The 72,089-nt window shown below is 38.8% G+C and overlaps 1 protein-coding gene and 1 pseudogene across 1 annotated transcript; both read left to right on the plus strand.

Moving 5' to 3' along the window:
- Positions 1 to 25,497: 25,497 nt before the first annotated feature.
- FOXG1 (forkhead box G1) lies at positions 25,498 to 29,261 on the plus strand. Its single transcript, XM_073010865.1, has one exon. The coding sequence runs from the start codon at positions 26,119 to 26,121 to the stop codon at positions 27,589 to 27,591; it is 1,473 nt and encodes a 490-aa protein (XP_072866966.1). The 5' UTR covers positions 25,498 to 26,118; the 3' UTR covers positions 27,592 to 29,261.
- Positions 29,262 to 30,632: 1,371 nt separating this feature from the next.
- LOC140710124 (uncharacterized protein encoded by LINC01551-like) lies at positions 30,633 to 53,284 on the plus strand (annotated as a pseudogene).
- The last annotated feature ends 18,805 nt before the right edge of the window (positions 53,285 to 72,089 follow it).

The following is a 72,089-nucleotide window of genomic DNA, read 5'->3' on the forward strand; positions in this document are numbered from 1 at the left end:
GGATTATAAATCATGCTGCTATAAAGACACATGCACACGTATGTTTATTGCAGCACTATTCACAATAGCAAAGACTTGGAATCAACCCAAATGTCCATCAGTGACAGACTGGATTAAGAAAATGTGGCACATATACACCATGGAATACTATGCAGCCATTAAAAAGGATGAGTTTGTGTCCTTTGTAGGGACATGGATGCAGCTGGAAACCATCATTCTCAGCAAACTATCCCAAGAACAGAAAACCAAACACCGCATGTTCTCACTCATAGGTGGGAACTGAACAATGAGATCACTTGGACTTGGGAAGGGGAACATCACACACTGAGGCCTATCACGGGGAGGGGGGAGGGGGGAGGGATTGCATTGGGAGTTATACCTGATGTAAATGACGAGTTGATGGGTGCTGACGAGTTGATGGGTGCAGCACAGCAACATGGCACAAGTATAGATATGTAACAAACCTGCACATTATGCACATGTACCCTAGAACTTAAAATATAATAAAAAAAATCTACAAAATAAAGTAGAGAACTCTGCTACAGTATAAAGCAGAAATGCAGAGTCAGAAAGCATGAGGGAACAGATGAAAGACCTATAGAAGTGGTATGGAGGCCCCACATCCGACTAATAGAAATCCAAAAACAACGTGAATACAGAAAATGGAGAAGAAATCAACAGAGAACTGATAGCATCAAATTCTTCCAAGTTGAAAGATAAGAGTATTTAAAGTGAAAAATGCCAAGTGGAATGATTATAGTAAAGACCCATACCCAGAGATAATCATAAAAACTTCTGAGATTAAAAACAGGTTATCTAAAAACAAATGAGTTAGCCAGGTGGGCTCACACCTGTAGTTCCAGCTACTTGGGAGACTGAGATAGGAGGATCACTTGGGTCCAGGAGTTCGAGGCTGCAGTGGGCCATGATCACATCACCACTGCATTCCAGCCTAGAGGACAGAGTGAGACCCAGGTTTTAGGGAAAAAATAAAAATAAATAAAAGAAAAGGTTAGTTTAAATTTATTACCAACATTGAATGCTAAGAAAATAGACCAAAACCTTACAGTTTTTGAGAAAACATTTTTGACTCAAAAATTATATGCCCAGTTCAATCACATGCATACAGATACACATGCGTACACACACACACACACCAGAATAAAAGCATTTGCTAATATGATATATATTTACCACATACCCTTTAAAGAAAGGGTTCACTAGAAAAATAAGAAACAAACCAAGAAAAAAAAAGGAGTAAGATAATAAAGAGAAGAAAGAAGAGGAGAGACAGCATTCTAAAAGGGTGGGTGGCACCCAGGAAAGCAGTGAAGGATATTCCTGTATGGCAGTTCTAAAGAGTAACTGATTCGTATTACAGTAGAAGGATGGATGGTGTCAGGAGGAAGGCGTGTAAGGAAAGACCTCCATTTGAGAATCACAGGGAGAATGTGTGCAAAATGCAATAAAGACACGTTACCTCTTTAAAACAATAATGTACTAATATAGTGAAGCCAAGAAAGACAGAGAGAAAGAAAGAAAAGTTGATGGCTAACCTAAAGAAAATAAAGGAAGAAAGTTGTATAAAAGGCTATGATACAAGTGGAAAGAAATTAAATCTCTGGCATGGTTTTAAGTAATTGATAGTGAGAAAAGAGAATGTATTCTGTCATAGCACAATGCATGACTCAGCACAGTCATAAAAATGTAAATTTCCAGACTTAATTCATGGAGAAAGGGTGAAAGATTTGGTTGCTGTTTAATTTCAAAGGACAAATTATAATAGTCTTAATAAAAATAGGTTAGCTAATAAATGGTGGGAACTAAGGGAGGTAAAATAAAAGGTGGAGGAAAGAGTGGGGATGATAACATCTCATAATGTGTTAGGTTATTACTATTATCACAAAAGTAACCTGTGGAAGTAATGAAATGATAAATAACTCTAAACGACTCAAAATAAATATAATATAATTAGTATCATGAAAGAATCCCAAAAAGAAATGCAAATGAAGTATTTAAAAGTCTAGCTTGGGCAACATGGCGAAACCCTATCTCTACAATTTTTTTTAATCAGCCAGGTATGCTGCACTGCACCTGTGGTCCCAGCTAATCAGGAGGTTGAGGTGGGAAGATCAATTGAGCCATGAGGTCGAGGCTGCAGTGAGCTGTGATCGCACCACTGCACTCCAACCTGGATGACAGAGTGAGACCCTGTCTCAAAAAAAAAAAAAAAAAGAAAAAAAAGAAAAAGAAAAGAAAAAAGGTATTTAAAAGAGTTCACAGCCAGGAATCCAAATAGTTGTTGAAGAGAAATGGTTCTGTTATTTTTATCATAAGATCTTCTAAATCATGTGATTATTATTACGTTTTCATGTATTACATCGATACATTTTTAAGATGATTTTTGAAGACACAGATTAAATGACAGTTCTTCCATAAAGCAATCTGAACACTCAAGTGGCTTTCTTCTATACTGCCACAGAACCCAGTACATACCTCCAGTGTGGCACTGATTTCATGCTATCCCTACGACTATGTGTTCATCTCCTCCACCAGACTCTAAGTTCCACTGGAGCAGGAACTAAATTTTATTCATCACTCTATCTTCATCACCTGGTATAGTATCTGGTACAGAGTAGATAATAATGAAATGTTTAGTTAATGAGTAAATAATCAACCATATTGCACAATTTATATTAAAGTTAATATTTAAATCCATTGTGGGAATTAATAGACATGTATCATATACACTACTGAATTCCTTCTTTACATCATTGCATATTTTAACTTTCTAATAAGAGTACAATGGGATAGAGATAATGTAAAGTTACATGTTTCCAAGCCACCAGCATTTTACCAGACACCCCAAACTTGAACCGTTAATGTAATATTCAAAATTCTTCACAACTAGATTTTGAACATTACTCTGAAGTTGGTTACAAGTCCATCTGGTTTGAAATCAACTTATCGTGTTCAAAAATGTTAATATCCCTCACTAGCTCACAGCATGACACTATCAGATTTAATTTGGTATTATTTCATAGCAATGTCACAATTAAAATTTGGTCCACATTGATCAGTAAAAGTTAAAGAGCAAAATTAATTAGTGGAAATAGCAAAAGGGCACAATATTAACATGATGACACATCCAAAATGCTTAGAGTGTAGGGAGGCACTGTTATTTTGAGATTATCCATGTTGATTTGCAGAAGAACAGAAGGAGAAATCTGTGAATAGAACTGAATTTCAACACACAAAATTGTATGTCAACATTTTTTAAAATAATTACTAAAAATCATGACCACAAATGAGTCTCATTATAGACGTGAAACTTCTGACTAACAGACCTAACAATGACTAATGACATTACAAATAAGCTGTGAAGAAAATGTACAGCAGCTGTATTAGAACTATGCCTTCCAGGCTGGTGTGCGGATTTATCCCAAAACCTAATAAAAACCCATGACTCATTTTTTATTAAAGTGCGTAAAAATTTTAGACACATATCATAGCAAGTAGATAATTTTTTAAGTTTAAAAGATTCTTCTGATAAATTTTATTTGAATACATAAGAAACAACATAATATTCAAATAATTCAACATATTTGAATAATATATGGAAACTTAAGATCAATCAAAGCAGTTGGTGACAGGGAATATTCTTATCTTTGGAGGGTTTGTCTGACTTTCAGAGTTCCAACATAAACCCAATCCAGAAATAAAATTAGAGAGTCTTACATTTGCTATTTATAAACCTCCATTACTTACATTTCTCTTGCTCTTGAGAATAAATTTCAGAGTTACACCTAGCAGGTGTTTTGAACTCCATTTTAGACAGATGGAACATGAGAGAGGGCAGAATAGGAAACCAATGTCAAAGTTATTAAGTATTAGAATGAACTATAGGATTTGGGTCTTTTGAAGTTCTATAGTCTTTCTCGTAACTGCTAGTTCCCAGTTCTTTTCAGTCACTAAAATATACGTATCCTATTAGTCTCAATTAGGAGTTATTTTGTAAAATACTTAAATCTGTTATGAGCCATGATTATCGCCTACCTGCATTATAAGCATCAAAAGCCGCTTTTATTGTCAAACTGCAGCCCATCAACCATTAGTAGCTGGTAAATAACTTAGTGAGTCCCAACCAGTAATTTTTTAAATAGAATATAATAGAATAGAAACCATCAGAGTGTATCACATGTAATTAAGCATATTTTGGAAAATTTTTGTTTCAGCTGTATATGTGTGTATGTAGATACATGTATTGGTGACCTAAGTCATGATGTAACCTGTGTTTCTCACTGTGGGTTGTGTGTATGTAGATACATGTATTTGAGACCTAGGTCTTGATATAACCTGTGTTTCTTACTGTGGGTTGAGGGGAGAGCATACTGAAAACCACCACTCTAAGACAGATAACAAGATTAAGAACTTAGGTCAAGTTGGAATTCATTTACCAAAGTGGTTAATGGGTTACTCAATAGAACTGAGAAACTCACCGGAAGTTTTCAATGAAGGAAGCCTGGGAAATGAGAAAACTACAGTGCATGGCTGCTGCCTAAAATCTTGAGAAGAAGACTGCAGTGGGGAATGTGGAACAACCACAGGGCAGCATGAGTTGTTGAGCACTGGAACTAAGGAAGCTGAAAGTAGTCACACAGAGAAACAGTGATTTGAGTTAGCAATAATTTCAACTTTGTATATTATAAAACTGTGTCAGCAGGGCGCAATGGCTCACACCTGTAATCCCAGCCCTTTGGGAGGCTGAGGTGGGTGGATCGCGAGGTCAAGAGATCAAGACCATCCTGGCCAACATGGTGAATCCCTGTCTCTACTAAAAATACAAAAATTAGCTGGGCGTGGTGGCGCGTGCCTGGAGTCCAGCTACTCAGGAGACTGAGGCAGGAGAATCGCTTGAACCCAGGAGGTGGAGGTTGCAGTGATCTGAGATCACGCCACTGCACTCCAGCCTGGCGACAGAGTGAAACTCCATCTCAAAAATTAAATTAAATTAAATTAAATTAAATTAAATTAAAAACTATGTACAGGGATCCTCTCTTTACGCTTACCTCTGCATATCTAGATATAAAACAAAGATGTTACATTTATATAAAAAGCAAACATATTAGTTCCTGCCCTTGCCTCCTTCATAAGTGTACCAAAGGATAGGAGCTATGAAAGTGCTTTGAGTTTGTCAGAAAAAGTCATTGTGATGGGAGTTACCTGCAGCTCATGAGGAGCTAAAGCTCAGGATCACTTGACCTCTCTACTTTATACAGTACAGCCTTAGAGTTATCAGAAAGCCAGTTTTAAAGAAAAGCTTGTATTAATTTATTCTAATAATTTACCATAGTGCTTGGTAGGTCTTCAATTTATGCTTTTCACTTTTCTCTCCCCCTTCTCTCCCTTTTTTTCCCCTTTTTACTAATTTAAATTCCATGACCAATCATTGCAATTACTCCTTTTCACATCCCCAATTCCCTTACCTGTCTTGCTCAAGTCATTTGTCTGAATCACAACCCTGGTTATGTATTATTTTCTGTCTTGCTAGTTGTGGAGGCCCTACAACTAACACGACTTAAGAAAACGTATAGCATGTAAACTCGTTTCATTTACATTCATGACTGTGCATTTCATGTATGTCCATAACACTGCCTGGCAATCATATTACATTTGCCTGGTCTTTTACTCTCCCACTCTTCTTGATGGTGTTTTCATGCCTAATCTTTCCTACTCATATTTCAAGCACTTCCATTATCATGCTCAGTTTTAGCTGACCTTGCTTCTTAGTCCATTGAGAAAACTGAAGTAATCAGAAGAGAATACCCACAACCTACTGAATCCATGTACTTTGCTGTCCCCACTGGAATGAAAGATGGCTATCAGTACTCCCATCTAAGTCCAACCCCTTCCAACTTGGGCACTTGATCCCATCTCACTTCCCTACTTAAGGATGTGCCTCCAGCAATTCTCCCCCTTCTCTCCTATGACATCAGATTTTACTTTTACCTCTCTACTGTGTCATTTCCATCAGCAATTAAACATACTTTTCTCCCATTAAAAAACCCTCTCTTGACTCCACCTCCTCTCTAGCTAATGTTTCTTCTCTTGCTTCCCTTTCAGCAAATCTGCTCATTAAACTTTCTATACTCTATCTCAAATTTTTCTTCCCATTCATTTTTAACCATCACCCAAGAGGCTTTCATCTCCACCATTCTAACAAATCTGTTCTCCTCATGGTTACCAGTGACCTTCATATTACTAAATCCAGTCAATTTTCTCTTCTCATTTTGGCCTATCAGCAACATTTGATGCAATTGATCACCAACACTCCTTTCTTTAGCTAATCAAAAGGGTGATTATTCAGATTATGATGGATGGATCAGTCCTATAGGAGCTGAGAGTGACCTTAGTGGAGAAGCAACAAGAAAGCAGAGACCACAATCCTACAACCACAAGAATCTAAATTCCATCAACCACCTGAATAACCTTGGAGATGACCCTGAATTCCAGATGAGAACCAGAGCACAGTCAACACCTTGATTTCAGTTTTGTAAGTCTTTGAGCACAGGGCCCAGGTAGTTTGTGTCTAGACTCTTGACCTGACCCACAGAAAATAGAAAAAATAAATACATTTTTTTCTTTTAAGCCTTAAATGTGTAGTAATTTGTTAGGCAGCAATAGAAAACTAATATACTCAGTGATCTCCCCTGGCTAACATATTTGAAATTGCAATTGCAAGTACTTTTTTTTTTTTTTTTTTTGCACTTCTTATCTCCTTTATTCTTCTCTACTATATTTTTCATGATACTAATTTATTTCGTTATGGTTTCTCCATCAATTACAGAAAAGCAAAGATTTTCATGCATTTGTTCACTATCTTATTCAACTACAGTTTATGGCATGTAGTAAAAGGTCAACAAATATCTCTTAAATGAATGAGTGAAACTAGTATTAAGTACATGAATAAAATACATAATAATATTTTCCCTCAGAACACTCAAGTCAATCATTTATATGTAATTTATAAAACTAGGTATCCAAAATTCTTAGCTATATTTGATATTTAGTTAATAAAACTTTACTTAATATTTAATTTATTTTACATATGTAAAATACTGATATTAAAGTAATAAAAATCCTTTTGCATTTATAAATTTGAATACTCTAAACAATAATAAATATGTTCAATCTTAATTTTGAGCTTGCCATTTGCCTGGTACCCTTCAAAGTATACAAATTTAACTCACTTTATCCTCAGAAAACATTATGAGAGAATTAGCATTATTAACTCCATCTTATATCGAATAAAAATAGAGTACAGATGTTTGATAATTTACTCATGTTCATATAGACAAAAAGTGATAGATTCAAACCCAGGTTTTAGGTTTCAACTTCATTACATTTTCAATATCTGAATATGCATAAGACTTACATTTGTGTGTAACTAAATATTGTAAACAGGCTAAAAAGATCAACAAAAACTATAAAAGATATTTGAGCCAGATGACAAAGGGTTAATATTTTATCTAGAAAAGCCCCTAAAATTAATAACAATAGCACAAAAATTCAAATAAACAATGGACAAAAGACAACAGAAAGATCATAAAAGATGAAATTTAAAATGTAATAAATACTTGTAGAAATTTCTTTCAATCTTGCTGGTACATAAAGAAAAGTACATTAAAGCTAGTTATAGATATTATATTTTTCCTTTTAAACTGGCAAAAAAAATTTTTTTAATTTGGTCAGGGTTCATTAAGACAGATTTTTTTGTTTGTTTGTTTTTGTTTTTGTTTTTGAAACAGAGTCTTGCTCTGTCGCCCAGGCTAGAGTGTAGTGGCACAATCTCGGCTCACTGCAACCTCCGCCTCCCAGCTTCAAGCGATTCTACTGCCTAAGCCTACCGAGTAGCTGGGACTACAGGCGCGTTCCACCACTCCCGGCTAATTTTTTCTATTTTTAGTAGAGACAGGGTTTCACTGCATTAGCCAGGATGGTCTCGATCTCCTGACCTTGTGATCCACCCACCTTGGCCTCTCAAAGTGCTGGGAGTACAGGCGTGAGCCACCTTGCCCAGCCAAAACAGTCACTTTTATAGATCACTGCAAACATACACTAATACAATCTTTGTTCCTGTTGTTGTTGTTGTTGTTTTTGACGGAGTCTCGTTCTTTTGCCCGGGCTGGAGTGCAGTGGCACTATATCATTGCACCCTCTGCCTCCTGGGTTCAAGAGATCCTCCTGCCTCAGCCTCCTGAGTAGCTGGGATTACAGGCATGGACCCCCACACCCGGCTAATTTTTGTATTTTTAGTAGGGTTGGGGTTTTGCCGCATTGGCCAGGCTGGTCTTGAACTCCTGAAAAATCTTGAACGCCTCGGCCTCCCAAAGTGCTGGGATTACAGGCACGAGCCACCGCGCCTGGCCACAGTAATGCAATTTTAAAGAAATATAATTCACCAATATACAGTAACTGCTAATTACAAATTCATACTGTGTGATCCTTCCCGACCAAAAAAAGAAAAACAAAAACAAAACAAAACAAAAAAAACCCTTCCCTTAAAAAATCTATTATAAAGAAATAATCAAAGTTGGAGAAAAAGTTTATGTGCAAAGATATATATCTCAAGTCATTTTAATAACGAAAAATTAGAAACCACCTAAATGTGAAGCAGTGGTTAATGGACAGTGGTTAAGTTGTTGTCGTTATCCATAAGTTAATATAGATATTTGTAACTACAGGTTTTAAAAATAGTTATGTGGAAATGCTCACAGTATAACAATAATGAACAAAAGGTTGAACACAAAATATACCCACAGGATGATCCAAATTATTTAGAATATAAGCTTTACTCTTAATAGATGATTTATATTTATTATCTTCTTGATAATATACTAGAAAATTTTTACAGAAAGTCTGTGATATGCAAAATCAGAAGTAAACAAAAACTGAAGATATTTCAAGGAATGTGTTAATAAATATAAACATTTCTAACTCATATAAGGATAGGTGTGTCATATTCTTAACCCTGTGCTGATCTACATGGCTCAGTGAGAAGGTGCCATGTCTGCCCAGCAGAAGACATCCGCATCATAAAAACTAAACTGGAAAGTTCCACACAGAAAAATTATTCACGGGAAGGATGAAGCTTTTCACCCAGCAACCCAAAAATCAATTTTATATCATAGGTTTTTTTTTTTTTCCAGAATTTGAATTATTTTATTTCTTTAAATACAAACATATTACTTAGAAACTGTGTGTCTGTAATTGCCACCACCACTTGTTTATTATTTGATTAATATTTTGGCTTCTTCCAAATCAGCTGCATTTTACCTAGGACAAACACCCATTTCAAATAGACCTGGTAGTGAAAAGAAAACCAGTTGATTAAACCTCCCTAGTTATGATTGGTACTTCCACCACATAAGAAAGCAAAAACTTATTCTATTTGGTCAGTGGTATCTATCAGAGTTTATCTGTGGAAGAAGCAAAAGACATAGTAAGAGAACAGAATAAAAACAAAGAGAAAAGTAGAGAGAATAAGCAGAGACCATCATCAATGGCAGCAATAGCAAGGACTTTAGTGGCAGCTGTTACAGGGGGTGACAAAGTGATATTCCAACCACAAGGTAATTCAACAGGAGAGATTGGTATAGAATCAAAAGACAAAACGTCTCTTCAGTTGAAAGTTTCAAACACTCATTTGCATCAAACACTTTTATATGTCTACACTATATTCACAATAAATTTATGAATTCATCAATAAATAACACGTCCAATATTTATAGCATGCGTGGTCCCTGTATAAACTCTAGTTAGGCCTCTTTAACTTTACTAAAAATGTTCTTAAAAACATGGAATCCCTACAGTACTTGGGGTAGGAAATAGATACGGTAATGTTACATTCCCTTAAAATGTATTTTACTTATTTACTTGTTTAATGTCCATTTTCCTTAACTGGGAAGTTGGCTTAGTAAAAGCAGAAGAGGTTTTTGCCTCCATTATCCAATGCTATATTCTCAGCACCAGTAATAATGTCTAGCATACAGTATATGTCCAATATGTATTTGTTGAATAAATGAGCAAGCTTACAAGTAATTCATGGATTTCATATGATTCATATATCTTGTTTACATCAAAGACAAAATGATTCATATTTCTTAAGGCTAACTACAACATGTTCAAAAATTTGGTCTATCAGCTGAAGTGTATCTCAATTTGATAATTAAGGAAATAGTTTACATTTTCATGTAACTCTAGCACAGATACGTGAAAATCAGACATTCTCCTTCATGGCCCATCTGCAAACTTGGAGAAAGTGAGAAGCTGGGGCATAAGTGGACGTAAATGGGCCTGAGTTCTATTTTTCCATGCTATAAAAGCCATAAACAGTATGGTTAATGATGCTCCCACATCTCACTTGAAGCCAAGGTACAGTGGATTCGCGTAAATGCTGAAGGCTAGCTAGCTCTGGTCGCTGAACACCAGTTGAGGGCAGCAGAGAGCTACTTGAGAGAAAATAGATCCAGGAAGGCTTAACAGCTCTCAGCTGAGAGTAAAGTGCTTGGTAGGTCCACAGTGTGCTGCCGAAAATGCAGCCGCTTGGAAAACTAATCCACAGGGTGGCCAGCAAGAATGGAGTAACCAAACGTATTAATGCATAAAGCCAAAAATCCAGGGAGATGGGTAGTAAGCCACACCAGGAACTCAGAATAATCTGGACTCCCATTTCACACAGTTCTCAGGAGCCATTGATTCAGACAATCATCTTACTCCAGAGCTGCTGAATCACAAAATGTCTCAGATTCCCTCCAACTCTAAAATCTTAGTTTCCAAGATCATTAACAAAGATGTTTAGAATACGACCTGTTTTTCAAAGATTATCCTTCCTGTAGAAAGAATATAAAATTGTTAGTGTTAAGAGGGGAAAATCATACATGAACAAGGAGTAGCAAACACAGACTGGAAGTCCCAAAATTCTTTAAAAGTTGAGATTTCTCAAATACATGCGGTGGAATCCTGGTGAAGTTTAATGAACAGCCTCAGCCAGTCCCCTTGTTTCCCAGTGTGAAGACTCCAACCCTAAAAATGACCAAATGCAAGTTGCAGCCTGTCCAAAGCCGGGATTCACACTCCTTTTCTGTGTCTTCCTAGTGGTGTGATCGTAAGCAAGTAATTTAGTCTCTCTGGGTCAGCCTCCTCACTTCTAAAATGGAATAATACCTGTGTTTATGAGGTCTGTGAAAAATCTACAGAAGAAAACATGCCTTGTGAACTTTATACAGCACAAGGAATTTTAAATACAAGTCCAAGTAGTAGGAAGAGTAAGAAGTTTTCTAGGGAACAACAAAAAGACATCTAAGAAAGAAACCTTCGATATATTTAGAATTTTCCCTGTAATGAACTTGTTTTTTTCTATCAACCCAGGTCAATGTAGATATGATTCTCTATATACATACATATATACATATATGTGTGTATATATATACACACAAACACACACATGCATGTGTATGTGTGTGCGTGGGTATGTGTGTCTTCAGCTTCCCTGAGGTCTATATTAAATGCTGAGCATATTTGCAACACGGAGTGATATTTGCCTTCTGTGAACACTCTTACTGCTAAAAGGGTGTAATGATGTTCCTAGTCAGACTGAATTTAGAGACATTTTATTGCATCCTCCTGAAGAAATTTATTCACAGGGACACAGAAGCAGAGAAAAATGTGGGCTATTTGCAGCCAGAATAATTTGGCTCTGGTTCCTAAAAACAATAATAATAATAATAATTAATCATCACCATGAGGATATGGGAACATGTTAGAAAACTTGAATACAGCTGCCTCAGCTTTGTGTTTAGTTTGGTCCTATCTCACATTATGATTTTTCTGGATGGATAGCAAGGGAGAGCTGAGTGCATGCCAATGAGTTAGTAAATGGTGACTAGAGTGTCTGAGATTTTTGTTATTTTTAAAAGCAGAAAAAGGGGAAGATCAACAAGACAGGAAGATAGAGAAGATGGAGGGCTGGCTCATCAATTCTCATTTCTGATGAGATGCCTAACTAGAGAACTCAGGAGTGATACGGAAGAGTTGCAAATAACAATGAAGACACCAGAAGCGAGTCTTCTTAAATGAAGGTTGATGATTTATTGACTTAAAAATCTTTTGAATTATCGGAGATAGCAGATTCAACTTTCTGATTTTGTGCATAAGAAAACTAAGGTTTAGGAGAAGTGTTGTGACTAGCTCAAATTCCCCCAAGTGTTAACAACTTGTATATTTATCTTACTATTCTAGAACTAGCTAGATAGCATGCCAGTGACCTAATTTTATAGTAAAATCTAGGAAATATTGGTGAAAAATAAAATAGAATAAACAAAATTCATTTCCCTTAAAGTTACAAAACATGACTCCATATTCCAGTAGTCATTAGCTGCTTTGCTATTAGGAAATCAAACACACCGTTCAGCAAGTGCATGCACAAACTACACCCACACACATGGCCAGCTTACAGTCACAGGCAATGAGAAGAGTTCTACTCTCTGTCTCTCTCTAACATGTTAAATGCCAAGCAAATGCTAAAATTGTTATTCTGAAAAGTCTGGGTTTCTGCAGTCCACCATTACTAAGATTTTCCTGTGCCCAGATAGTTCATTTAATCTTTGCTGTAAAAAGAAGAAACAGAATCCGTATAGACATAGGAATTCCATTTCTTTGAATTCTGAAATATTTTCAGCCAAGGTAATATAGACAGAGCATATATGTGATTACTTAAAACATGGTGTTATTTTTAGTATGTTCCCTGATGTTCACTAGATGATTATCTCAAATCAAAGTGGTTAGTTCAGATAAAAGAAAATATCAAAAAAATTTTTTTCAATTTTGCTAAGTATTCGTATAGAAACACATTTGGTGATAATTTGGAAAATTAGGTAAATAAATTTCAAGCCCCCTCAAAATAAAATTACTTTTTAGAACTAGTTCTTTGACATGGAATTTAAAGCTTTGGAAGAATACTCATAACCAACTTTAATTGCCCTATGTGCAGATTTGAGGTAAAAACCTTTGTCTTTCTATGTCGTATTACAATAATCAAAGCTTAGAATTTTATTATCAAAAGACTGTTGTTTGCCAGACAGACTATCAAGATTTATTAGAAAAACTTCCATGGCTCTCTCCTCCAAAAACCCACTGCTCAGTAAACTATTCCTCAACTTCACTGCTACTATTGAGCATTTTGGTCACTAGATGTCGCTGCTGCCGTTTGAATGAGATTTTCTTCCTGCTTCCCTCCCTCCCCCCCGCCCCCCGATGTTTTCTAAACATTCTTATGGTTTTTAAAGTTATATGTTTTAGTGGTGGTGTTGTTGGGAATTTGATGAATGAATTATATTTTCTATATTAATGATCGCAGGTCACTTATTTTTCAGATTAAGAAAAAACTGGAAAGATGAAGTAACTTGCGTAAGGATCCATAGGAAAAGAGTGCTAGAGCCAGAGTCGGGAAAACAGCTCTCACGTCTACACTTCACCAGCTTTTAAGAAGTAAACGTGTTCCAGCTGTGAACAATGATGATACTCATCTTTTTAAATCAAAACCCACTGGGTAATATTACCCTTTAAGTCAGTTTCACTTTGCATTGCCCGTGATGGTCTTCTCCTTGGACACTAGGTACATATGAATCATGAGGGCAGATGACTTTCCCAGGCTAAATTTAGTTGAAAACGTAAGAAGCCTAATAGATGATCATTATCTAAGTTAAGGTGATTCCGTGCTCCAGAGAATCTCCCCACAGGAGAAAACTGTCAACAAGCTCACGAGAGTCTCCCCCATAAAGTTATTAAAACTAAGCAAACATACACAGCACCCACACACAATCCAATACAGAGAGGATCTCCAATCCAGCTTCCCTGTCAATACAAAAGAAAGCCAGTGGAGTTTTCTTCAGAAGCCTGGGGCTAGGAAGGGTGCAGAAGGACTGTGAGGGCAATCCCCAACTGCTTTCACCGACTAAGGTGGGGAGAAAGGAAAGTCATGACTGGGGGAAAAAAAGAAGACAAGTTAACTGAGAGAGGCAACCAGTCTACGCCGAAGCTTCCATCGTCCTGCTCTCTAGAGAAAACCAAAAATTCACCACCCTGCTTGATGGATTGGCAGGCAAGAGAAAGGAGGGAAACTTCACACACTCGCTTAGAGTTCTTGGACCCCTTTTCCAGTCCCCATCTCAAGAAAAGAAGGGGGCAGGGAGGAATGGACGTGCCCTGAAAAGAAAAGGAAAAAGAGCCAACATTGCAGCTAGCCTTGGGAAAATCTCCACAGATGAGCATTTTTGTTGCGTTAAGTGACCGGCATTAGCAGCCTAAACACGTAGGGGAAGGCTAACATCGCCGTTAATATAATGCGGGAGAGGAATGATAGACCTGGGAGTTGAGAGTGGAAGCGCTAGTTTTGCATAAAACAAAACAAAACATTTCTGAGGACTTCAGCTCCTAGGGGTCGGGTGGAGTGAATTTAGGGAGCGCCTCAATCCATAGAGGAAGCATGCACCGGGGCATCAGTTTCAGAGGCTTACTTTAAAAACATATATTTCAGCTGCCTTAAAAAATAATTTCACAGTCTGAAAAACAGCTTCTTAGACCATGGTTCTGAGGTCGTCTCTGGGAGGGAGAAGAATCATCTCCGAGATGTCTTTCAAACTCCAGCATTGGGACTGAGAATTGACAATTAAGGAGGTTCTGGAAGTTAGAATGAAAACGGTCACCTCCACCACCTTCATGAGGTTTCATTTCTCTCACATATAAGGAGGTAGATGAGATACAGTTAGACGCACATAGAGATAATGACAGAGATAGGGAAAGGGAGAAGGAGAGAAAGAGAAAAGGGAGGAAAAAGCAGGGAGGGAAGGAAGGAAGGAAGGAAGGAAGGAAGGAAGGAAGGAAGGAAGGAAGGAAGGAAGGAAGGAAGGAAGGAAGGAAGGAGGGAGGGAGGGAGGGAGGGAGGGAGGGAGGGAGGGGACGAGAAGGAAAATTAGAAGAAATGAAACCCAATTGAAGTCTTATTATTAATAACTATTTTTTTCAAAACTAAATCAACTCTACCTTCCTCGCCTTTCTAGGAAATCCTCAACTTGAACAATATTCTAAGTGCCCTAAAGCAATAAAAACAAAACTTTGGACGAGTGGGGCGGGGAGACTTTCCTGGAGGGCGGGCGGCGCTGGGGATCGAAGCAGAGTCTGCAGCACTGGTGTTAAGGAGAATTCGAGCGCTCGAATGCTGTTGTTACATTTCTTCCCAGAGCCCCATGCTCCCTCATTTAACATCTCCCTTCCCCAATAATCACTTGAGAGAATGAGCTCGAGATTGAAGAGTGAGGTTGGCTTTTCTGTGTGAGGAGCCGACAGGATCCACCAAGACTAAAATCCAAAAAGGCTCCTGGCGCTTCCGAGTACAACCCCAAATTCTCCCGCACACTGCCCAAGTTTCTTGAAACTCGGAGGCTTAGCTCAGTGTAAAAACATGGGGGTCCTCCTGGGTCAGTCTCCCTGACCACAGGAGGACCCCTGCAAACACGGCCTCCTCTTTAATACCTTTGTAACTCAGTTCTTCAAGCAACCCACCTACGAGAAGAAAAGGATCCACTGGGCTCAATAACTGAGTAGATGATTAAATAAAGCCAGGATCTTAGATCTTCGCATTTGGGGTGGGGAGTGGGGGCGCTGGGGAAAAGTCAGGAATAGCCCCGCGGGTACCCGGGGATCCCAGTTGTTTTTTCCAAGAAAGCCCGGGGGAGGGGGGGGGGGGGGAATGCATTGGAATGTGGCGATGCCTCCATCAGCCGTCACTTTATGAGCCCCCAAGTCAGGCTGCTCTAGACCATTGTGGATGAAAGTGGATTGTCTCTCCAGAACCAAATATTCCCTGACCTGCTTCCCCAACGCGCTCTCACGCTTTCCTGGGAGAGCACAGCGGTGCCGGAGACGCGGCGCTTCTGTCAATTGTGCAGAGCAATTACTAAGAAAATATTGTGACGATGTTGTGGGGCGGAAGGGGACGTGAGGAGGTAAGGGAGGGGGAGTTAGTTTGGAAAGCAATTTGCAAAGGAATATTAACTTTGATTCCCGAGGTCACCGCGGGAAAAGGGGTTCTGGGCTGCAGGGCTCTTCCTCTAGGTGGCGGACTTCGGTACCAAACAACCGCTAGATAAGCGCTGACTTCAAACACAAGATTAAGCCTCTTGCTGGTTAAAAATAATAACAGTAATAATACAGAGGTATGGGGCCGTTTTTTCCCCCTTTTGGATATTTATTTATTGCAGGGAAAAGTCATTGATTTTCCTGAGCAAACTGTGTTTCTCCTTCACTTGGTGGAAAATAAAAACTGTTTGAATAAATAAGTTATTTCTGAACATTTTGTTGTCAAAGTGTTAAATGTTCCCGTCATTTTTATTCAAACACTAACATGATTACAGCCAATTATATATTCACCAGTGTTCTTTATTTTAGAGTAATTGTACTTGTCACTAATAAAACAGAGGCATAATGGATCGCTACTGTTCTAGATTTTCAAGCAATTTTGTGTAATTTGATTGAATTATACATCTTATCTGCTACTTTTTTATTTTTATATTTGGGGATCCTATTTTCTTGAAAATTGCAGCTCTATGCTTGTTTTGTTGTTTCTCCAGTAACGTACACTTCGATAACACTGATAAATAGAAAGAGTCCCTTTGAAATGTCAAAAATCAGCTGTTTTTTTTCCACACCTCCTCCCCGCACTTCAGCACGGGGAAGACCTGAACTCTGCGCAGCAAGGGAGTCTGAGCGAGTGGGTGCACTTCCTAGAATAGTTCAACGTCAAGATAAATTCCCCATTGGCCCCAAAGGCAGTCACCTCCCTGCCTGGAGTCTTTGGGGGCTTTGTCTCTTTCCTGTAATGATACTGTTGGGTGTCTGGGGCTTCAAACATGCTAAGACAAGTAGACCATGGGTTCAGCTCATGTGCAATATGTATCAAGGGAAAGAATATATACAGCGGAGCTAAAAGATAAACTGCATTTATTACTCCAATTACACAAAACCCAAAGGTCCTACCTACCAACCCACCCCCTACCCCGACAATTAAAACAATTATCTATTTGCCTATGCTCTTTTGGTTCCAAATATACGGAAAGGACTGGGATCAATACTTTCTCCCCTCCCCCCTTTTTAAACCATTTCAATAATTGTTTTAAAAAGATGGGGGAAAAGATGCACACATCTTTCCATTGTTCACATATCGGAATAATCAAGAAATAAATGTGACAGCAAGCAGACAGACGATATGATATGATTTAAGGGACCATCTCCAAAACTGAAGGAGCAGAGAATGTGTAATTCTTTTCCCAGTAAATCCTTCCAGTTCCTAGGACAAGACTCAAACGTCCCGCTAGGAGCTGCAGCTTCGAGATGGAGCCAAAGGCTCTGACAAGTGGCTTGTGTATGACCCAATATTTATCAATAACAACAACGAAATCAAGTGAAACCAAGGCTGGGGATTTTGAAATGCTTCTGAAGCCCTGGCGTGGATATGCACGTGAGCGAAGAAAAAGTCGCTGGAGATGAGTTGGCTCCACTTGTCCGCCCTGGGGAGCAATCCTGGGGCAAAATCCAGTGCTAATTGATCCCAACCAGCCACATTATCAGCTGTAAATGTTCAAGGGGACAAAGAATGAGCACTGTGTACTAAAGATACTCCAAGTATTTTTTTTTTTCAGGTAAATAGGGACGTGTAATCAGTAGCGTGTGTATGCTTATAAATAGGAAAAGAGAATTATTTTTAATTAATTAGGAAAATAATCTTTCACCTGTAATTCCAGACTTCTCTAGCGTCTCCCACTCTCCGACTGTTTTGTGATTGGGACTCCCTCTAGGAAAAGCTGCGGGCCCTGTTTTGTGTTTCGAGCGGGAGAGCAGACACTCAGCTCAAATAGAGGCCGTTCTCTCGTCTTTCGGGGTGTGTATTCTATGGCCAAAAGGTAAGATGGCCAAGGCAGCGATCTGAGCGTGATGTCTGGCCCCGCGGTGGGGCCGAGGAGGCCCAAGTTGGGACCGCTCCGGAGCTGCCCCGGTGCCCCTCAGCTGGGGGAGGGCGCGCCGCAGCCGCCTGCCAGCCGCACGGGCTACTCTCCAAAGGAGTCGGGCTTTTTCAGCGTTTCCATTTCCTTGTAGCCTCATCTCTCTTATCTAACAAGTTCACGCTCCAGGAGAAAAGAAGAGGGTGAGAAAAAAAAAAGAAGAAGAAGAAAAAGAAAACCTCTTCACCGCGGTGATTCATAGTTCATAGGCTCCGGAGCCAAACTTGCCGACCCAGCTTTTTTCTCGAACGTTACTTTTCTCTCCTGCATGCCTTAGAACAAACCCAGAAGGAAGATACTAAAATTGCTGAACAAGAATCTAAGACTGTTTTAAAAATAAAAATGACCCCCCACAGACACCTTTGATGTTGTTGATTCTGACGCAGAGGAGTCGAGTTGTTTTGTTTACACATGATAACGGTAACCTGCTCCTGATGCCGCTCTACGCGTAGCTTAGTCTGTCCTCTCCTCTCTTCCCCGCAGGCGACTCCTTCCAAAGAGCGGGAGAGAAATATGGGTATTACTGTTCTCCCCCACTGGGTTCAATACCCCTTGCATGTAACTGAATATTCGAATTAACGTCACCTGCATGCACCCCAGTCTTTTAACGCTGAGATGTGCTTTATAGCAATACAGGGTCGATACCTTTAACTGTTTTCTGTATCCCCGCGTTTACCGTGGCAGATGACCTCTTAGCTCAAAACTGATTTGGTATATATCCGGCCTGATGTGCCAAAAAACGAGATACCTAGATTGAAAAGGCAACTTTAAGGGGGGACATCTAGAGAGACGACGCCTAGAATCAAGGCCTCTGGCTCGATTGCGTTCGGCAAGCGTCTGCAACAAAGGAGCGCAGGGCAAGCTCGCGGGTATGCGCAGGGAGCAGCGGCGGGCAGACCTCGGAGCCCCAGCTCCGCGAAGCTCCTGGAAGGGAACCCTCGCAGTTACAGCCTCAAAAGGAAAGGCATGGGAGGGAGAAGAGCTGGACCTTTTGAGAAACGCTGCTCCAACAGATTTTCCATGGCCTGGTGTTGGAGAAAGGGCGCGGGGGAGGAGCGAGGGTTGGGGTAGAAAGACCTACTGGAACCGACACGGGAGATTGAGGGCCAGGTGGGTGTAAGATGTGCACAAAGTAAAAACTTGCCCATTGGTTTGTCCACGCAGGCTTTTTGAAAGAAAGCAGATAGATCTTTTCAGTACATATTACTTTCCCCATGCGAAGGGAGACTTTGGGGTGAAGGGTTCTCTGCGTGCTTTCTGGCTTGCTTACTCCACTCATGAAGTTTTCTCTCCTCTCATTCTTTCAGACCTTCAGTGGGTGCAAGCATTTCCTGTAAGATACTTATTAATCTCATAAACGGACCTGGCAATGTTCAGTGTTTTCAGTGTGCATGTAACTATTGAGCGGTGACTAGTTCAAAGGTGATTGGCTAAATATTGCGAGGGAGTCACACCTTTCCATCTTTTCTCACACAACTGGAATTTGGGGGACCATTTGGAGGTGTGCTTCAAAAGAGAAGTCTTGGTTCACCACCACCCCCCACCACCACCACCACCACACACACACACACACCTTCTCAAAAAGGTCCTGTAACACTTCCGGAAGAAGACTGAGGCTTCTAGTAGAAATCACATTGAAGCTCCAACTAATTAAGAACAGTGATGGGATAGTTAGGAGCTCCAACTCTTAGCCCAGCATTTTTAGCCCTGTAAGTTTTTCTTTCCGCTTGATATATAAAGTTATTTTCTTTTTTCCTCTTTTGGTAACCCACTGATGGAAAATCCAAGTTAGTATTGTTTTGTGGAATGGCTTTTGCCAAGTCTCACTTTCTCCCTTATGGGATAGAGCTGGGGGTTAAAACTAAGAACCTGAGCTCTAGCCTCCTTCATTCTAGTTCACCAACACTCCTTCAACTCTTTGTTTTGTTTTGTTGTGCTCTGTTGTGGTTGTTTGTGGAGCTTCCCCTATCTCCTTTGAAAGACTGACTACACCATTTCCTTGGGCAAGTAGAGGAAAAATAGGAATTGGCCTCTCAGGGGCACTTCCCCAGGCTGTGAGGGACCATTTCTCACAACTGGATCAGGTCTAAAAACAGAGCAGGTCTGCCCTCACACTATCAGGGACTCAAGTCCTTCAGCAAATCACTCACCCTCGGGAGGGCAATGGCAAATAACGCAAAACAAGTAAAAGGGTGGTGGGCATTATGTTTAAAATGTTTACAAGACATGTAGAGAGTATTCGACTGAGAAGTTTTTCCAGAGACTAAAGTCCCTTGGCTCTCTGTTGATATTTTATCATGGGTCTTTCCACACCTGGCTCTCCCCCTTGGGTAATGTCGGGACAAAGCTTCTCCCATGCACATTTTGCTGAAGATCACGGGACTTTTCTTTTGGCTGCGTATGTACTTGGCTTCAGAAAGCCTGGAACACCTGGCAGCATCACAGAGACTTGCCTGGAGAGTCCCAGAGGTCTCTGTCAAGGCCTTATCCTCATCCTTGTCCTCTTCCTCTTCCTGCTCCTCTTCTTCGCCTTGGACTTTCTCGCTTTTGAAGTGGTTCCCTAGCTTATACAAGCTAAACATTTCCACTCTCATAGACGAGGCTCTCCCATAGATTTTTTTTACTCGAGGTTCTCAAGCAAAATTGCCGGTGCCACAATGTTATGATGGAAGGATGCTGAAATGACAGGCCTAGTAGACGCTTGTCTTAATCATCGGCTTCTTAATTTAGTTTTAGTGGTGTGTGTGTGTGTCTGTGTGTGTGTGTGTGTACACACACACGAATGTGCGCGCCCCCGGGGACGTTGAGGGTGCGCGTGCGCGCGCTGAGAGCAGCCGCTGACAACCTGCAGCTCCCTAATGAGTGACGAGGCAGGGCTGCTGCAGAAAAGTAACACTTCCCTGGTGTGAAGACCTCTTACTGAGAAGTTTAGTTCACTACTGTTCTTGCAAACCTAATCGTATAACCTGTAACCAAAACCCACAGAACAAGGATACAACACGCTAAAGAGTAACTTCTAATCACTAAATGTTAGCACCATTACCTGCTGTTAAGAAGATATTATAGACGAGTTGGCTCCAGCCGGGGCAGACCTCACCTGCCACAGGATCTCTGGAAATACCTGGATGCCTCCATATGGGATCTCCTTACTCCCAAACGTCACAAGGTCAGAAACTCTCTGTGCATCTGCAGGAAGAGAACTTTAGCTAGAGCTTGGCGCTGGGTGCCACTCCAAGGACACCCTGTCCAGGGAATGGAGAGCAGAGTGGATTTTAGGTAAATGGGGCCTACCTTCATTTAACCAGCAGCTAGCAAGAAGAAGAGGAGAATCACTGACCAATAATGGGAAAGAGGCCCTAAAGAAGACTTAAATAACATTGCCAAATGGAAAAATGAAATGTTCTGCTCCCTACTTAGATGAAGTATGCTGTGGAGCCTTGGTTATTAATTAAAACTCCAGAATGAATAATCTAATTCATTTTCTAAGCAATTCTTCCATTGGAACTGCTCACTCTTTAAAGGGCCTGACCTCTTTGGGGGAGCTGGGGACTGCAGACAGAGCAAGAGAGAAGTTTACTGTGATATATACCAGAAAATTGCATTTGCTTTGACTTCTGCTTTTACTCATTAATAGTACACATTTGTAGATGTCTGTGTAAGAGATCAAGGTTACATCCGTCATGAGAAAAAAATTAGAATGATAGAGAATTTGTTTCAGGTCTGAGACAACTGGATTCCCTCTGTCTTCTGAAGGTAATCACGGTGACTGAGTGGGGCTGAAGACTGGGCTTCAAGTGCTTAGGGAAGAGGCCCGAGGTGGACAGAGGCAGGCCTTCAAATCCAATTTGCACCCAAATTGGCCGGTAAGATATACAAAGCACCATCCAGAGACTTTCAACTTGCACAATACTCTGTCCAGGGCCCCCCTCCCCCTCCATTTCAGCTAGTAGCAGTTCTTTTAAAAAGCTATTGCTGAGACAAACACGGGGCGCTGAGTAAACAGTGCATGTTTTGTTGAATAAGCTATATATATAGATATATATATATATATCTATATATATATCTATCTCACCATCTCGACATAAAGTGCAATTGAAATTATTAAAAGGAATTAAAACTCACTTCTTGCCAGATTACAAATAACTTTTGTCATTAGGAAGAATAGATTTTTAAATATTACATTAAACTATATACTATTTATGTCCATAATATCCTATTTTGAGAGACTTGCATTCATGCAATCCTTCAACTATATAACATAGTCTTAATTTGAATGAAAAACATTTTCCCAGTCAATATGAGCTCCTAGCATATAAAATCAGATTATTACAGTGCTCATTAGCGAACCCCAGTTTTTGCTATTTGAAAGTAAACAGAAGAAAAACTTATTTCCACCTGCTAAAATTGTATACAAGATTACAAAACAATGCACGCTCAGCTTTGACCTAAGAAACACCTTAAAACATTAAAAATTCATCAGTCAGAGCTGGTGTATTGAAGGAAAGCTCCTCCAGTTTGCTGCTGAGCTTGGATTTGAATAAAATGTCCAATGTTAACAAACAATACCCACGTTTGGCACTTTGTGTATTAAATTGATCAAACAGATTTTAGGAGGCACAATGCACAATTTGTACAGACCTGATTGAGTTAATATAATATCAGCAAATTTTACATCGAAATGATTCTGTTTCTTTTCTTTGTGTTTAAAACCAGCACAGATTACAAATTTTAATGATCTGAAAATGTTTGGTATACAAAATCATGCTTATTTCAGTATTAGCAAAAACACAAGAAATTTTTCAACACAAACACCCAGCTGTGTCTATTTTAAAAGCAGTTCAATGACAGCTTGCACTTATGAGCATGCAATCAGCTAATTTCGTTTTTTTTTTCTTCTGTGTTAATCAACACTTTCCTTCCTGCATATCAGAGTACAAATAGTATAGTTACTCCACATCAGTAAATGTTTACGTAACCTGTCCTTTCCCAAGAATCCGGTTACACCGAATCATTTCACGCTAGACCGACTACGAAAACGTACCGGGCCGTCCACCTCAGAGGGAGCCCTGTGTGCCATTATAAGTGGTGGCGAGAAGGGGGGCTGTAGGGGGAGAAATTGGGAGGAGTAGGTGGAGGAATGGACAGACAGAGGAATGGAGGGTGGGGGGAAGAGGTGGGGGGAGCTAAGGGAGAAGGAGGGAGGAGGGAGGAAGGAGAGTTGAGGAAAAGTAGGAAGAACGGGCCTGAGGAGGGGAGAAGAGTGGGAGGAGGAAAAGTGAGTAGGAAGGGGAAGGCCCACAGATCTCTCCAGCCGGTAGGCAAAGCCCATTAGCTCACCCGGCCCTGCGAGAAATCCAGAGCTTGGAAATCAATGTTTGGGGCCATGTCACTATCAACACCGATTGCTGGAACCCTTGAATTTTTCCACATGTAAATGGTTTGTTTTCAAATGAGAAGATATGTAGACATAGGAAAAGATACATACATACAGTGGAAGGACATTTGAGGTTAGTCCAATATTCAAAGCTCCTTTGTGGCATTCCTGAAAGATGCATATTTAAAATTCACCAGCTATTTGTAATTATCTATTATTCTCTCTAGTTGCCTCCCCCCACCCCCCCCCCACCCCAACCTTTTCTCTCTCTCTCTCTCTCTCTTTCTTAAGACTGGGGGTGGGGAAGATGGAATAACCCTCTATTATCCTGAGTATTCATCAATCGCATTCTTTATGTTACAATTTAACTTTAGCATCAAGCATAAGCACCAATTTTCCTTCCTTCGTTTTCTTAAATACAAATCTGCCAGATATCTTAATGAGAGTTTATCAAAATGAAGAAATGCTTACATTTTATAATTATTTACCTTCTAGAGGAAGGAAAAGGTGCTTTTCATTTATGCTTCTCCTCCACCTCCCTCTGGGGCTACATCCTCCGTAAAATGTGGTATGTTTCGTGCCCATGTGGGATGAAACAGCCTTTGATCAATGTGCTCCCCACTAAATTCCAATCCCTGGGAAATGCTGGGCCTTAGCCCTGCCCCTGGCCACGGGATCCTTTTAAAGCCCCCGATTCGCAATTTCCCCATTCACTTCAACGTTCAACCGAACCTTCCCAGTTCCAAAGCCCAAGAAGCTGGGACTGTGGGATCCACGTTCCCAAGGCTCCCCGGTGCTTTCCAACAGCACTCAGGGTGGGCAAGAGATGGCTTCAGTATACTGTTATTTCAGGAATGAGGCCCGCACAAAATAAAAGCATTTGAGAAACGGAAAGAAAAAAAGAGGGAGTGAAAATAGGAAGGCTTTAAAAAAAAAAAAAAACCGGAAAGAAATAGACGCCCACCCTTATTTTCCCTCCAATGTCAACAAGCAAAACGAAAATATTTCCAGGGTGATCGCTCGCAGCTACCCGCTTCCAATTCGGATTAGAAGCTGAGGCTGGAGCGGCGAGGAGAAAACGACATCGAGTCACCCCAAGCGTGAGCGACGGTCTGGAGCAGGAGAGAAGGAAAAGGAAGAGACACACGTATATAGCATGTGTTACCTGATTTATTTCGAGATTGTTTGGTACTGTTTTCTCTCTGGGCACCTCTCATTTCGGAAGGCCATCAGAGGCGCCCACTACTGAGCGGCCCCGGCCCGCCGCAGCTGCACCCGGAGCCCCAGGCCCGGCTTCCCCGCGGCGCCGGAGCCCGGAGCTCGCCGCCGCCCAGGCCTCGGGAATCGAGTAAGTAACCCCTGTTTGGCCCCGCGCTCCTCTGCCCACTTCCTCCTCCTCATCTCATCGCTCCCAAAGCTCTCCCACACTCTTCTCCCCCGAAGTAAAGGACACCCCCCGCACACACGCCAGCGGTGGGCCTTCTCTCCCCCCTTATCCAAAGCTGCGCTAGACTATTACCTACAAAGGGCACAATTTTCCTACTGGCTCAGAAATGCCAGACATGGGCCTGCACGGCCGACTAGGAAAAGTAGTGCCTCGCCTCTACCTCCTCCATTTCCTGCCCTCTCGCATCCTCTCCCTGCACTCCCACTCTTCCCACTACCACCACCACCACCCCCGCTTTCAAAAATAAAATTGGATACAAACTTTAATCACTAAGGACAAATATTGACGCTCAAACGAAAATGACCCAGTACAATGAGGAGGAAGCCGGAAATGTGAGCTAGTGGCCCTAGGAGACGACTTTCGGTGGAGCGCAGCCGGCAGGGTGGAGGGGGTGGCGGGTGCGCAGGGAAGGGCTGCGGCACCGCGTGCTCCCGCCGGCGTATCCCTACGCGGCTCCGCGCGGCCGCGGGGTCCGAGGCCCGCAGAGAGGGGGAGGCGAGCGCCCGAGGGGGCGGCAGCCGGAGGGCGGGGCGGGGGTGGGTGGGCCCGGCCCCTCCGATTGGTCGACGGCGAGAGAGACGCTCCCGCACGCCGCCGGCTCTGATTGGCCCAGCGGTAGGAAAGGTTAAACCAAAAATTTTTTTACAGCCCTAGTGTGCGCCTGTAGCTCGGAAAATTAATTGTGGCTATAGCCGCCTCGATCGCTGTCTCCCCAGCCTCGCCGCGGCCGCTCCGGGACGCGCCCGCCCGCCGCCCGGCTCTCCCCCCCTTTGGGCTGCTGCTGCTGCTGCTGTGACTGCTGCTGCGAGAGGAGGAGGAGGAGGAGGAAGCAGCGGGGGGGGGAGCGGGGGGTGGGGGGGGAGACCAAGAAGTACAGTTGGGAGCGAGGGAGCTTCACCCCCGGGGCGGTGGTTGTTTCTTTTTTCTTTCTTTCTTTTTTTCTTTTCCTTTTTTTTTTTTTTTTTTTTTTTTCTAATTCCTGAGGGGTGGTTGCTGCTTTTGCTACATGACTTGCCAGCGCCCGAGCCTGCGGTCCAACTGCGCTGCTGCCGGAGCGCTCAGTGCCGCCGCTGCCGCCCGCGCCCCCCGCGCCCCGTTCGGCACCCACCGGTCGCCGCCGCCCGCCGCGCCGCTGTCCCGCTCCCGCGCCGCCGCCGCCGTTTCCCCCCGACGACTGGGTGATGCTGGACATGGGAGATAGGAAAGAGGTGAAAATGATCCCCAAGTCCTCGTTCAGCATCAACAGCCTGGTGCCCGAGGCGGTCCAGAACGACAACCACCACGCAAGCCACGGCCACCACAACAGCCACCACCCCCAGCACCACCACCACCACCACCACCATCACCACCACCCGCCGCCGCCCGCCCCGCAACCGCCGCCGCCGCCGCCGCAGCAGCAGCCGCCGCCGCCGCCGCCGCCCCCGGCACCGCAGCCCCCCCAGACGCGGGGCGCCCCGGCCGCCGACGACGACAAGGGCCCCCAGCAGCTGCTGCTCCCGCCGCCGCCACCGCCACCACCGGCCGCCGCCCTGGACGGGGCCAAAGCGGACGGGCTGGGCGGCAAGGGCGAGCCAGGCGGCGGGCCCGGGGAGCTGGCGCCCGTCGGGCCGGACGAGAAGGAGAAGGGCGCCGGCGCCGGGGGGGAGGAGAAGAAGGGGGCGGGCGAGGGCGGCAAGGACGGGGAGGGGGGCAAGGAGGGCGAGAAGAAGAACGGCAAGTACGAGAAGCCGCCGTTCAGCTACAACGCTCTCATCATGATGGCCATCCGGCAGAGCCCCGAGAAGCGGCTCACGCTCAATGGCATCTACGAGTTCATCATGAAGAACTTCCCCTACTACCGCGAGAACAAACAGGGCTGGCAGAACTCCATCCGCCACAATCTGTCCCTCAACAAGTGCTTCGTGAAGGTGCCGCGCCACTACGACGACCCGGGCAAGGGCAACTACTGGATGCTGGACCCGTCGAGCGACGACGTGTTCATCGGTGGCACCACGGGCAAGCTGCGGCGCCGCTCCACCACCTCGCGGGCCAAGCTGGCCTTCAAGCGCGGGGCGCGCCTCACCTCCACCGGCCTCACCTTCATGGACCGCGCCGGCTCCCTCTACTGGCCCATGTCGCCCTTCCTGTCCCTGCACCACCCCCGCGCCAGCAGCACTTTGAGTTACAACGGCACCACGTCGGCCTACCCCAGCCACCCCATGCCCTACAGCTCCGTGTTGACTCAGAACTCGCTGGGCAACAACCACTCCTTCTCCACGGCCAACGGCCTGAGCGTGGACCGGCTGGTCAACGGGGAGATCCCGTACGCCACGCACCACCTCACGGCCGCCGCACTCGCCGCCTCGGTGCCCTGCGGCCTGTCGGTGCCCTGCTCCGGGACCTACTCCCTCAACCCCTGCTCCGTCAACCTGCTCGCGGGCCAGACCAGTTACTTTTTCCCCCACGTCCCGCACCCGTCAATGACTTCGCAGAGCAGCACGTCCATGAGCGCCAGGGCCGCGTCCTCCTCCACGTCGCCGCAGGCCCCCTCGACCCTGCCCTGTGAGTCTTTAAGACCCTCTTTGCCAAGTTTTACGACGGGACTGTCCGGGGGACTGTCTGATTATTTCACACATCAAAATCAGGGGTCTTCTTCCAACCCTTTAATACATTAACATCCCTGGGACCAGACTGTAAGTGAACGTTTTACACACATTTGCATTGTAAATGATAATTAAAAAAATAAGTCCAGGTATTTTTTATTAAGCCCCCCCTCCCATTTCTGTACGTTTGTTCAGTCTCTAGGGTTGTTTATTATTCTAACAAGGTGTGGAGTGTCAGCGAGGTGCAATGTGGGGAGAATACATTGTAGAATATAAGGTTTGGAAGTCAAAATTATAGTAGAATGTGTATCTAAATAGTGACTGCTTTGCCATTTCATTCAAACCTGACAAGTCTATCTTTAAGAGCCGCCAGATTTCCATGTGTGCAGTATTATAAGTTATCATGGAACTATATGGTGGACGCAGACCTTGAGAACAACCTAAATTATGGGGAGAGTTTTAAAATGTTAAACTGTAATTTGTATTTAAAAAGCATTCGTAGTAAAGGTGCCCAAGAAATTATTTTGGCCATTTATTGTTTTGTCCTTTTCTTTAAAGAACTGTTTTTTTTTTCTTTTGTTTACTTTTAGACCAAAGATTGGGTTCTAGAAAATGCACTTGGTATACTAAGTATTAAAACAAACAAAAAAGAAAGTTGTTTCAGTTGGCAACACTGCCCATTCAATTGAATCAGAAGGGGACAAAATTAACGATTGCCTTCAGTTTGTGTTGTGTATATTTTGATGTATGTGGTCACTAACAGGTCACTTTTATTTTTTCTAAATGTAGTGAAATGTTAATACCTATTGTACTTATAGGTAAACCTTGCAAATATGTAACCTGTGTTGCGCAAATGCCGCATAAATTTGAGTGATTGTTAATGTTGTCTTAAAATTTCTTGATTGTGATACTGTGGTCATATGCCCGTGTTTGTCACTTACAAAAATGTTTACTATGAACACACAGAAATAAAAAATAGGCTAAATTCATATATATCTTGATACTTTTGTCTCTTTTATTAAGTAGAGCTAATTTTTTAAAGACCAATCAAGTTATAGGGAACTCAAAGGCTTTTTCAGCCAAACTAAAATTTAAACTGCTCCTTTAATTTGAACTGACTCTAAAAATGAAAATAGTATTTTTCCCTTTGTGAACAAATTTTACAAGGAGCAGCCTATTTAATAAACCCTAGCTTTAAACAAAGTATAGGCTTTTCAGCTGATACCTGTAAGTTTCTGTGGATATACAACAAAAAGAGATATAATTTAATTTTCTGTGCATAGCTTTTTACCCTCTGTTTATTTCCAAATCCGTTAATAGAATGCCTTTTATATATTTTGTTTCAGGTATATTGTTAATAGAGCTTGGCAAATTATAAATAAATATATGTATATGGTTAGATAGAAGTGAATATAATGCACACATATGTAATATATATAGACACACAGAGCCCTTCAGTTCAGGTACAATTTGCGCTATGAATGCTGCAAAATTTTTGTTTAAATATTTGTATTTATACTTTCTAAGTCAGCATTTATTTTTGTGGCTGTTTACCCACAATGAAAGAGTTCTAATAAAGATGTGCTGAAGTTGCAATATAGATTTTGCTGAAGTGATCACCTGTTGTAATGATTTGCAGATCAATGTTTATATTTTCTTTTAAAATTATAACAATTTAGAATTCTAGATATTCAGAAGTAAAATGCCTCTTTCCTTTTTTTAATTTTTACAGTGTAGAGGTATTTATTTGATTCCCTTTTACATGTCTGTGTAATTCAATCTAGAGATTTGTTCCTTTTGCTTACAATCATAATTTTGTTTTAACTTTCCATATGCATATGTATGCATATACTGTATATGTGTATATATGTGAGACAAAATGAAAACATTTTTTGAGTTGTTTCAGGCAGCCCAATCGCTATAATTGCAGAATATAATTAGAAAACCCTAGTAAAAGGTTTAGTAACTAATTGGATCCTGTGGTGAATCTGTGGAAGACAAGTTGTTCATTTGTTACAATTGTATAGTCTGAAATGTGTTCTGCAGTATTGGAATAAGCTGGTTACTTCTTACAATGGGCCCAGTGAAAAATAATCTGGCCCTAAGATGTTATCAGCAAACACTTAGAGAGTTGCTCAGGGGGAGGAAAAAAAATCCTAAGGGAGAAGCAAGCTTACTGGAATAGATTTGAAATTGAAATGCTGAATACTTAATATTGGAAAAATAGAAGAGGGTGGATTGTGGAGTGGAGAGACGGAAGAGGATCTCTATGGTGAAAAAATAATTACCACCAAAAAGAATGCATGAGAGAGAGAGAGATAAGGCGAGTGATAGAGAGAGGCCTAAGAAAGATGTATAAGGGCCAGGAAAATTAAAAGAGCTGGAACCAAATATACACAAATGGGGAATGGACAAAAATAGACCAAGACAGCTAGTTTAATTATCTCCTTTAAGCAATTAGACATGATTTTATTTTCTTAGTATAAAAACAGTTTCACCAGAGGTCCAAGTTTTCTTGAAATTTAAGTTATTCAGAATGAAGCATAAAAACATTTCACAAAAAATTATTGTGTTAAAAGCCAAATTTATGGCTGATATTAAAAATAGTAATAAAGTCCAAGTGAATGGTTTTAGGCAAAGGAAATCCCCATTACACATTTTGAATCAAAATATCTCAAAGAGAGCATGTGTCCAAGCTGAAAAAAAAAGGTGATGATTTATTGTTTGCTTTTGCCATGGATTTTATTTGTGGATTAAGAATGTATTAACACAGGGGAAATACAGAATTTTGCTTACCAAACGTTAAAAAGAAATTTGAACTCTTGTGCTAAGGTAAAGGGATATAGATATAGAAGAAAGTTTTCCTGCATGAGTATTTTTTTGGCCACATTAAATAAGTATACTTATTTGTGTTTATAAGTGTTTATTTGGGTGACAGATAAATAGAATTTTAATGACAAACATCATACTTTGAAGTCAAGAGTAAAACTGATTTCTTTTAATTCATAGAAACAAAGTACTGGAGTGGAAGTTCTGCTTGGACCCATGTCCAAATTATATATAATGGATATGATTAGAAGTTTATTAGGTATACTAGACATGAAGGTGGATATATGGAGAGAGAACTTTGTAAAGGCTTCCTGAAGCCTAGTATGAACATCTCATTTCCCTTGACCTATCCTATCATCCCTCAACTTATCTTCTCAAAAAACACATGACAGTCTGGTGTGGCATATAATACAGTTTTGCATCGAACGGGTTGTAATCTTGTGTTATTTGTTGTCTCCAACTTTGACCGTTAAAATTAGTTTATGTCAGAAATACATTTCAAAACTTTTGAGGATTATTTTCTTTCATATTTATCATTGTTTTTAATAAGACGAAGGTTGTCCTTTGTGAGATTTTGGAACTGAAACTCATCACAACTTAAAGCTTGAAATCCCAAATTAAAGTTTATTTCCAGGTTTAAAGTATTTTACTTGAATTTGTCTGTTGTAAAGTTAACAAAAAATATTAATAGGTAAAACACTGAGAAAGTCATGTAATTGAACTAGAGGAGTTAAAGTATTATTTCAAGTATGTTTCTTCAGCCTGTTACAAAACTGGGAACCAAATGAACATAAAGTCTAGAAGTAACAAGGTTTAATACAAATATCCTTATGGTATTTGTGGAAAGCCTTCATGTAGTTTATGTGACTTGCATAAAATCAAAGGCAGAGAGGCAAAAATTTAGTCCCATAGTGTATTGATTTTAATATATATTTAAGTTGGTGCATATTTCACCCAAATACGTGGATAAATTCAATATATTTAGAAGTCTATAGAAGTGTGGTTTCTAAAAAAAGTGTATTTTCTACAACATTGTTGAGGAATTTGCATGCATTGGGAAAATTTTGCTTTTGAGAAATTATTTTTATGAATAGCTAAAGTGGCTGGTTGTGTTTGAGACTAAAAGCCTGTTGGAGAATTAGACTAACAAAGGGTGAAGGTGAAGATCATTAGAGGTTTTAGAACTGGCTGAGATGGGTTGCTGGGGTTGTGTAACTGTGCCTAGAGGGCGGGGTTCCTGTACATTCCTACTTCACCAGATAACCTGCCCCCAACACCACTTCAGCTTCTGCCAGACAGATGGAACTCTCCAGCATGAAAATCTGCACAGCCATTCCAACAAGCAGGGTAGGTGAAACTTGAATTAAAATTTTCCCCTCTTTATTTTTCTACTTAAGGCCAGATCCTGGAGATACGGATAGAATAGAGGTCATCTAGATTCTCTCTTTTGGGCACACACGTCTGCATTCTTCCTAAGAACTACCTACCTGTAAGAGTTAAAAGGTGCTAGAGATCTTTCCCAGTTAGTATTTCATGCTAGATTTTCTTTTGTGTGTGTGTGTGTGTGGTTTTTTTTTTTTTTTTTTTTTTTTTTTTTGTAAAGGATTTCTTTTCTCTATACCATTCATTCCCCCTTTCTATCCTCCCTTCAGGGCCCTTTCCCCTCAATCACCAGCAGTTAAAATAATCAACCACAGATTTTGGCTCCCAAAGGCACCCATTTCCCACCCTAGCGGTCAGTTCTAGGGACCTTATCCTTAGTATGTAGGCCAAGAGGGCTCCAGGCTGGCAAATAGACGATGTATTGTTATGTTTTGTGCCTCTTGTCTCCCTCCAGATTTCTACTGTGTTTTGTTTTTGTTTTTCCCCACCATCTAAGGCTCTGCCTGAGGTTGTCCGAAGGATGCCGAGAAAAAGGATATCAGGACTGGAAGCGCTCTTACAGCAAAGATCCGTAAGTGAAAGTGCTTTTCAGAGGGGAAGGGGTGGGGTAGGGAATATGTGTAACTGACTGCTTTTGACTGAGTTTTAACGCCTGACTTTGGGGTCCTGGCCTTAAGTGTTCATCTTTTCTTAGAAAACGTTAGCAGGCTCACTACCAACAGACGTAGCTGAAAGGATGCCCATTTTTTTTCCACGTTGACAGAAATCACGGTGAATCCCCAGTTCAAAAGGATGTAGACACGGCAAAAGGAACATGGAGAGAAAACGAGAAAAAATTAGACGGAGAAGTGGTAGTGGGAGACTGAAATAGGTCCTAAAGTGTAAATTAATTCATTTCGTGGAAATATGATTTCTGAGTCTTATGGTTGCTACAGGAACTTCCGGGACGCTCTTAACGCCCAAACACAGGGTTATTAGCTATCCCTGTTTCAGTTAAAGCTCTTTGCTCCAGAGCCAAGAACCTGCTTCTCTCTAAAGTTCTTCTTCTTCTTTGGATCGCCCTTCTCTCTCTATGTGTACACTAACATCGCCAACCTTCCCCAGAGCTGGCCCTCCGCCCCCAGCTCCTTGGCCTGGGTCACACCAGGGTCTCAGTCGGATTTAGCCCGGCTGCTCCGGGTCGGGCGAGGCACTGGGTGCGTGTGGGAGTCTCCTCTTCTGTCTCTTCGAAAGACTAGGGAAATGAACACCGTTCTGGGCTTGACTTTGTCCCTGCTGGGAATATCTCAGTTCCTGGCTTTGGAAATCTCAGGCAAATAATTGATTCATAATGCACACTTAGGAGACTTTGGTAGTACGCTCGAGAGCCTCTCTGTCCCAGAGTGGCTGAGAGCACGCGCCAGACACAGGTTGGCTCGGCCCGAAGCGAATTTGGGACTCTCGTCGCGGTGTCCTATTAATTAGCCTTCCCGGCGCCTCAGGGACTCCCGGGTGAAGATGGAGAGGTGGCATAATGGCGGGACTTGAAGTCGTTGTGGCAGGGACGCGGCAGCGTTGTTTTCTCGGGTTTTGAACCGGTGTGGAGAAGTAACTTAAGCTGCTGAGTTGGGGCCGCCCTGGCTGCGCGGTGGCCGAGGAGGAGAGGAGCTCTCGGGACGTCGCGGCGGAGATCCCCGCAGAGCGTGAAGCCGGGCGCTGCGCAGGGAGCAGCAACGTGAGGGCGCTCTTGCCCAGGACAAGCAGAGCTGTACGTTTGGTAGCTCACACTGGCTGATGCCAAGAATAGTGACTTCAGAACCTTGGCTGGCGCGCTTCCCTACCTTTTCCCTTTCTTCTTAATCTTCTCTGTGCCACCACCTCCCCCCAACCTTTTTTCGCCTCCCAAAGTTGTTGCCTTTTGTTTACCCGATGCGGTTTCAGATCTCAGCACTTCTCAGCTAGTAGATACAATTATTTGCTCTGTAATGGACATCTCTTCTCCTCTCCACTTGTTACCCCACTCCCCCTTCGCTTTCTATCCCATTTTGCTTCCCTCTGCCCAAGCCTGTGGTCCAAGGTGGAGGGGTCTCACAAGAAAAGAGGTAGCCTCGGGGTGGGAATTCCAAGAGCACTGAAGGCGGCCAGTTGTTGGCGAAAGGGAGGCCGGGACTCCGGTGGGCAGAGTATCCCGCGAGTGCGGAGATTCTCAGGCGGTAATCTTCAGTCTGGGAAAGGCGATGGGAAGGAAGGGCTACGCAGAACAGAGGTGGTCCACTTCCGACTCTCCCCTCACCCGCCCTCCCCTGCAAGTAAGACTCAATTTCTATGATTCAACACCGTCTTCGCCAGTTCCTCTATCAAACCCTGAGGTAGGCAGACATTCTGAAAGTGTTGTGATCAGAAAAGGCATTTAAAATGATAACAAATAACTCACAAATTATGTTTGTGAGGGTGAGAGGGAAAATAAAATGCCACACGTTTTTTTCGTGGTCTGTTGTTTAGCACAGGTAATCTTTTTCCGTATCTTCGGTCCTATCTTCCCTATCTTGCAGAAAAGCCGCATAGGAGGAAAGCATGTTGGACATTTACAGATTTGAGATTCGTGTTGGAATGAAAGGGAATGTTTAATTAACAAACATATTTGGGTGTTCATTTTCGGCTTAGGTTGAATTTGCCTACTCCGCTGGCACTCTCAGAAACTGGAGTCGTCGTCTTCAACTTTATTCCTCCTCATCTCTTCCTATTGTCTCATTCTTTGAATCAATGCGTTTAAGGTGAAAACATATCTTCCTCCGTAGACGTTTTTGATTCCGTTGATTGAGCACGAAGACTAAAATCTGTAATGGGGTTATGGAGAGTTGTCTCTCAGTTCTTTCATTTTCTCATTGCTCTGAAATTTAATGACCTGATCATTGTTGTTTGAAGTTAAATTATCTGTTAAATTAGCCCTAAATAATAACTGATGATATTTTCCTTTTGGATTCGGTTGCCCTTGAATTCTTGGCCCTAGATGGGAGAGAAGTCTGAGAGAGTGTTTTGTGATACAATATTATAAAGACAATGAAAATCAATATTTGTGTGCCAGTGATATCACATAGGAAAAAAATCCCTTTCAAAGTAGCTGAATTTCATAAAGAAGACATTCTTTTGAAGGCTTGTGCTGGAGAAGCCTGGATTCAAGAATGAATGTAAATAAGCATCTTTGTTGATGAAGAAAAAATATGAACACTGTATTTTCATTACTCTCCAGAATCTAAATATTCAAACTCATCACATACTGGTGCTTGCTAATCTAAATCAATTCGGCCTTCCAGGGATACATATTCTCAAAAAGAAAATTTAACTTTTAGCAAAATCTAAAACATTGTTTTAGATGTGAATTTCTAGAAATCCAAATTATATTTATTTCTTTAAGTCAGATACTAGTTTGTTTTGCAATCATTATATGAAACAATATTGAAACAACGCAGTTTTTTTTTCTCCTTGCTTGTTTCATGGTGCTTCCATATGCAAGTATAGGTGTGAGAGCTTCCATAGTGTACTGAGGAAATGACATCTTATTTGTTTCAACAAAAGGCCCGAAGAATATTTAAACCAAAATGTACTACAGTAGTTGAAAAAGATCTTTAAAAATAATAAGCACTATTGTGTGTTTTTCCTATTAAAATGTGCTGAATGAATAATTAGAGGCTGGGATAAAGGTTGAAAAATTCAGAGCAAGAATTAGGTGGTAATTTTATTATTTGATACTTTTATAATTTATATAATTAATGATGTCATTTTAAAGTTTGGCAAAGCTTTTGTAGAAAAAACAGAGTACTCCTCCCATCCCATCAGAAATACACTAGAAGGAATAAAGTAGATTCAGGTAGAACTGGAAGAAAGAATTTTTTTTCCAGTAGTAGTAGTATTAATGGAGTTGAAAAATATACTTTTAATTATACATTGCAATCTCTGCTTGCAGGTTAGAAAACTAAAATCGATCATTCCTACATCAATAGTGTTGTCTATTACTACATTGATTTGTGTTTATTTATGCAGAGACTTTCAGTTATTTACTTACATATTTCAGCATCTGCCTCTTGATTATTATCGTGGGTTGCTTTTAATGAAAGAGCTTATATAGGAAGCGAAACACACTTGACAGATCCATTTTAAGTAAACCTGATAGTGAATTATGGCAACCCAAGGAGATTATGAAATTACTTATTCATACTTGCTTTTAGCAATTAGGAATCTGTTTCTGATTAAAACCTCATGCTGCTTGAAAACTTCCATTCTTTTCTTCATACATTGTATTGATGTGCTTCAATAAAATAGAAAAATAGATGATTTTGTGATGTCAGATATAATAGAATGAAACTGCTAAATGAGCTTTGTTGTCTTTTTCCATTGGCATGATAAAGTTACCCTCATAACAATAAGCTGGCCATTGAGTTTATTAATGCTGTTTATGAAAAATCAAGTAGCAATCATTTGAATATAGACATAATACATGTGTTTTAAAACATCTATTAACTCTAAATTATGCCAGGGGTACTTAGGCTGAATGAGACAATCTGGAGTTCTTGAGTATATAGTATGTGTGTGTGTGTGTGTGTGTGTGTATATACATATATATATATATATTGTATTATTTAACATTATGTGTGATTATAACTTACAAAGATAGACATCTCTTGAACTAATATCTCACAGGAATGTTACATATCAGAATTCCTTTGAACAAATAGGAAAACTAAAGACCCCGTAGTGTGCCTTTTATAAGCACAGAGCAACAGTGGGATGTTGAGATGCGTTAATGTCTGTGCCTCTCTTATCACCATTACAAAATATTTAAAGATGACTTTAAAATTCAGAGAAAAAAAGTGACCTAATTTATTGAGGGCTATTTAATGATCATTTTGTAGGACTTTTACTGAAGTTTGGAGGATTAATTCTTCCTTGTTAACAGTTTGTAATACATTTACCAAATACTGTTAACAGCCCTATTCTTCATCTTTTGGGCCAACCAACCACCCCCAGTCTGTGCAAGGAATATAGCAATGTTTTTTTTTTTTTTTTTAATATTTATTTATTTATTTATTTATTATTTTTTATTTTTAGAACGATAGGGCCTTGGGAGATGGAAAAGGAATTAATCTTCTCACCCTGGCGAGCTTTCCTGAAACTACTTATCCTTAGCGTCCGTCCGCGCTGTGAGAGGTGGAGCTGCTCTCAGTCCGGCGGGTGGCTGCAGACCGAAGGTGGGCGAGTCCTGGGACTTAAAAAGTTTTGCAGAAGGTTGAAAAGAGGAGCAGAGGGAGAGTTTTGAGTTTATTTATTTTATTTTCCTTTTTTTTTTTTTTTTTTTTTTTCCCTGTCTTGTGCCAAGCCCTCGAAGTTAACGTAGCAACGACGTGGTCCTTGTAGGACCAGCGTTCTTGGCATTCTGTCCAGACTGAGATTCCAGAGCATCGGATGAACAGGACTTATAGCTAAGGCGTACTCACCCACCCCTCCCTCCGTCTTTTTACGCACGCAGCTACTCGTCCTCACATGCATAGGGGTAGTGGACAGTGTTGACTTGAATTGCTCTCCCTCGCTCCAAGCCTTTCCTGTGAATGAACCCGAAAACACTCGACAGGTCGTGAATAATTGTTTTAATGAGTGTGCAAAGCGTGCGACGGGGTGCACCGAGCTGTCGGGTTAAACAAACAACTTGTACCCTGACCAAATCCGATTGTTAAAGTGCAAAGTGATGTCAGTACCATTTCCATTGCCTTTCGGAAATCCACAGATCTGACACGCGGGAGTCCAATTTTCCCCATTAAAGAAAAATAACAATATTTTTCGACCGTGTATGTGATCTTCTTTAATATTAATCTGAGCCAAACAAAACCTCTTTTGGAAAATCAGAGAATTAGTCGTGTCTCTCTCAAAGAACAAATTGGAAGAAAGGAATAAGGAGGAAGAATCAGAACAAATATAAAATGTCTAAGGGATAATTTCTTCTTGATAGCTCACACATCACTGCTGATCAATGTTGTAAAAATCTTCCTTTTATATATTGCTTTATAGCTCACTAAAGGCGAATGTCAGGTCACTTGTATCTAAACAACTGGACTGGTAATTTAGTCTTGTACTAAGACTGAATTTGTAGACCTGTAAGGGCTTTTTCTATCAAGTATTTAACGAAAATATTTGTTTGTGTATTAGCCTGTGAGAGAATAAAGGTGTAAGTCGTTTACACATTTATGCTTTCAAGGAAAAGAGTTTGGAGCAAAGTAATGGAAAAGGAACCCTAGTTGGCTATTATCTAAAATCATAACAAAAAAATACAAATGAGATTTTCACTGATTATACCCTCCCTCTTTTTTTGCAAAACTGCACTGGAAAATATTTTCTTTTTCATTCAGTAAGACCTATTTGAAATCAGTCGCGTGTTCTCCCTTCCTTATTGATTCTTTTATCTTCTTTAATAATTCCAAACATTAAATATCACATGAAGATTAAGAAAAAACTTTAAAAGATTTTTATAAAATCTTTCACACATTCCCTCTAAAAAATCTGTGGAAAGAAATGTGTCACATATTTCCCCTACCAGCATTTTTTATATATTCATAATTCAAACAAAATGGCCATGATGCTTGGAAATCAGTATTCTAGTGCCACAGATGTAGCTTCTTCAACTCAGTAACAACATAGGGAGACCAAAGCTTATATTTTTATTGGATTAAGCATTACATAATACATATTTTCTATACGAAAGACAGAAAATATGTGATTCCCTGCAATCTGCAAGGTTATTTGTTCTCTTTTAATTATAATCCATTTGAAGAAATGAAATTTTAGGGATAGAGTACACTTGAATGTGGAAGCTCAGGATTTACTCACTTAACTCCTATTGGCCATAATGTGATCTACATATCTGTGTCTGTCTGTTGGGACCATCTATTTCACATACAAATATGTCTATATACAACCGATAGCAATTAAGAGAGTTAATTCAACTAAAATATACAGCTGAGGTATTTGATAGAGTAAGCAATTTTTTAATGTAAGTCATTGTAGTTATGTTATTGTGGTTGCTAGTTTTTATACATCTGTCAATTTAGCACCAATTGGATAAAATGGAAGAGTTTGAAATTCAATTTCCATCATCAAAACTTGGAAAAGACAACCAGGGTTTTAGGACAGTGTTTTTGTTTATTTTAACTGTTCTCTAGTAAATGTCTGTATCAAATTATCAATTCAGAATTTCCTTTATTTTCTAGGAAATTTAACAGAAAAATTAGTATTAAATCCTAGGAGCTTACAATTTTTAATTGTTTTAAATATTTTTGGATAGGCAACAGACTGTGCAGTTTTTACCTAAACAGATTTCTTCTCTGTGGGCTGGAGTTGAGGAATTTTAGGAGTCACTCAAAGGCCTGCATCCACTTCTGCTTTAGATACACAAACAGCAAAGCTAGAGGGTATGTCTGTGTTTGTGTGTATGTATGTAGTTAAAGAACTATACTATCAAAACATTAATTATATTTGAAAGAGAACAGAGCATGTTGTGAAGAAAATTGCATTATTGAATTTGTATTCCACAGAATGTCTGAGAGGGCTGAAATTGTATACCTGTCTTACATGATGCACCCTCTTCAGAGAGGTGCCTAACAAGAGCAAAGAGATAAAAGAGTCAAACTTGGAGGGAAGTGATCTTAAATGTTTGGTTGGTCCTGAGCAGAGGGAATCCACGTGAAAATGCAAATCACATGAAGAACATACATGGGATCTTTGTTCCCTGTCAACAAAAACAAATAGAATTTTTTTTCCTCTACCAAGCAAATACAGAATAATCTTAGCTAAATTTGGGGGAGGGGGAGTGATTGAATGACTAAGAAAATTTCAGTTTTTTTTTTTTTTTATCCCCAAGTCCTATTTATTTCACAGCTGCCAAATTTTATGTCCAAAACTTAGGTTCTCTTCCTCCCAAATCCTACATTAGTATGAATCATCCCTGATCATTTTTAGTTTTTGGCTTAATTACTAGTTTTCAGCTTTAAATTACCAATAAACTAATTAATCTGACTAATCTTTCTAAACTTCTGTTGAATAGTATAATAGCTGCAACAACAACAAAAATAAATAACAAAAATTACAATAATGACAAAAATAAACTTAATAATAATAATGCAAATAATAGCAGAAACAATTTTAAAATAATTTATCTGGCTGACAGGATGAAGATGTAATCCATTTCTATCTGAAATTTGTGGTTCACAGCTGCAGTCAGGCATTTCTCTGATTTCTTGTTTCACTGGTTAAATGGATGATCTATTCCAACCCAAGTTTCCTAATAGAGACTCCCTTGGTCTAATATGGTAGGTCTTTTTAATGGCACTGAGAATTTTTGTATCCACTCCCCTTTATTGCTATGGACATGCTGCCCTGCAGATGACATTCCCAAATAAACCAACCTTGGCCGGGGGGTGGGGACGGGAAACTGGGTGCGGAGGCAGACGTGTGAAGGGATTCTTGGGTAAAAGGACCAGGTGCCTTCTGGCTGGAGCCCTGCTGGTGAGTGGGCAAGCTGTCCTATTTGGGAAGCAAGTTTACAAAGCTGAGGAGTTTGAGAAGGGCTGAGTCACTGAGGTTCCTATGAGTCCAAAGGGATCACTGGCCCTAAGGAAGCCAGCCCATAGGGCAAGACGTAAGAAGTAGGAATTAGACCCCCCAGGATGAACTCTTGATTCCTTTAGGGATAGAGAGACATAAAGAGGATAATGAAGTGAAGGGAGTATACCTGGAGGGAAGAGAGCAGGTTAAAGATGTTCGTAACTGGTGGTGGTCTGGCAAGTAAAGCTCAGCCCATTTCTTCAGAGGAAGGGAAAAATACTTTTGTGAGCTGTAAACTTGCCAAGGTTTATTGCTTAGGTAAAAGAACAGCCACCAGTTCCTAGGACTAGGCTTGAAAGTGTCTGCCAGTGAGTCTGTGTCTGCAGTAATCCAACTCTCCTCTCAGCCCTATGTTCTTCCCATCTCATGAACCCCCAGGCACCATTATACCCCCAAAAAGAAAATGAATGAAATTAAAAAATGGATTGGGAGGGAATTAGACTCAATATTTATCAGGAAGATATTGAGGTGAAAGCAGGTTGTTTTATAACTTCCTTCTTTTGTGAGGGGGGAAGGAAAGCTGGTTAGGAGAAGAAGGGTGATTATGGAAGAGAACAGAGACTGAGACAGAAATTCTTTGGCAGTCCAGCAGCTACGGCCAAATGGAGAAGAATCTTAGCTGTAGAAGGACAATTTTAGATCAAGGAAGAGTAACCGTTGAACATATTTTCTTTGTTCTGTTTTCTTGAAAAGTAATATAGCCTAGTAATGTATGTAAAAGCAAGATCTGTACACCTTAAAAATTACAAAGAGAAAGGCATAAATATTAATACCAAGTTTTATCCTTTAGAAAATTTTAATGAAGATATTGTCTTCAAAATCATATACACACTATCCCAAAACCAAGCAGTAGTTGAAGGAAGAAAGGGAGGGATAGAAAAAAAAAAAAGAAAAAAAAAGAATGCAACTTCCCTGCTGTAGTACCATGCATCCATCTCTTCACCTTTCACGGCAGGGAGGCTGAACAATCCTAGTTCATTTCATTTCTTCCTAGTCTTTTCATTGTAAAAAGTATGAAAAAAATTCCAGTTCATGAGAATATTATTTCACTAAAGATCAGCAAAGAATGAGGAGCTTTCATTTCTGATGATAAATTCTCTGATGTTCAGGCTTATCTCGCCTAAGCCTGCAATGGGAGAAATACAGCTCTGGCTGTAACTATATATCAATCTATTCTTCAGTGACACCCCCAGTCTTCTCACTGCACTAATCATAACTACTAAATTCACTCCAACTCTTCTGGAAGTACAGTTCTGCAACTTGAAATCAAACAGGAGCTTTCCATATAAAATGAAATTCTAATTAAAATAATATTTTAAGAAAAATACTCTGTTATTATGATAGTTTCTTATTTGTCTGAATTGTTCCTGTGGTTAAGAAACAATCATATGTTTCAATAAGAAAATTAAAAGAAATCAGCACTGCCAGTAAATGTGGCCTTCAATCCTGTTACATGTACTCCCAACTGGCTTTTGAGAATTTATTTTCCAACATTTTGGTTTTAATGGTATATAACTGAGAACCTCCAACTCAACAGAAAAATGAACAACTAAAATAAATTGTGTAATACTTTTGTCATGACAGAAAGAAACAATAAAAGCAGTTATTTCAAAGTAGTAAGTCATGCAGACACTATTACACATGCAGTTTATGCATCCATTTAACAAAATTAATATGCTTCTACATCCCAATATCTTAATGGCTGTTTAGGTAACCAGATACTTAAACCATACATTTAAATGCTTATGCACCTATATTACATATACCATGCTACATATGGTTCAAATATGTATGTTTTTTACAGAAACTGAAAAGCTGGAACAAATATTAGCATTTCTAAGTTTTTGACTATCATAATTGGGGTTTATATGTGATCTACAAACACTGAAGGAAAGCCAGAACCACTACATTTTGCTTAGATTACATTATGAATCAAATAAAGGGTTCTTTCTGTCTTGGGGTGTGCAAGTGTGAGGAATGTAGGGGTTGATGGAATTAAGATATCTATTTTTTTTCAGTAAGTCAATATGTAGTGATTTTATTCTTTTAACATTCTACTACTAAGTAAAATAAACATATACAGTTTCAAAAGCAGGAGCCATAAGCCCAAGTCAAGAGATGATATTTCAGAAAAGATACTCAAATGAAGCTCAATAACATTTTTTCCAACAAAGAAAATTTCAAGGCAGATACAGCCAGATCTGTTACACAAGTGGCAAAGCAAAATATTTTAGTAATGGGCTGTAGGGAGATTTAATGGACTGACACTCTGAATATTTAAGAAGAGGAATATTCCTTTGAAGAGGATTCTATGATTGTCTATCAAGCTCCTCAAAAGGAGTGAGGGAAGGAAAGGTTTGGAGGGTGGATTATGTCCAAGCATCTCAGCTATTTCTAGTGGTGAAAAGATGACCTGGGTAGAATAGGAAAGGTTTTGATGATATGAGTGGATCTGCAAGAGTCTATTGGCCCTATCATGTTTATTCTCTTTTAGGTACACATTTCAAAAACATATCCTTTCCAACAGGCTCTCGTTTGCAGTTGCGACTTCACAGACAACAACCAGCTTGCATTCAAGTGTGGTCCAATGCATCAGCCTAGTTTTAAAAGGAAAACAATGGACAGGAAAAATAAAGTTACAGTCTTATCAATGAAATTCTTATTCTCAGTCAGAGAATAGGGAAAAGGGAGGCTCCCAAACAGGGTGATGGGAAGGGAGTAATAACTCTTTAGGTGAGTTTTGGGAAAATGCTAAGTAAAATGCTGTTCAGAAATTGGGATTAATCGAGCAGTTTAAATACAAATCTGCCGGAAATTGGAAATCGTGCTCTGTGCGAATGAAAATGAAAGACTTTATGCATATTCTAATTTTCTCTCTTTGGCTGCTATTTTGGAGGAAGAGACTTCTTTTGCTGATGGTGGGACTTTTTTGTTCTGCACAGGAAATGTGTAAATGAACACAAATGTTTTTTCTTTTGCCTTTCCATTCCTCTCTTCCATTCTCCCCTCCCCCTTTCAACAATCAGAAGTTGTTAGGGTGCGCAGTTCTGCCGCCACCGATCCCAGTCTTATTTCCCATTCCCAGGATGTTAGAGGGTAGGCAATGTAGGCAGGACAGGACAGTTAGGGCTCCTTTGGAAATCAGAACTTTGGAAATCAATGCAGAATTTCTATTATATTTTTCGACATTCAGAGAGCTAGAGGATGAGAAAGACTCTTAGTTGAATATGATGAAAAATCATCTAGATGAAAAATCGTCTAGAAAGCCATTTCCTCTCAAACCGAATTCTCAGTGACAACTAGGTGGAAGAGAGCTTAAAAGTGATGGTATAAACCAAGCTGTGAAGACCTACTGAAGATCAGTCCCCTGTCCAAACACTTTTCCTCCTACTCCTTTGGGAACATACAGGGATGGTGCATTTTAATTACATTAAGACCTGCAAGAAACTCTAGTTTTATTCTGATGTAAATCAGTCACCTAATGCTGAGAAGGACTAAAGTGGCTCAAATGGTCGTTTTGTGTTTTGTAGAATACATAGGGGACTCTTGAAATGTGTGGGATGAAGGTAGGGGCGGGAGCGACTCTGTGGGTAGAGAATGGAGAAAAAGACTGAGCGAGGTAAAGAGAAGTGCATTTGCAGGGCAAGCTGACAATTTCTCAATTAATTTGGGGCAGAGACAGAGAGACTCCGAGTTTCTAGCTTCTTTTCTATACCCCAGATAAAAAACTGAAGGCAGCCTTATTCTGAACAATTCAATTTGAAAAGAGCCCCCCTGCGTACGTCCCCGCACCCCTTTCGCCCCAGCGGCCTCTTACAAAGCGCCACCCGCGCCTCGGGCGTCCGCAGAGGCCGGAGCCAGTTCTCGGCCCTGATCGCCGCCAGTCGCCCCGGCTTCGGGGAAGGAGGGAGGAGAGAATAAAGCGCCCCTCTTTCAATAAACGCCACTGCCAACCACTCCAACAGCCACATTTTCGGTGCCCCCGAATGACCGCTTTCTGCGATCGCGTCCGCCCGGACCCCGTCCCACTTTCCCCTAGTCTTCAGGGAGGGGGCGCCGCTCCGCATTTAGCCGGGCAGTTCAGCACTCCCGGCCCCACCCGCGTGGCTCCAGGCCCAGGGGTCCCTTCCCTTCCCCGTCCGGCTTGGGGGACGCCAATTCGTCTAAGAAAACCCTGCGAGAAGAGCGCGGACCCTTCACTACAAACCTCACGTCAGGGTTACAGCCACATTTAGGAACCTCTTCGGAAAAGCTGAGAAATTCCTATTTTGCAAAAAGCCTTCTGTACTGTGATGGGGCTTTGTGGTGGGAGGAATCTCTGAGAGGCCTCGTGCGACCTAGGTTTAGCGTCACGCCCTGCCCAGGGACATTCTCCCGCGCAAGGGAGAACCTGCACTTCCGGTCTCCAACCCTCGCGGGCCGTGACTCTTCCCCTCCCCCGCGCCGGGCCCTGCATTTCCGGCCCCCTTGCTCTCCTGCACTTCCGCCCAGTCACATGGATGATGGATAGCGTTGGGAGCTGTTTTCTCTATCTTCCAGGTGGCTGCTGGGATCCTAAACTTGTTTCTTTAATTTCTCTTTAAAACTTGAACGTCCTTTAGTTTTTTTCACTTCCATAGATTTGAGGGTCGAGAAAGCTAGAGGTGGAGAGAAAAGGCTCATTGAAGACAAATCTTTTTTGGCTTTTCAGATCACTTTCCCCTTTCTGAATTCCCTGTACAAATTCATACCAGCAGCTGAGATTTAGGCCTCCAGGTCCTAGGCCAGTGTCTGCACTTAGTAGGCACGCAATACATGTTGAAAGAATTGCTGGATAAATGATATTCTGTCTTTAGGCATATTGTGCCTAGGGTTAACGGGTATCCTCAAATCAGTTGACTTCTGTGTTTAGCTTCTGTGTGTTATCTATTTAGGGACTCCCCCAAACAGGAGGTCAAATCACCAAAAATTGTTGAAAAAACTATGTAGAGTTTTGTTTGCTTGTTGTTTGTTTGTTTTTTCTGAAACAGGGTCTTGCCCTGTTACCCAGACTGGAATGCAATGGCACGATCTCACTTCACTGCAACCTCTGCCTACCTAGCTCAAGCAATTCTCCTGCCTCAACCTCCCAAGTAGCTGGGATTACAGGCGCCTGCCACCACGCCCAGCTAATTATTTGTCAGAGGGGTTCTCACTATCTTGCCTAGGCTGGTTTGGAATTCCTGACCTCAGGTGATATACCTGCCTGGACCTCCCAAAGTGTTGAGATTACGGGCCTGAGCCACCACACCTGTGCTGAAAATATTTTTTTGAACTTCTTTATACATACGAGGTAAAATGCTGTGATTCTTAGGTTTTTGGGTTTTACCAACTCTCACCCATGCTGGAGTGCAGTGGTGCCATCTTGGCATACTGCAACCTCTGCCTCACAGGTTCAAGCCATTCTCCTGCCTCAGCCTCCTGAGTAGCTGGGCTTATATGTGTGCACCACCATGCCCAGATGATTTTTGTATTTTTAGTAAAAACTGGCTTTTGCCATTTTGGCCAGGCTGGTTTTGAACTCCTGACCTCAAGTGACTCTCCCACCTCAGCCTCCCAAAGTGCTGGGATTAAAGGCATAAGCTACTGTGCCCAGCATTTCGCTTTCTTTTAAAACAGCTTTATTTGATAAGAGGTCAAGACCTTATGAAATGAATTTAAATTCTCGTAGTGAATTTGAGGCAGAAACTAAGACTCCTCTTTTGTTTTTCCTGCTGCTATATTATAGTTTAATTCACTTCCGTGTTGTGTCTTCTGCCTCATTCGGCAGTTCTTGTTCTCTATAATAACTTTTGTTTTTAAATGCCAAAAGAATTTTTTGTAACCAGTTAAGAGTTGTGAAGTTGTGAGACTGAATTCAGTCGCTCATCATGTATTAAATGCATATCTACTGAGCACCGGTTGTGTAATCCACAGTCTGTTCCCTAGAGCATTTAATGACCCATGTTCATTGACTGTGAAATACTGAAAATATATAACCAGTGAGCTAGTAATCATGACAGTAATTTGAAATGTTATAGTTGCAAGTCAATATAAAGCATATTTATTAGCATCATTATTAAGAGGTGTCAGAGGGATACAAATAAGACCTGCTCCTACCCTCTGGGAACTTACAATCTGGTTGGGCAAAATAATGAAATGTAAATTGATAGAAACAGCTACTAAACCATATTCGGTGTCTGGCATATTGAAGGCATTCAGTAAATAATTACCTCACAATAATTGCAGTCCTGTCATTCTTAGAATAGAGTATGATATTGATAAGAAGTAAAGGCAGGAATAATTATTAAAACTTTAGGAAATGAATTTGTCCTGTACATGTCACACATGGAGATTGGAATATGCAAGTTGATTGTGTGTAAGAAGAGTAAAGGGGACATAAGTAAAGATGAGAAAGATGTTTGATGAGATGGAGTTTGGTGGTAAATTGAAGGAAAACTTAAAGACCATTCAGGGGAGTTTCTATTTGATAGTAGAGGTAATAAAGACCCATGGTGACCCTGTGAGCAGAGGATGACGTTACTAAAATTGAGTTTTATTTTAAAAATGATTATAGGTTGGGCACAGTGGCTCATGCCTATAATCCCAGCAGTTTGGGAGGCAGAGGTGGGCGGATCACCTGAAGTCAGGAGTCCTAGACTAGCCTGGCCAACATGGCGAAACCCTGTCTCTACTTAAAATACAAAAATTAGCCGGGCATGGTGGCTTGTGTCTATAATCCCAGTTACCCAGGAGGCTGAGGCAGGAGAATTGCTGGAACCTGGGAGGCAGAGGCTACAGCGAGCCGAGATGGCGCCACTGCCCTCTAGCCTGGGCGACAGAGCAAGACTTTGTCTCAATAACATACATACATGCATACATACATACATACACACATATGTATACACATACATATTCTAGGCAGCTACTGAATATAGGGAAAACTGCAGGAGAAAAGATTCTGGTGCAGTTCTGGAATGCAGTACTGTTAGAGAATGGCTATAGTCAGAGCTATCATTACGTCCCTTCTCAATTTTTATACAATTGATTGCATTGAAATGATGAAATCAGGAATGAATCTTGCATAGAACAAAAGCCAGAGTACCACTGGAATCAGTACTACCCCCTTATTTTTCATTATTGATAGTGACAGGGGATGTTAGACATTGAGAGAAGGCAACTAACCCCAAAATATCTTCATCACCAGTTAAGCTCTAGATTTTTTTTTTTTTCTTTTTTGCATTTAACATATCTCCCCTTTATGCAATTGCAGTCGTTCTCAAATCGGGTGATTTTTGTCCCTTCCCTCCCCTGGGAGACTTTTCACAATGTCTGGAGACATTTTTTAGTTACAGCACCTCTGGGGCCACTACTGACATCTGGTAGATAGAGGACCAGTGTATTGCTGAACATGTTAAATTCACAGGACGGACCCCCACAACCACAAACTACTATGCTCAAAATGTCAGCTGTTTTGAGCTTGGAAAACCCTCAGTCATGGGAATGAAGCATGAGCTCCAACTCTGGAGAGCTGCACTGTGAGTCCCAGGTCTTAACTTCTATCATGGCAACAATTTCAATCTAAGAAATGTTTTGCTTAGTGAGACAAATATAACTCTGAATATGCCAGTAACTTTGCCTACCCCTGAGGCCTTAGAAACAAGAAAATCAGAAGGGTACCTGTTTGGATTTTCTACTTTTTATAAAATAAAGTTAGAAATCTTCTTAAGGATTTGTCTTCATCTAAATGTTATTTATTAAACTAATAAAATGTGCCTTTGGAGTTGCTTAGCAACTTACGGAAAGCTTGCTTTTTAGAAGTTCATTTGTTTGTTTAAAACCTGGATAGGTTGTATATTATTAGCTACATTACATAAATCAACAAAGAAATGTACACTGAAAATGGAATAAGATGTTTCAACACATTTTCTTCTCTCCTGTCTGGCAATTAAAACACTCTAATTGTCTGGTAGAATTGCATCAAGTATTCGACAAACATTATTTATGTATGAAACTTCAACATAATATTGAGTATGTAAGAGAACCAAAGGGGAAAAATTAAGCAGATTTGTCATAAAGTATGTGTTTATCTTAACCTTTCTTCTTCAAAAATCTTATCTACTAAGTACTTTTATCAGACACTAATTATATGCTTTCTGAATAGAATTTCTCCAACACCCTTCAGTGCCTGCACCCTTTAATCATATCTCATTACATCTACCTAATCCATACCTTTTTCGCATTGCCAGGGCTCATTAACAGTTTTAAAAGCCAATCTTGGACATTATCACTCCTTGTAATCGAAATGAAAATAATGCCAATAATGTTGTATTTCTAAAATAAAATTGATTATTTAAATTTCATTCCAAAGCCATTTCTTCTTTAAATATTAATGAGAAATTAGCTTTCAAACATGCATTAAGCTAGCAGGACTGGTAAGATGTATCTGAAAACCCTAAAGCACCTTTTCAAAGAAGTTATTATTATAAGCTGTTTTAACAGTGGATCATCAGTCACCTTGAAGGGAAGTGATCCTTGATTAACAGTTGGCTGATATTGTGTTTCCACAGATGTGTGGCAGCAATACAGCTGCTATGCATGAAACAGTACAGGTAATTCACAGGATAAATGCATTTTCTTTTTCTCATTGAAAAAGATGAAATGCTTCTTCATCTTTATATATTACCCCCATTTAATAGTTATTGACAAGACAAACCAAATGTTTCACTGAAATAATGAACTATAGGCACTGTGTTTCCCATAAATTTAAAGAAATCATTGTCAATTTGGCTAGTACTTTATTCCTTTTGATTTCCTGTTTTTAGAAAATAAAACCCTTACAAATTTGCAGTTACATGACTAAAGTAGGGCATCATGGTAATGACTTTTTAGGACTTGAAAGTCAAATCTTGTCTCTCAGAATGTAATTACATAGGACTAACAAGTTATTCTCTAAAATGGAAGCTTCCTCCACCATTATAATCAAGCTTGAGATTCTTTCTTGAAAGTAATCAGGAAAAGTTTAATGGCCTATTATTTATTTATTTATTTATTTATTTATTTATTTTGCACCTACTATTAAGTTACCGAGTTCAAAACAAACACTAACCAAAAGTCATTGTCCAAAAGTACAGTTTTTTGAGGTGGTGTGCACTTGCGATCCCAGCTACTCCAGAGGCTGAGGTAAGAGGATCACTTGAGCCCTGGAAGTCAAGGCTGCAATGAGCTATGATTGTGCCACTCCACTCCAGCCTAGGCAACAGAGAGAGAGATCCTGTCTCTAAAAAAAAAAAGTACAGTTTTTAGACAAGTATCCCAAGCTATTGTCCATTAGTAGTGGAGACATGATAAAGTTTTCATTCTTCTTTGAGTTATTTTCCCACTCATTAGTTTTGCCAGATAGCAATGACCTCTTGAATATTTTATCAGCTGTTTCTTCTAGTTTTTCTTTGGAGCATATATATTTTTTCTTTTAGAATTTTGTGTTTCTTCTGATTTCTCTCCATTAATATGGTTCGTCTTGTTGCTGACTACAGAAACTTTTAAAGCAGAATCAAATGAAACCATATAGTTGCTGAGTTTGGTTTGTAGTGTCATATCTTTTATAGTTGTACAGTTGCTAGTAATCAAATACAGTAATACAATTAGATATGTAGGATCTGTAAGATTGTTTTTTCCCCAAAACTCACTTAGAATTTTCTCTTTTAAATTCCTTTTATTTTTATTTATGTATTTATTTATTTATTTGAGATGGAATCTCGCTCTGTCACCCAGGCTGGTGTGCAGTGGCACAATCTTGACTCACTGCAACCTCCACCTCCTGGGCTCAAGCGATGCTCTTGCCTCAGCCTCCCAAGTAGCTGCGATTACAGGCACCCGCCATCAGTCCTGGCGTGTGTGTGTGTTTGTGTGTGTGTTTGTGTGTGTGTGTATTTTTGTAGAGATGGGGTTTCACCATGTTGGCCAGGCTGGTCTCAAACTCCTGACTTCAGGTGATCCGCCCACCTCAGCCTCCCGAAGTACTATGAACCACTGCACCTGGCCCCGTTTATTTATTTAATCATTTTTTTTGTAGGATAACATTGCACATACTCAGTTATGCACAAGTTGTTCACCTTTCTTTGCTTTACTGAAATAGCTTGAGTATTCAGACTTTACCAAATTTTTATGGTGACATGATAGACAATACTTATTTAAATGGAATTTCCTTCATTTTATTATCAATTAAATTAACTCTATAATAAAAAAATAAAACTTGGTGAACTTAACAACATAGCAAATCACCATAACAATTTTAAAATTACAAATATGGTATTAATATACTTTAAAATTGTTTTTGCTTTGGTAACCTGGTTTCGTCTTTGTTTATTTCTCTTATTAAGAAATTTTGACTTTTCTATACTGATAATCTTTTTCCTTGTCCTTTTCATGTTGTTATTTTCAGAGGTTTTTCATTAGTCAATACAGTGAAGGCTGGCATGATCATCAGCTTCCCATCAAATAATATCTACCCATCAGTGTGCTGTTATCAATCAGAGATTTTCAAGCATGAGTTCTCCAACTCAAAGAAAAGTAGCTGGATCCAGGAAGAAAGGCATTTGGGGAGGAACAACGTTCTTTACAGTGCTCAGGATGTGTCTCCAGAGAAAGTTACTTCAGCACTAAACAAACAAACAAACAACAATTAACAACTTTCCTCTACAGTATCTTCCAGGCTCTAACCTATTAGACAGGCTCCTAACTTTATCCAGATTTCTCCCGTGTCTGAATTCTTGGTCATCTTCCTTGCCTCTGGCTCCACAGGTAAAGAAGAAATAATAATAAAGGAACACAAATCATTGTTTCTGTTGGGCTGACTTATTCCACTTTTGAAGCACCCAGTGGATTAATTACTCTTATTATTGCATTTACTGTCATCTACACACTTGTTTGTGAGAAGGCACTCCTCTTGGCATTTGCCTAGTTGGAAAAAGGAACACTGAGACTGTAGCCACTGGATAATGCTCTTGAAGTTCATGGCACCGTGGCTGCATAAAGCTTGAAGAGACCTAGCTTTTTTATTGATGGAGTGCAACTGATATAGCATCACCTTTCTCTGACACTGTATAATAGCTTTTAGTTATTATGAACTACTTGCTTCCAGTGCAGCAGTTCTTGCCTACCATACCAGTTCGGCACCATTATAAAGAAACATTGTACCTCTTATAGGAAGAATTTGGAGATTTTTAGTATGGTAATCAAGATGTGTATTGTAATAATTAACTGAACTCTGCGAACACACAGTTTCTACCTTAAGTGAAAGAAAAAGAGAACAGCTGCAATTATTTATCTTCACTCATTTCTCATAGATAGCCAGGATTTTTCAGTGTACATTCTCTTGTCCTGAAATTATTTTCAGTTCTTGTTGGTTCTTATAGATTATAGTGAGAAAGCCACCAGCAAGAAATTTGAAATAAAGAACACAAAATGAGATTGCCCTTTGATTGTTAAAATTGCAGATCAGCACAAAATAAATTAGCAAAATATGTGCAAAGTTATCTTCACAGATTAATTCCTATCCAGCAGACTTTGACTAAAACTAATAGAAGGTATTACATATTTACAGAAAAAAATTTTAGCCATGAAAGCTATTAAGGGAAAGCCAGGAACAGCATAAGAATACCCTCTTCAAATATGGTTCAGAGACAAGGGTGGGGACTTTATTCCACTGGACTTCAGTCCCAGTGATAAGGCCACTATTATTGTGAATTAATATCAGGCTAATTAAACTTGATGTTATTAAATGTTCTGTCCATAAAAATATTTTCATTCTGAATTCATGTTTTTCAGACAACATTCTGCATTATTATTTAGCTGTCAAAGTAGCTGTGTTCTTAGAAAATACATCAATCAGGGCTGGGTACAGTGGCTCATACCTGTAATCCTAGTACTTTGGGAGACCAAGACAGGAAGATCACATGAGGCCGGGAGTTTGAGACCAGCTAAGTCAATATGGCAGGATCCTGTCTCTACCCCACCCGGCCCCCCAAAATTTAGCCAGGCATGGTAGCCCGTGCCTGTAGTCCTAGCTACTTGGGAGGCTGAGGTGGGAGGATTGCTTGAGCCCAAGAGTTCAAGGTAGCAGTGACTGATCGCACTACTGCACTCTAGCTCATGCAAGATAGGAAGACCCTGTCACAGAAAAGAAAAGATGAAAAGAAAATAAAGTAATAACACAAATTTCAAATATACTATTTATAATGGTAGAAACATTTTAGTGAGCAATGATCCTGGCCTTTAGTGAGGTTTTTCTCATAACAGTTAATTTGTCATGAGTGAATAATTTCTGAGTAAAACATTATAATTTCATTTTTTCTTTCTTTCTTTCTTTTATTATTATTATTATTTTTTGAAACAGAATCTTGTTTTGCTGTCCAGGCTGGAGTGCAGTGGCACCATCATGGCTCACTGCAACCTCCACCTCCCGGGTTCAAGTGATCCTCCAGCCTCAGCCTCTTGAGTAGCTGGGACTACAGGCATACTCTACCAAAGTTGGCTAATTTTTGTATTTTTTGTTGAGAAGGGGTTGCGCCATGTTGTCCAGGCTTGTCTTGAACTCCTGGGCTCAAACAATCAGCCTGCTTTGGCTTCCCAAAGTGCTAGAACTACAGGCATGAACCATGGAGCCCAACCTGTGATTTCTTTGCTGTGTATCCACCTTTAATACAAGGATAATTTTTTGGCATGTTGATAAAAATCAGGGTGTAAAGTATCCAGTATGAGGAGAAAAGCCAGGATTATAATACATTTGTCAACTTCAGGTTTTCTTGCTAGCCTTTTCTGTGATATACAAAGTGCACATACAACCATATGGGCAGGAGAATCGTTGAAGTAAGTTACCATTGTTCAAACAATAATTTGTTGGAACCAAATATCACCCACAATGCAATGTGGCCATAATAAAAGAATGACCATAGAGGTAAAAAACTTCTTTTGAATCCTGGATTCACCATTTATTTAATGTGAGATCACTTTTACTTTTATACCATCAATTTCCTCAGCGTAAAGAGTATATTATTAAAATTCCCTCGTAGGGTCACTTCAAAATTAAAATAAATAATTCACATAAATGCTTAGCACTGTGCCCAGAGTATGGACATGAATGTTAAATAATGCCTTAACGTTTATCCCTAAGAGTAACCATATTATTATCATAATAAGATGATGTTGATTCAGGATATGATTTGGGAAACAAAATGTTGACAGGGACAAATTGTAGAATACTCAAGATCATATAGTTTCTAGAAATTACTTCTACTGTAATATTTAGATAAAGTATGGTCCCAACTTTGCCATCCTCTGAACTATCTGATCTTATATTTATTCTATATAATTCTTTATCATTTATAATATTTGAGGAATAAATTAATGAATGAATAATCTTCTAAACTCTCCCAAATCTCTCTCAATGGCTTAATACTATCAAGATTTATTACTCCCTCGTGTTACATTCCAGTGCAAGCTGGGGTGAAGAGTGGGGTGAATCTGTTTCATTCAGTCCCATTTAGTCATTCAGGAACCCGGAAGTAACTCTTCCATTCTTTAGGGCTTTGGAGTCTTCCAATGGATACTCAACATTGGGTAAGGAGGGAAGAAAGCTTATTGGAGAGCCAGCAGGATAATTCCTTAATCCCATTGGCTTGAAATCAACCACACGGCCCAACCTAATTGCAGGGGAGGTATGGGAATATAATTTAGCTGTGTATTTTTGAGGAAAAAGAAATGGGCTGGCAAAGTAGCTCACGCCTGTAATCCCAGCACTTTGAGAGGAAAAGATGGGAGGATAGCTTGCATCCAAGAGTTTGAAACCAGCCTGAGCAACATAGGGGGATCATATGTCTACAAAAAATAAAAATTAAAAACTAGTCAGACATGGTGGCATGCGTCTGTAGTCCCAGCTACTCAGGAGGTTGAGGCGAGAAAATTGCTTGAGCACGGAAGGTTAAGGCTGCAGTGAGCCATGATGGTGCCACTGCACTTCAGCCTGGGTGACAGAGTGAGACCCTATCTGAAGGAAAAAAAAATTGGGATTGCTGAACACAGAGCATTACTGCTGCCCTACTGATCAACTAAACACTGCCACTAACAAAATTAATCTTACGTTTCTTCTATAAATTTTCAGTTACCTAAAGATGGTGAGGAACTCCTGCCTAGGAAATTAATTTGCACATAGTTTTATAGAACAATATATCTTATATTAGAAAGTCTTTGTCAGCAAGGATTGAAAAGTATCACCTTTTGATAAGTCTTTGTTCTATAGGAATTCTCTGGATAACTTTTTGTAAGGCATTTATCCTACTTCATTTCTACTTAAAGCTCGTATATATGACAGAGATTATATCCTTAAATGAGCATTTCCTTGCTTTTATCATCTTGTGTCATTATCCCAACATTCTTTTATTATAGTTGTTATTGAGAGCACACTTTCAGATTTAGCATGGAGATTGTGAAATAGGTAAATAGTGAATTGTTTACTTGGAATGAAGTATAAAAGTCAATGCTTTTAAGAGTTTTTTTTTTTTTCTTTCAATTTTAACTGCTATTTCTAAGTGACTACAATAGTTGAAAAGAAGTGGATTGACAATCTTAGATTTAAGATTTTTTTCTAGGAAGAGTTGCTGTGACGTTAAACTTTACACACAATGTAAACTTTGCTATGATACTCCAAAATACGCTTTTTCTAAAGTTCCACTTTACTGATGAGAGTTCCCTATATTAAAACCCTTTCAGCACATGAATTCTTGGGGTCTTTCCAAATGAAAGACTTTTAATGTTTCCATGATGGTGTTTACTCATTATGGTTAAGGAAAGAGATTCATATTGCCTGCTTATTTGACAGTTTACCAAAGAAATTCCAAATAATAACAAATAGCACTCTAAACAATTTATTTATTATTACCAATAATCTGTTGGAGACTGGTTGTGTATATTTAATGGTTTCCTTTCCACTGAGAGTATTTTCAACTATATTGATACTATTTTATAAGAAATCACTATTTTAATTATTTTCTCATAATTAATATGCATATATGAAACTGGCATTATATTTTGATATTTTTATTACAGATCAAAATATCCTTTATTATCCATATTTAATAAAAAGATATGTTTATGATACATATTTTGATACAGTTTTAAATGGCCATTTTAGTTATTAAGTGAAGTTAAAAGACTGACTTTTTTTTCAACTTTTATTTCCGGTACAGGGTACATGTGCAGGCTTGTTACATGAGTACATTGCCTCCAGTAAGTGAGCATTGTATCCAATAGGTAGTTTTCCCATCCACACTCCTGTCTCAACCTCCCCACTCTAGTAGTCTGCAGTATCTATTGTTCCCATGTGTGTTCAATGTTTAGCTCCCAGATAGAAGCAAGTACGTGAGGTATTTGGTTTTCTATCACTGCATTAATCTGTTTAGGATTATGGCCTCCTGAAATAAAAGAAACAAAAGACTGACATTCTTTAGATGATTATACATTCATATACATACTTCTACTTCTAGTGATTATAACACTAACTATTAATTCTTATATAAAATATTTGTTGTTTTCCAACTGCTTTTTAGTGCATGCATTTTATAATTTTTCATATAATTACCTGTTTGCAAATTAAAGAAGGTTAGAGAGTTGAAAGTAACATCATAATTTTGTTTTTTATGCCTAACCAACTTAGCCTTTATTAAATAAATAAAAGTTGAAAATTAATGTTCATAAATACATTATTTACTTAGAAATGCATATTTTTAATTGAACAATTATGTGAGAGAAAATGTTTGCAAATATACATTAAATAGTAAAAAATGGCATTTTACTATTTTGTTAAGTAGAAATATATTAAGTATGTAGCCACATAAGAACTGGGGTAAGGTTGGGTGTGGTGGCGCATGCCTGTAATCCCAGCACTTTGGGAGGCCGAAGCGGGCAGATCACACGGTCAGGAGATTGAGACCATCCTGGCTAACGTGGTGAAACCCCGTCTCTGCTAAAAATACACACACAAAAAATTAGCCAGGCAAGGTGGCGCACACCTGTAGTCCCAGCTACTCAGGAGGCTGAGACAGGAGAATTACTTGAACCCAGAAGGTGGAGGTTGCAGTGAGCCAAGATTGTGCCACTGCACTCCAGCCTGGGTGACACAGTGGGACTCCATCTCAAATAAATAAATAGATACAATAAAATATAAAAAGAACTGGGATGAAATATTTTTGGCCTTATGAAGTATAAGCTCAGTGATCTTGCATTAGCTATCTTTGTATATACTTTTTGTTGACTATATTTTTTGTATTATACAAGTAATTTTTTTGATATTTAAGAATAGTAGTTGATTGATGAAGATGTGGTAGCATTTACTGAGAAAACAATTTGAGTTATTTTACCCTTTACACAACCATCCTAAAATTTTCATTTTCATCTACTCTAGTGAATGTGAGCCTGTAAAAGAATTTTAAAGTTTTCAGTCTACTTGGACATACAAGTTATTGAATATTCATATACAAAATTATTACCTTGAGTGCTGCATGTTCTGTATGAGATTTTATATCATGTGTTAAGTATTAAAAGGGTTTAAGTGCTCTAGACTTCAAACTATTTTATTCCTTTTGTTTCATATCTTAAATCGGCATTACACATTCTACATTTTTATCATTAAACTTTTATATTATAGAACATAGACATTTTAGCTTAAGGTTTTATGCATATTTGACAAAAATAATTTCAATTCTATAGTAGTTATGCAGAAATTATTTTAGCATTTGAAGTTGTGTGTAATGTAAATGTTAATTAAAATTCATTGGCACATCATTTAGGATTTTATGTAAGTTGACTTCAAGACATTTTCTTCTAAAACAGTTGTTATATTTCTCCATGTTTCCTGCATGTTGGATTTTGAATTTAGCATCTGACATGTTTTCTCAACTCTAGTTTATAATGAAAACATGTAGGTACTCAAGGGAATGTGTTAAAAGCAAAAATTCTATGATCCTTGAAAGGTACATGACAGCACTGAGATAGTCACATCTGGATCAGAAATGTTTCATTTGTTTATCTAACTAAACAAATACAAATAGAGATAATTAGGATGCTAGCAATGCATATTTTAACAAACAACTTATGGCTTTGATTAGGTCAGAACCCAGTTTTTGGTTTTCCTTTGTTCCTACAAATTTGTAAAAATGAATTGACCTTCAGTATTAAGTGGCTTTGAGTGATTACAGTAATTCTATTATTTTCTATGTTGAAGTCTAAAGATAAAATTAATTCCTGGAATTCGAAGAATCATGTACCTTATATATTTAAATATATATTTTTATGCATACACACATAAACACACACACATAATCATATACAGTATAGTATGCCTAATTATTAATTTCAATTTACCTCACCTTATTTTTATTCTTATTAGAATTGCACTAACATGTTTCAGAATTGCTAAGCTTTAGCTGTGAAAAATCAGTCACACACACAAAAGAAAAATGAATCTCTTGGTAAAATCACAATTGTTTATATTTAAAATAGGTTTTTAGCATTATAGTAAACTGTTAATTGACTTTTAAATTTAGTTTTGCATGTAGATTAGTAGGTTGAAGAAGAAATTTTAATGTAAATGAATATTTTCTAAATCATATTAGTTTTCTCTCTTAAAAATATTTTTTATATCCTAAAGACAGGAACTTAAAATATTCTGTTTACATTCTGATCGTATGGCTCAATTTTAAAGTAGTATAATCATATTTCTTGCTGAGTTGAAATTTTTTAAAAATTCTAGTCAAAAGTTTTTTATTGAATTAATATAATCATACCCCCTCTTGTTCAGTTGGGGTAAAGTAGTTGTTTAATTAAACATGATATTTGTTTATAATGTAGTGTTCCAGAAATAGTAGTTCAAAAGATAGGATAAGGATTTATATCAAATGTTTCAATCTGACAAGTAAATTACATTTCTTCCACCATAAAAAGGTAAGGAGAAAACTGTAGCAGCGATGAAAAGACATATTCTTACTATCCAGTGATATGATATGCACCAGTCTGCAAAACTTGACCTTTTCCACTTTCAAGATTCAGCCAAAGTTTCTACAACCACTAAAATAAGGATCTTAGTTTTGGCTTTTAGTACTTTTAACATGATGTTAAAAACTGCCATTCCTTTTATTAGTCAACTCTGAGGGCAAAAATAGAACAGGATGGGTTTCTACATGAAAATCTGAATATACTGAAATCTAAGTTATTACACAAATATGAAAAATTGTAAGTCTCAGTAAATTCTATGCTCAAGAATGAAACATACAAAATGCCTCCCATTTGCCAAAGCAGAATCAAGAGGATAATGTACATTTTTAATAGGTTTTATTTCAATACGTGACCTTTGTTGTGATTTCTCCTTTCCACATGCTTTTGCTTTTATACCAATTACCACTGCTGTTACATCAGTAGAAGGTATTCTCTTTAGTTAAACCTATGAAGTGAAAAGAAAACTCAATAAGAATTATACATGTGAAGTAAAATATTTATATAATGATAATTTGCGTTGAAGTCTGGATAATCTAAATTTGATGGAATTAGATAACAGATTTTATATTTTGACTATTTTTGATATAACAAAACTGTTATACATTTTTAGAGAACAATTTCCTGTATTTGGTTTTCCCATTGGAATTAGAACATTATATAGAACAACTAAAAGGTTACAAAAAGTTGTACATAAATTTGTACTTTATCAGAACAAGACAAATTGATGTTACTACGTCACAAAATGTAAACAATTAGACTTTCTTTCCTCCCCCGATGCCCCCACCGAGACAGAGTCTTGCTCTGTCACCCAGGCTGGAGTGCAGTGGCACGATCTCGACTAACTGCAACCTCTACCTCCCGGGTTCAAGCAATTCTTCTGCCACAACCTCCCAAGTAGCTGGGATTACAGGCGCTCCCCACCACACCTGGCTAATTTTGGTATTTTTAGTAGAGACAGGGTTTCACCACCTTGGCCAGATTGGTCTCGAACTCCTGACCCCATGATCCGCCCACCTCGGCCTCCCAAACTGCTGGGATGATTATAGGCATGAGTCACTGCACCCGGCCAACAATCTGACTTTCTCATGTTTATTCAAAGTTTGGCTATCATGAGCTTGTTAAACATGTGTTCAAAATTGCTGAAATATTGCCTCCCTGTTCTATGAAATACAAGGTGCGTATAAACACTTTTTCCCTCAGTTTCTAATTGATTGTCTGTGCATTCCTCTGTTAGGTTTTCAAAATTATTATGATAGAAATATTGATATAACTAATGTTTATTTATTTTTAAACTATTATTTATTTAGCGATTATTATGTGCCAGACACTTACATATGTTTACTATTTGGATAAATTTAGTCACTTTTCCTTTTACCCAAACACACACACACACACACACACACACACACACACACACAGAGTTATATTCGCAATATACTTGCATTTCATTAAGTAGGTTAAAATTATATATAAAAGAGAAATTAGGGACTAATCCTTTTGAAATTAAGTTAATAAACAGGGATGTTCAAGTGTAGTAAAACCAATCTGGTATTATTTTATGTTGGCAGTTATATTTTTTCTCTCCTCAGTGAACCACAAAGAAAGAAGATGGGTATGATTTGTACAGGGGTGAAATAGGTTGTCTGTCAGTTGGGGTTAGGCGACAGTCTGTCTGCAAGCCGTAAGATGATCTGCAGAGTGCCAGAGGAAAGCAGGCAGGATTCCTGGCTTGTAAGAATAGATATTGATCTACCTTAGCCACCTAAACAATGCCTCACCTGTTTGCCTTGTCCATACCTTATTTTACGCAGTCTAATGCTTGTTTTGTTTGACTTTTCTTTTATTTCTCTGGATCTGAGCTTTGATACACTTTGGGGAGTACATAAACAGTGTTGTACTTGAACGTCACCATACTTCTGAGTCCTCTGGTAGTTTAAGACCACCCCTTCCTCTTGAATAGCTCTGTTATTGAAAATTATGAACCAGAGCTAAATTACTAGTCCGCATACAGAAGTGGCTGATCCAGCAGTCTAGTGTCCAATAACACTAAACGTGAGATGCTGCTAATTACTGCCCTATAGACCTCGTTTAAAATTTCTTAAATTTCAACTAGTAAAGGACTTATTATTATTAATTCTTTCTTTCCCCCGCTGATAGTTGAAAGATAAGTTACTACAGCATTTAGAATTCTATCCACTTATTTTGGAGCAAAAAAAAATGTTACTATGTACTGCCTCAAGCACTAATGAAATACAAAACTACACTCAGCTTCCCAGTAAACTATAATATAAATATTTTACCAGCACTTATTATTAGTTTGCCATTTCCTGCTGACAGCTATTCCAACTTTGCCAGCAGGCACTGGGTCTCACAATTGTATTATGTTTTGAACAAATAGCGACAAACAAAAATTCTCACAAAATAAATGAACAAGATTTCCTGGGGAAAAAAACTATTCCAATGTTAAATGAATATTTCTTTTAAACTCTGACATGTAATATTATTTAATTTTCATATTGTGCATTTCACTTTTACTGGAAAACAATTAAGCTAATGAGGAACTAAATAATGTGCACTCAGAGATAATTTAATATTACTGGTTGTCTGATTTTAAGTTTGTTTTTTAACTTTCTGCTATTCTACAGCAGCCCACATCATAATACTTTTATTGATAATGGAGGACTCTGATTTTCAAATGAATCGATTTAAAGACGTGCAGAGAATAAAAGCAACTATTTTAGAACCACAAAATGAAAAGGTTCACAGAAAACTGTGTTTTTTTCCCTATGCTGTTTCCCCTATGCTGTCAAGGAATACCATAAAATATAGCAACTGATGAAATCCAAAGATGCTTAAAATGTGTCTTGGTTTTAAACTGGTGTGACCTTCTAAAGACCTTCTGTCAATGATAATCACGTCCCTGAAAACACCACCTACCTCTTTGCTCTACTCTTGCTTCATTATAATTAATTGGATAAAATACAACCTTTGTTAAATAAAACCCTCAACCTACTCTGCATTTGCCTACTTGCAACTGAGTGCAGTTGGAGAAAAAGTACAAAACAATGCTGACCTCACCTTAAATTTAGAATCACTCATCTCAAGTGGCTCCTTTATGCTGTCTAGCAATCACACTGTATTTTTCTAGCTCCTTCCTAAAACTTAGATGATTATTTTATACCTTCTGTCATCAAATATCCCACATGTATTTCCCCATCCTTATCCTAAGTGGGTTCACCATGATTTCCACTTTACTAAGAAATTTGAAGTAAACAAAAGAGACTTCACATACGCTTCCATATCGACATCTATTGACCTACGTGTATTTGTGTTAATTTACTTGAACTTTTATTTCCATACTCCTAACAAAGCGTAGCCCTCAATTTTTGTGCTAGATTCAGTTCCCTTCCCACCTACTTTAAGATGTAAATCCAGCACCTCCCTTTCTTGCACCACACATATTTTTCTTTCTTGCATTACATATACTGCCCTTACTACTGGATGATTCATATAGCACATAAACATGTTGCTGTCACTCCCTTTTCCAAAGGCCTCCCTTTTGATTCCACTTCCCTTTCTAGCTTATTCCCTTTACAATCTTTCCTATTCACTAACTTATTTTACAACAAAAGTTATTGAAAAAAGATGTGTATTAGTCTGTTCTCACACTGCTAATAAAGACATATCCGAGACTGGGTAATTTAGAAAGGAAAGAGGTTTAATTGACTCAGTTCCACACAGCTGGGGTGGCCTCACAATCATGGTAGAAGGTGAATGAGGAGCAAAGTCACATGTTACATGGTGGCAGGCAAGAAAGCTTGTGGAGGGGAACTCCCCTTTATAAAACCATACAATCTCGCGATGGTATGGGTCTCACAATTGTATTATGTGTTGAACAAATAGCGACAAACAAAAATTCTCACAATAAAAATGAACAAGATTTCCTGGAGAAAAAAAACGATTCCAATGTAAAATGAATATTTCTTTTAAACTCTGACATGTAATATTATTTAATTTTCATATTGTGCATTTCACTTTTACTGGAAAACAATTAAGCTGACGAGGAACTAAATAATGTGCACTCAGAGATAATTTAATATTACTGGCTGTCTGAATTTAAGTTTGTTTAGACATATACATTAACAAGGGTCTACTCTACTAGGCATGACCCCAGGGATGGGACTTGAACAAGGGCTGTGTCTCTTTCTTCACTACTCTGTCTGGCCACTTTTGCCTCCTTTTCTCAAGTATACCCAAACTGTTCATGCATCAGGAAATTTGCATTTCCTTTTCTCTCTGCTGGGAACACTTCCCCTTCTGCAGGCATACTAACAATACACACACTCGTCCTTTCCTTTATGCAGAAATGCATCTTTCCTAACCACTATCAAATATTCAACCACTCCTTCGTACTTCTTATGACCTTTCCTGTTTCATTTTTCTTCTTACCATTTAACTAACATATATTTTATTTATTTATCTTGTTTATTTTTGTCCCTCTCACTAGAATGCATGCTCCATGATGTCAATAATTTTGTTTTTTTAATCTTATTTTGTCAGTGATAAACTTCCTTGTTTGAAATAGTTAAAATTATAATTGGGGCCAGGCACGGTGGCTCAGGCTTGTAATCCCAGCGCTTTGGGAGGCTGAGGTGGACAGATCACGAGGCCAAAAGATCTATACCATCCTGGCCAACATGGTGAAACCCTGTCTCTACTAAAAGTACAAAAATTAGCCAGACATGGTGGTGCTCGCCTGTATTCCCAGCTACTCAGGAGGCTGAGGCAGGAGAATTGCTTGAATCCAGGAGGCGGAGGTTGCAGTGAGCCGAGATCGCACCAAGGTACTCCAACCTGGTGACAGAGTGAGACTCCATCTCAGAAAAAAAGAAAAGAAAAAACTATATATATATATAGTTGGAAGGAATGTGTGAATATTCTTTCCCCTCTAACCTTTGCACCTACTTTTCCACTGGTGCTGTGTACTTTTACTCCTTTTTCAACTTTTCAACCTGTTCTTGAAGTCTCAGCACAGATACTTTCTTAAGTCTTCTGACCACTTCCGTCAGCTGTGGGCTTGGTTAAGTGATACACTTACCCGTACTCTGACACTTACCAGGCTTTGTAAAAGTATCTTTTTGTTTTTCAGCCTCTTATTACAAACACACTTTAAACTTATTGCAGACAGGGCATTTGTCCTATTCTGTTTTGCATACACATCATATAATTTAGTCCCCAAGGTATGAACATTAACAAGGGTCTACTCTACTAGGCATGACCCCAGGGATGGGACTTGAACAAGGACTGTGTCTACTTTGTTCATGCTTACATTTTGTGCTTGTGCATAATAAATACTTTATACATGGATGTTTAACAAACGCAATTTTACATTGTAAAATTAAAAACGAATATAGGCACATAAAAACATAACATTTCTTCCTATGATCTTTAATGGTAAGATTCAAGAGGTTTTCAATAACCATCATCTGATGAACATATTCGGTTAACATAAAATAAGAATATCCTAGATTATGGATACTGTCCTAGATTACTGATATTAGACTATGGACATTGTCCTAGATTTTTGGTAGTTTCCATCATAAAAATCTTTATTTATTTATTTTTTTGGATTCTTGTTTCCTCCTAAAAGCCTGAGAATGTTTTTCATGAAAAGGTTGTATTCCTCTAGGACATTTTGAGGAAAATCCTTTTTCCAAAAGCTAATCTGAAAAAGCCTGATTTGTCAAATTTACTTGTTTAATTCTTCAGTTTTAGTAGACAATTTTTTACTTTGTCATTACTGTAGCATTTTAAGAAATATCCAACTTTTTATCTCTCTCAGCTCACTTCTGTACATCTGTAGAGTAAGGGGTAAGGAGTAGAGGAGATGGAGTAGGGAATGTGGAGACACTAAGGGGCATTGAAAATTTCTTTTCACCAACTTCCTATTATTTGTGCTATAATATGAAAACCATCATAGCACTCAATTGCAGGAATTGGATTTGCTGTTGTTCTGTTCTCAAGTGCAAGTAGTTGCTGGATGAATAAACATCCTCCCTAAATTCATACAAACATTACACACACACAAACATACAACAATCACTTCCTACAACTCTAACCTAAAAATATAAATAAAATTAAATATAATTAAAAAATTTAAATATAAATTAAAAATTTAATATAATTATATTTTTAGGTTAAAAATATATTCTGACTCATAGGTTAGGAGAAAATATTTATCAATTACATATATGTTAAGGAATATGCATCCATAACATGTAAAAAATTTTTACAACTCAACAATAACAAGTAAGTCAAGTTTAAAATGGGCAAAAGAGTTGAACAGACCTCTCTCCAAAGAAGATATTCAAATGGCCAATAAGCATATGAAAAAATACTCAATCTTCAACATCAATAGTCATTAGGGAAATGCAAATCAAACCATAATGAATTATCACCTCACACAAGGATGGCTAAAATAACACAACAATAACAACAAACAATAACAATATTGAGAAGGATGTAGAGAAACTGAAACTCACACATCAATGGTGAGATTGTAAATTCATACAACTACTTTGTAGAACAGCTTGAAAATGTCTCAAAGTACTAAAAATAGAATTATCATGTGACTCAGCATTTCCACTCACAGATTTTACCCAAAAGAAATAAAAATATATGCTCATGCAAAAACATTATTTGTAATAGCCAAAAGGTGGAAACAGCACAAATGTTAATTAACAGATGAATGGATAAACAAAACACGGTATAGCCACACAAAGAAACAACATTTGGCAATGAAAATCAATGAAATACTGATATATGCTATGTACCAGTGTCTCAATGTTCAACATGTATTCACATGACGGCATTGTGCTTAAACAAGCCAGCCACGAATGACCACATACTATAAAATTCCATTCATGAGAAATGTCAAGAATAGGTAAATCTGTAGAGATACTGAATATATTATTGGCTACTAGGAGTTGGAAGAGGAGGGAATAAGGATTGACTGCTAGTGGGTGTGGGTTTCTTTGTGGAGTGAGGAAAATATTCTAAATTTAGATAGTGATGATGATTGCACACATCTCTATTTGTATGCTAGAAACACAAAACTGTACAGTTCAAAAGGATGAATTTTATGATACGTGAATTATATCTCAATAAAGCTATTAAAAAACAACATTATGTGGTTATATATTTTTGACTAGAAATACTGTGTATAGCTTTGAAGTGTATGCCCCCTTAATTGCATTTACTTTCTAATACAACTCTTTGTTTTTCCTAGAGCTTGGTTCATAATTAGATTACTTTACATTTGTTTAGGGTTTTTTTTTTATGTGACCATTGTTATTTCAGAGCCAACTTTCCACCAAAATTGTAAATCTTTTTATACCAAATACATATATAATATATGTATTTCCTTTTATTATTATTGTTGTCTGAATATATCTATTCTTCCGGCCCAGACTGCTCTAAGGCAGTTTTGTTTAGTTTAGTCAAGACCTACTGTGTAGCTGTTTTGCTGAAACATTTTTTCATCATCCTGGAAATTACTTTTTTCACTTTCCTATGTGTGATTCCCTTTTTCCCGGATTTGATATTCGTTGACTTATTTCTTTGATTTGGTGGAGTATATCCTTTAATACCTTCCTGAGAATGAATGGCTACCTAGAAGAAAAACTATTTTAGGAATTACTTTAAAATGATTGTATTCTACTCTTACCCTTGATTGATAGTCTAGTTGGAAATAATTTTCTCACAGAATTTGAAAATTATTGTTCCATTGTTTTCCACCTCCTGTTAAGAATGATGCTACTGAGATGTTAGATACTATTATCTTTCTTGATTCTTTGTATATGGTCTATTTTCTCTCTTTTTCTTTCTCAGGGTTGATTCTTTTCCCTTTTTTTTTTTTTAGAATATTTTTTATTCTAAAAATTTTTTATTTTAAAAAAATTTTTAGCTACGACCTTGTGACACAGTTGTGGCCAAATAAATTACAGCAAAATTCACTAGGTGAGGCTTCTAGTAAAGTTTATTAAAGCAGGAGGGTTCTGCTGGCAAGTGCTTTCTTCTGTTTCTCTTCCCTTCTGCTTGACTGAAATGTTAGATTTTATATCCAGGCTCCTTTGGATTTGAAATTTTTCTATTCACCCTTTTTTTTCTTTTTAACTTTCATTTTGGACACAGGGGGTACACGTGCACATTTGTTACATGGGAATATTGCATGATATTGAGGTCTGGAGTACCGATCCCGTCACCCAGAGAATCAGCATAGTACCCTCTAGGGAGTTTTTAACACAGCTCCCCCATTCACCTTCTAGTAGTCCATAGCGTCTATTGTTCCCATTTTAAAATTCTATAATGCTATGCGTCTTTGGTGTGGGACTTTTTCATTAATTTTGCTGAATTCTTTGTTGTGGCTTTCATTCTGGAACCTCATGTGTTTCGGGTCTGGGAAATATTTTTGTATTATTGCCCTGATAGTTCCCTCTCTCATGTCTTTTTTTCCTGTTTTGGAAATCTTGTTATTTGTTTCTTTACTTTCCTGAGCTGACTCTTTGATTTTACGATTTTTTAAAAACAATTTTCTATCTTTGCCTTTTTGTTATGCTTTCTGAAAGACTTTTTCTTCTTTCACATACAGCCCAACTTTAATTTATGATAGTCTATTTTGACTCTCTTACTTAATATTTCAAAGAACTCTTTCTTGGTCTCTGAATGTTTCATTTTTGGTTCATTGGTGCAAATACTCCCTCATCTTTCTCAGGATATTAATTATAGTAAAATTTTTTTCTCCTTGATTTTGTTTCCTCTCAGTAAAACTTTTTTCTTTTTGTTGCAATTGTTATATTTAATATCAGAGGCTTTTCATTAATATTTGAGGACTAAAGAGCACCAAAATGCTGTTTGCAAACTGTATGCTTGGGGAGTACTGTGTACTGAGTTTCACATCAGTTGATAATGTAGAGATTGGGCACTTCTGTGGGAGATCCCAAATTTTAGTATTCTTTATGGAGGAAGCTTGCAGTCTCCTAGAAGAGAGGGCCAACCTGGGTTGTCAGCAAGGAAGAGGAAGCAGGTATGCAAAGTTTTAATTAACCACTCTCTTTTTAGTTCAGCAACACATTTTGCCTTTGGCTCTGTTGGATGTCCTTGCATGTAGTCTGTTAAGCCAGTTTCAACCATCCTATTCTATCTGCAGTTTCTGAATTTCATTGGTATGTTTTATCTTATTTCTTCTCCCATCCCATTTTTCTTGTTATTAATAAGGTTTTGGAAGGGAGCGGAAATACACACATGAATTCAATCAAAGAAACGTGCATGTGTTAACATGAAAGTTGACAGTTATTTTAAGAAATGAAACCATTTTTAAGCATCATCATCATCCAGAAATATATATTGAAAATTTTCTGTGTGTAAAATCCTATTCTGGGCAATGTAGTCATGCTAAGGAACAAACATATCCCTATTTTAAGAGTTAGGATGCCCAAAGTATTAGAACCTAAATACTTACAATAAGTAAATGTATGAGTGTTAAGAGCAATGATACTAGAGTTAGACTGTTTAGGTTTAATCTTTAATTATTAATTGTGATCTTGGACAGATTACATAAGCTCTTTACATCTTAATTTCCTCATTCATAATGAGAATGTATTAATGCCACCTATTGCTAAGGACACCAATAGTTAACAATAAAAAAATCCATTATTCTCATATTCCTTGTTAACAGAGTCCTAATTTTGTTATGGATAGGTACACAGCTAAAAAAAAAAAATCTGTATAACCTCCTTGTCCCTTACAGCTAGCTAAGACCTTATGACACAGTTGTGGCCAAATAAATTTCAGTAAAAGTCACTAGGTGAGGCTTCTAGTAAAGTTTATTAAAGCAGGAGGGTTCTGCTGGCAAGTGCTTTCTTCTGTTTCTCTTCCCTTCTGCTTGACTGAAATGTTGGATTTTGTATCCAGGCTCCTTTGGATTTGAAATTTTTCTATTCAGCCTTTCTTAACATGCCATTTTTGTTCTTGTGTTTGTCAAACTGAATTCTACTTGGTAGAACCAGAGAGTGCTTCCCAAAGAGGATGAAGTGAACTAGGTCTTAATGTCTGAGGAGACGTTAGTGAGATAGACAAGAGGAGTAAGAAAGCTCCAGATGTAGGGACTGAACATGCAAAGTGGCAGAAGTGTAAGAGTGTTTGGCAGAAGATGAAGCTGGAGAAGTAGCCAAATGCAGTATCATGAAAACCCTCAGAGGCCATTTTAAAAGGTTTGGACTTTTCTTGGATGGGATGATGAGCCATTGAAGTATTTTCAGCCAAAGTCAGAAGATCAAATTTACATGCTTGATAGAAATAATTCTGGCAACTGTGAGAATGTTTTCTAGGAGGTGATTCAAAGCAGAAAAACATCTAGATAGCTTTTGTAGTAGGCCAGGCTAAACATTTTTGACGAGGGCCTAAAGTAAGGTGCTGGCAATGGGGGTATTTAAAGTCACTTTAAAATAAAATTAGAGGTTGATTTGATAACATTTTTGACTTTTTGCGTTGTGGGTAGAGAAAGGAAGAGGTGTAGGATGACTTCTAGAGATAAGAAAAAAACTAAATAAAAGATGATGAGCTTAGTTTTGTGAAGATGATTTTGAGATGCTCTTATGATATTCAGGTGTCAAAGCCCAATAAGCCTTTGAACTCAAAAGAGAGATCTAGACTGAAGATAAATTGTTTGGTAGCGATTAGTAAATAGGTAGTATATGAAACTATGAGTACAGATAAGATGATTCAATATAGCTTTGTAACACTCAACTTCATATTCTCTGAATTCATTTGTAGTCTCAATGGATAGTTTTTATTATCACTGGCAGGTTTCTACTTCAAACTCCGTAATCTCTGCTTCTCTGACCAAGAGCTTTTTCCAGTGCCATAAGAGCTTGTTCAGATATCATACAGGGTAGCCAGAATTTAATGTCCTTAGGGGAAACCTTAGGCAAGGAGGATGTGAGGCAGGGGATAAACGCTCAGGTTCTCTCTCAGTTGAACAATTCTGAGACATACTGTACATGATACATTAAAGAGTTTTTAATGGATTCAGCTTCAGTTTCCCACAGTGGGAACCCATTCATGAACATATTCTTTTATGTTTTGCTTTTTCCATTTTTTTAAATTTGTGCTTTCTGGCATTACTAACCAAACAATTTGTTTGCCTTTAAGTAGCTGACTTAGAGTCTGCAATGGTGAAAATTAAGACATAAAAGAAGAACGAAATGAAGTAATAAGCAAGAAAACCTAAGATGGAACTATAGCAAGTACCAATTGCAGGATGAGCAAAGAAAGAAGGGACTATGAAGAAGGCTAAGAAAAAGCAGTTAGAGTAGGAGGAGGAAAGGCAGGAGAAACATGCAATCCAAGGCCAATGGAGAATTTCAAAAATAAGAGCTTAGTTAGCCTAACCATGATGAGATCAAGAAAAGTGAGGTCTAGAATGATTTAGCTGACCAAAATGAGAGAAATTTCATTGGAGTGGTAGTGAGAAGCGAGGGACATGTCTGGTTGTTGAAAATAAATTGAGTTGAGCAAAGTATTTTTGACTATATTAGCCCTATAAGGCACAGGTCGTAGGTCCTATAAGCTTTTTAGAAACCTTCCAAAATGTTTGAAACAGAGAATCTAGTAAAAATATCTACCCATACTCCCCACCAAGTGACCTGTTCTCCTCCAGAGGGAATACAAGTCACCAGCTTCATCTGTGAATTTTCACTCAAATTAAGGAATTTGTACCTAATTCATTTGGAAAATTGGGAGCCATTGAAGGTTTCTGAGAAGGGAGGCAAGATGACACAGGCTTCAGGATAAATTAGAGTGATAAAAGAACTAGAGTCAGAGATATTGGCTTTAAGGATGAAGAATGCTAGTTGACTACATGAAGGATGAAGCATGAACCCAGAGAAGCATAGAGACTTGAACAAAGCAACATGAAAAGTAAATAGCTTAATTGGTAGAACCACTAAGGCCAAAAATTAAAACTGCTTGGTGGTAAATTGTCATTCTGTACTATAAGGGCGAATTTTCTAAAACCAAGAGATGCAGAGAAAAATGGAAAATTTACATGGTGGTAATATCTTCCCCATGATTAGAAGGAATCAGACAGACAATGGGGTACAACCTCTCAGTGATGTTAGGTACTAGGAAATGGGACTAAATAGCTTAAATGAACTTACAATTCCCAGATTTTCTTATTTTCTTTCTTTCTTTTTTTTTGAGATGGAGTCTTGCTCTGTCACCAGGCTGGAGTGTAGTGGTGCCATCTCGGCTCACTGCCAGCTCCACGTCCCTGGTTCACATCATTCTCCTGCCTCAGCCTCCCGAGTAGCTGAGACTACAGGTGTGTGCCACTACGCGTGGCTAATTTTTTTGTATTTTTAGTAGAGACGAGGTTTCACCGTGTTAGCCAGGATGGTCTGGATCTCTTGACCTCGTGATCCGCCCGCATCAGCCTCCCAAAGTGCTGGGATTACAGGTGTGAGCCACCGCACTGTGCCCATTTTTTTGTTTGTTTGTTTACTTGTTAATATTGCAAATGTAATTAATGTTCCTAATTCTTCTAGGGCAAGTCTACTCATTTAAAGTGAGATGGAGTATTTCTGAAATAATTGGGGACATAGGATGATTTAGAATCCAGTTTAATACTTGAGACAGTGTACACTTCTGAATAAATTTATCCAATAAAAATAATCTGACTTTACTAAATTTTGCTTAGTTCATTACTAATATAATTTCTTATGCTATACATTAGATACAATTCTTATTCTTCTTAGAATTGTGGTCTTATCCTCAAACTACAAAAATCTTAGAAGAAAACCTAGGAAATAGTCTTCTTGACATCAGCCTTGGCAAAGGATTTATCACTAAATCCTCAAAAGCAATGAAAACAAAAATTGACAAGTGGGGCCTAATTAAACTAAATAACTTCTGTACAGCCAGAGATGCTTTCAGAGCAGTAAACAGACAACCTAGAGAATGAGAAAAAATATTCACAAACTATCCATCTGACAAAGGCCTACTATCCAGAATCCATAAAGAACTTAAATCAACAAGCCAAAACCAAATAATCTCATTAAAAAGTGGACAAAGGACATGAACAGGCACTTTTCACAAGAAGACACACAAATGGCCAACAAACATATGAAAAAAATGCTCAACATTACTAATCCTCAGAGAAATGTAAATCAAAACCACAATAAGATACCATCTCACACTAGTCATAATGGATGCTGTTAAAAAGTTAAAAAAGTAATAAGTGTTGGCAGAGCTGCAGAGGGCGCTTATACACTGTTGGTGGGAATGTAAATTAGTTCAGCCATTGTGGAGAGCAGTATGGAGTTTTTTCAAAGAACTAATAGTTGAACTACCATTCAACCCAGCAATCCTATTACTAGGTTTGTACCCAAAGGAAAATAAATTATTCTACTAAAAAGACACCTGCACCTATATGTTTATTGCAGCTCTAGTCACAATAACAAAGACATAAAATCAATTCAAGTGCCTGTCAATGGTGGATTGGATAAAGAAAAGCAGATATACATACACCATGAAATACTACACAGGCATGAAAAGAACAAAATCATGTCCTTTAAAAACGTGATGCAGCTTGAGACCATTACCCTAAACGAACTAACATAGAAACA

Source organism: Chlorocebus sabaeus, chromosome 24, assembly GCF_047675955.1.
Source record: "Chlorocebus sabaeus isolate Y175 chromosome 24, mChlSab1.0.hap1, whole genome shotgun sequence".
Classification (NCBI taxonomy): Eukaryota; Metazoa; Chordata; class Mammalia; order Primates; family Cercopithecidae; genus Chlorocebus; species Chlorocebus sabaeus.

Coding starts and splice junctions, on each gene's coding strand:
- FOXG1 (XM_073010865.1), top strand. CDS start 26,119: ATGCTGGACATGGGAGATAGGAAAGAGGTGAAAATGATCCCCAAGTCC.